This window comes from Equus przewalskii, chromosome 16 (genome assembly GCF_037783145.1).
Source record: "Equus przewalskii isolate Varuska chromosome 16, EquPr2, whole genome shotgun sequence".
Taxonomy (NCBI): Eukaryota; Metazoa; Chordata; class Mammalia; order Perissodactyla; family Equidae; genus Equus; species Equus przewalskii.
In genome coordinates, this window is record NC_091846.1 from 18,921,234 (window position 1) to 18,993,322 (window position 72,089).

The following is a 72,089-nucleotide window of genomic DNA, read 5'->3' on the forward strand; positions in this document are numbered from 1 at the left end:
TGGAAAAAAAACTGTGGTCTTGCCATCATAAAGGAAATGGTTAAATAATTCATTTGCTGTAGAGTTTTTTTGTAAATGCCATTTATCAGGTTAAGGGAGGTTCTCCAAGTTTTCTAGTATCTTTCTTTTAACTATAAATGACTGTGGAATTTTATCAAACCTTTTTTTCTGCATCCTTTGTGGTGATATATTTTTTTTACTCCATTGTTAAACCACCCTTGCATTCCTGGAATAAACTCAACTCGATGGTGGTATCTTTTCTTCCCTATTCATTGCTGGATTTGTTTGCTATTTAGTTTTGGGTTTTTTAAATGTGTCTTCATGATTGAGATTAACCTTTGTTATTCTAATCTCTTGAAACTGAGTTGGAGTTTGTTCTTTTCTATGCTTTGGAATAATTTGTATAAGATTAGAATTATTTGCTTTCTGAAGGTTTAGAACTCTCCTGAGAAATGTTCTGGGCTTGTTGCTTTCTTTCTGAGAAGATTTTTGAAACAGGGATCCAGTTTCTTTAACGATTATTATTGTTTTTCTTTTTCTCTTTCCATGATTTTAATAATATTGTTTTGAGGAATTTGCTCATTTCATAAGTTTTCAAATTTCTTGGCATGAAGTCGTTCCTAATAGCCTCTTGGAAAAAAACTTTAACATTTGCAGCATCTATAGTTATCCTCATTTTTATTACTAAGGTTTTTTCTTCCACTTATAAAGAAAATTCTTGACAGAGATTTATTCGTCATTTAAAGAACCAGTGTTTGACTTTGTGGATCCTCTCTACTGTATCATTTCTATTACTTTCAGCTTTTATCTTAGCTCTTTCATTCTATTTCCTAAGACTTATTCTCATTATTTTTCTAATATCGTCACGTAGTAAGCTTACTTCACTAAATTTCAGCCTTTCTTCTTTTTCAACATGTTATTTTTCTCTAATTACTACTTTAGCTGCATCCCACAAGTTTTGATTCATAGTGCCCACTTTCAATTTTTTTCCTTTGACCCAGGAGTATGAGCTGTGCTTTAATTTCTGAACATATGGGGTCTTTCTAATTAGCTTTCAGTTACTAGTCTCTAACTTCACTGCAGTGTGATCAGTGAACACGTTCTGTGTCCTGCTGAAATTTGTTCAGATTTGTGCTTTATGGTCAGGTTTGTGATCAATTTTTATAAACACAAGTGCTTGAAAAGTATTTAAAGCTATTAAGGTGCAATGATCTAAAAATGTCTAATAGGTCAAATTGTTAAGCTTCTGATTTGTCTGCTCATCAATTATTGTTAAAATATCTCAGCATAATGGCAGATTTGCTATTTCTGTGTACTTCTGTCAATTTTTGCCTTGTGTATTTTGAGTACATTATCAGGTGCAGACCAGTTTAGAATTGTTCTATATTCTTGATAGATTTATCTCTAATAATGCCTTTCAGGTTTTTTTTTTTCTGATATGAATATAGCTACACCAGATTTAACATTTGTCTGATATATTTTTTCCCTTTTGCTTTCAACCTCTTGGTATTGTTTTAGTTGTGCCTCTGATAAAGTGTATCACCTGACATTTAAAAAAAATCCATCCTAACATAGCCTATGATTGTCATATATTTTAATCAAGCCCATAAGACATTATTATTATTGTTTAGAATTAACTTACATATTTACCACTTTCTTTGCTATTTCTTCTTGTATTTCAGACCTTAAATTTGGGATCATTTCTCTTTTGCCTGAAGTATATCTTTAGGAGTTTCTTAATGACTTGCTGGTAGCCAATTGCTTTTGTTTATCTGACAAGTGTATTTAGCCCTGATTTTTGAAAGATTTTTTGTATTCTGTCCCCCTTTCCCATTAGTATGGCATGAGAAAAAATAGCCAAAATGAAGGCAAGAATAGGAAGGGAACACAAAAAAAGGTACCAGAAATAAATCCAGTAACCCAGTCATATCACTAACTACAATGAATATACATGAACTAAATACCCACATTAAAATAGAAAATTTTAAGTGTTCCAGTGTACCTGAAAAGAATGTATTCTGCTATTGTTGGGCACAGAGTCCATATATGACTGAAAGAGCACTGTTTTAACTGTGAATTGATGTCTTTCATAAATTGAAAAAATTCTGATTACCCACAGATAGCCTTTGACCTTTTCCTTCAATTCTCTCCTTCTGGAAATCTGACTGCACAAATGTTACTTTTCTACATTAATCTTTACCTCTCTTTCGTATCTTTTCTCTTTGTTTCTCTCTGCTGCACATGGATAATTTCTTTAGATCTATTTGCCAGTGTCTAATCTGTTAAACTCCTTCACTAAATTTTTTTTTTCAATTCTGTTTGATCATTTTTAGTTTCCTGCTCTACATTTTAAGTCACATATATTTTATATTCTGAATATGGTAAGCCCAGTATTTAAAGGCCTTGTGAGTCTGATTGTGTCGTCTGCTGTTTCTGCTGGTGTGTTTTCTAATTCGAAGTCTGGGTTTATGGTGGGTTCCTTGACGTGATTTTTGTTTGCTTGTGCCAGGGGCCTGAAACACTACTAGCTTGAGGACACTGTAAACTAAGTTCTTGTTTTGAGTTTCTTTAGAATCTTCAGTCTTCTAAGTTGTATGAATTTGAATCACACTGCTAAGCACCCTAATGGAAAATAAATAGTTCTAACTTTGGCATAAATACCTCAAGTACTAGTGGGAATTAGAATAAGCCCTTTATTTCAACAAGGTTACTTCTCTGTAGTGACCCAGACTTAGGCAAGGGTTGTTAATTTGGTGTGAAATTTATAAAAAATATAAATATGTGTATATCCAAATATAGAAAAAAAATGTAAATATATATAGTCTATGCATATAAAACTGTCTGTAAATCATCTCAACTGTTATAGCCCTCTGATGTCATCAGATATATGGCTAATAACTGTATTTCAAAGAAGTATGGTTACTGAATGAAAAGAAAAAGTGTGGAGGAGTTGTACTATTATTAATTCTAGATATTCTTTTGTTGTTGTTCTTGAGGAAGATTTGCCCTGGTTAACATCTGTGCCAGTCTTCCTGTACTTTGTATGCGGGTTGTTGCCACAGCGTTGCTGCCAATGAGTGGTGTACAGGCCTGTGCCCGGGAACTAAACCTGGGCCGCTGAAACAGAGCATGCTGAACTTAACCACCAGGCCATGGGGCCAGCTCTAGATATTCTTTTTAAGAATTGCTAGTTGAATCTAGGAATGCTGATAATTCTTTTCCATGTAAGAATATTTTTCAGTTACCAGTATATACTTTTAAATAATTTAACGTTTATACCATTCAAATCAGATGCAATAATTAACACAATACAGGAAAACTTCTAGTAAAATTATTTATTTATAATATCAATCTTCAACAGCTCGAAATAAAAGTTTCCAAGGTCTTTAATTGAAATGTATGTTACTGTCTTTTAGAATGTCCCGTTTTTCATTAAAATAATTTTTAAACCACTCTATGTGTTCGACCTTCTGTTTAACACTCAGATATGGGTTTTTGGAAAGGCCGCAGGTCACCAGCTCCATGAAGTGGCGAATTGGTCCTTGTTTTGGAAAATCCTCCAGGTATTTATCCAGAAATACATGTTCATAAAATTCTGAACCATCATCATCAAAACCTAGGAAATAAGACAATTTATTACACTATAATTGTGAATGTAAAAGCTACATCATAAAATTAACATTAATGAGGTAATATAGTATTACAGTAAAAGGCATGAACTTTGGGGTTAGAAATAGGTTTGCCCACCAATTTAACAACGGTGTGACTGGGCAAACTAACTTCTCTGAATGTTAGTTTCCTCAGGCATAAGAATGTGGATTAAAACAGCACCTTTTTCATGAGGTTTCTGTAAAGATTAAATAGACACCCAGCTTATCCAGCTCTTTTACAATGCTTAGCATACTGTAAACGTTTAAAGCGCAGCAGCAATTACTGCTAATGAATATTCTAATATCTAAAGCAACCACTACAAACTACAAATTACATTAAAAGAACATAAATAAAACAAGATGGAATCCTAAAATGCGTTCAAGCAGCCCATAGGAAGCCAAGAAAAGACAGAGGAATCAAAAACAGAGAGAATGAACAGAAAACAAATAATAAAATGGTTTTTTTGCCACAAAATGCCCGTACAAAACAAACTTCAACACATTTAAAATAAGTGAAACAATATATAGAATGTTTTCTAATCACAATGGAATCAAACCAGAAATCAGCACCAGAAAGACAACAGGAAAATCTTCAAACAGACTTAAGTCCTAACAAATCAATAATTACTTCACATGCAGATGGTCTAAATACACCAATCAAGACAGAGACTGGCAGAGTAGATGTAAAAACATGATTCAACTATATGCTGTCTACAAGAAACTCACTTCAAACATAACAGAGGTAGGCTGAAGTAAAGGGATGCAGAAAGATATATCTTGCTAACATTAATTTTAAATAAAAGAAAGCATGAGTGGCTATATGAATATCAGATAAAGTAGACTTCACAGCCAAGAAAACTACTAGGGAGAAAGAGGAACATTACATGATAAAAGGATCAATCCACCAAGAAGACATAGTTATCTGAATTATGTATGCACCAAACAACAGAATTTCTAAATACCTGAAAGAAAAACTGATAGAAATAAAGGGGAACTAGAAAAATCCACAATTACAGCTGGAGATTTCAATATACCACTGTCAGCACTTGAGAGAACTACCAGGTAACAAATTAGCAAAGATATAGAAGAACTGAACAACATCAACCAACAGGATCAAACTGACGTCGACAGAATACCAAACTACTGTAGCACACAAAATTCTCCTCAAGCATCCATGGAACATTCACCCAGCTAAACCATATCCTGAGCCACAAAACAAACTTCAACACATTTAAAATAAGTGAAATAACACATAGTATGTTTTCTGATCATAATGGAATCAAACCAGAAATCGATAACAGAAAGACAAAAATCTGGGACTGGCTCCGTGGCCGAGCATTCCAGTTTGGTGGCTCAGGGTTTGGCTGGTTCGGATTCTCATCAGGCCATGCTGAGGTGGCATCCCACATAGTAGAACTAGAATATACAACTATGTACTGGGGGGCTTTCGGGAGAAGAAGAAGAAAGAAAGAAAGACAAAAATCTTCAAACTGTTGGAAATTAATACACTTATAAACAACTCATGGGTCATAGAGGAAATCTCACAGGAAATTAAAAAAACACAGAATTGAATGAGAATGAGCACTACAAATCAAAATTTTGTGGGATACAGCTAGAACAGTGCTGAGAGGGAAATATATAGCACTAAATGTATACATAAGAGGAAAATCAATAATCTAAGCTGCCACCTCAAGACCCTAGTAAAAGAAGAGCAAAATAATCCTAAAGCAAGCAAAAGGAAGAAGTAATAAAGATAACATCAGAAATAAAAAAATTAAAAGAGAAAATCAATGAAACTGATATCTGGTTCTTAAAAAAAAAATCAGTAAAACTGACAAATCTCTAGCATGTCTGATAAGGGACAGAAAGCACACACGACCAATATCAGGAATGAAATTTACCATTATAAATCCTAAAATCATTAAAAGGACAATAAAAGAATACTACAAACTACTTTGCACTCGCGAATTCTACAACTTGAAAAAAATGAACAACTTAAAATCCATTAAACTACCAAAACTCAACGAAAATAAAATAGACAACCTGAACAGTCTTTTAACTATTAAAGAAAAGGAATGTATAATCTAAAAGCTCTCAAAAAAGAAATCCCCAAACTCAGATCACTTCACTGGAGATTTGATCAAACATTTAAAGAAGAATTAACACCAATTTCACACAATTTCTTCCAGAAACCACAAGAAGAAAGGATACTTTCTAACTCATTTTATGAGGCCTGTATTACTTTGTTACCAAAACCAAAGATACATCAGCAACAACAAAAAAGACAGAGAGAGAGAGAACTATCAACCAGTATCGCTCATGAACTTAGAGGCAAAAACTTTAAACAAAATTAGCAAACAAATCTAACAATGTATAAAAAGACTTACATACCAAGATCAAGCGGAATTTATTCCAGGTATGCAAAGCTGGTTAAATACTTGAAAATCAATGTAATCCACCATATCAGCAGGTTAAAGAAGAAAAATCATATGATCCAACACTCATTTTGATAAAAACTCTCAGCAAATTAGGAAAAGAGAGAAACTACTTCAATTTGATAAAGAGCATCTACACAAAATCTAAAGCTAATATCACACCTAGTGGTGAAAGACTGAAAGCTTCCCCCCTAAGGTCATGCACAAGGCAAGGAGGTCAGCTCTCACCAGTCTTACTCAACACAGCACTTAAAGTTCTAGCCACTGCAATGAGGGAGGGAGGAAGAAAGGCATATAGATAGGAAAGGAAGAAATAAAACTCTATTTGCAGACGACATGATTGTCCACATTAGAAAATCGCAAGGAATCCACAAAAAAAAAAGCTCCCAGAACTAATTAGTGAGTCAGTAAGGTTATAGGACACAAGATAAACACATAAAAATCAATCACATTTCTAATTAAATTTAAAGTGGAAGACTCAACATATTAAAGAAGTCGATTCTCTCCAAATTAATCTATATGCACTTCCTATCAAAATCGCAGCAAAGTTTTGCCACAGTCGAGCTTATTCTAAAATTTATATGGAAAGGTGGAAGTCCTGGAATAGTTAAAACAATCTTGAAAGAGAATAAAGTGGGAGGAATAATGCTAAGACTTACTATACTGCTAGAGTAATCAAGAGCATGGTATTGGCAGAGGGACACATAGATCGATAGAACAAAATCAAGAACCCAGAAATAGACCCTGTTATGGACTGAGCTATATCCACAGTTAATATGGACAACTGATAGGTTGAAGTCCTGACCCCCAAGGTGACCTTATTTAAAGAGAGGGCCTTTAAGGAGGTAAATAAGGTTAAACGAGGTCATAAGACTAGAGCCCTGATCCAAAAGGAGTGGCATCGTTACAAGAATGGGAAGACACACTAGGAGTGCACACAGAGAAAAGACTACGTGAAGACAAAATGAAAAGGCAGCCCTCTGCAAGCCAAGGACAGGCCTCAGGAGAAACCCACCCTGCTGACACCTTGATCTTGGACTTCTAGCCTCCAGAATTGTGAGAAAATTGATTTCTGTTTTTTTAAGCCACCTCATCTGTAGTATTTTGTTATGGTAGTCCTAGCAGACTTTTTAAAATTTGTTTATTTTTATTGAAGTATAGTTAACATATAATATTGTATTAGTTTCAGGTATACAACATAGTGATTTGACAAATACGCCCAACATTTCACAAAGCTGCAAAGACAATTCAATGGAGAAAGGATAGCCTTTTCAACAAATGGAGCCGGAGCAATTGGATATTTATCAATTTAAAAAAACTATAAATCTTAAAGAAAAAAACAGAGGGGAAAAGCTTCTGGTTCTGGGACTGGCAAAGAACTTGACACCAACAGCATGATCCATAAAAGGAAAAATTGGACCCCATCAAAATTAAGAACTTTTGGTGTACGAAAAACTCTGTTAAAAGGATGAAAAGACAAACTACGGACTGGGAGAAAAATGTTTGCAAACCATATATGCAACAAAGGACTAGTATCTGGAATATATAAAAAACTCTCAAAACGCAACAGTGAAAAAACCAGACAATCCAATTAGAAAATGGGCAAAAGACGCAAAAAAAGAGAAGAGACATTTCACTGAAGAAAATAGACATATGGCAAACACACATATGAAAAAGATGTTCAACCTCATTAGCCATTAGAAAAACGCAGATTAAAACCACGATGAGCTATCAATGCACACCTCTCAGAATGTGAACACATCTAAAAGAAAAGACAATGACAACATCAAATGCTGGTGAGAATGAAGAGATATTAGATCATTATGACATTGCTGGTGGGAACATAAAACAGCAGAGTCACTCTGGAAAATAGTTTGGAAGTTTCTTGAAGAACTAAACATGCGGGGCCGGCCCCGTGGCCCAGGGGTTAAGTTCATACACTCCGATTCAGCGGCCCAGGGTTTCACTAGTTTGGATCCTGGGTGCAGACATGGCACCACTCATCAAGCCATGCTGAGGTGGCATCCCACACGCCACAACTAGAAGGACCCACAACTAAAAATATACAACTATGTACTGGGGGGCTTTGGGGAGAAAAGGGAAAAATAAAAGAATAAAGAACTAAAAAACTAAACACGCAACTACCATATGACCCAATTGCTCTCCTAGATATCTGTCCCAGGGAGATGGGAATTTACATTCATACAGAAACCTACACATGAATATTTATGGCACCTTTATTCATAATAGCCAAAAACTGGTAACAACCCAGATGTCTTTTATCAGGTGAATGGTTAAACAAACTGGTACATTCAAACCATGGAACACTGCTCAGAAATAAAACAAAACAATAAAAAACCCTATGGATTTTTTAACAAAACAAAAACAATGAAAAACTCTAGGCAACAACTTGAATAAATCTCCAGAGAATTAATCATGCTAAATAAAAAAAGCCAATCCCCAAAGGTTACATATTGTATGATTCCATTTGTATATATTTCTTGAAATAACAAAATTATAGAGATGGAGAATGGATTTAGTGATTGCCAGGGATCAGGACGGAGAAGGGAGGGCAGCAGGAGGCAAGGAGATGTGGTTATAAAAGGGCTGTAAAGAAGGATCCTGGAGGTGATGGACCTGTTCTGAATCTTGACTGTGGTGGCGGTCACATGAATCTACATATGTGATAAAATTGCACAGAACTAAACACACACACACTCACACAAAGGAGTACATGTGGAAGTGGTGACACATCAACATGGCTGAAGACTCTAGCAATGCCAATTGCCTGGCTGTGATGTTGTACTATGGTTATGCAGGACACAACTACTAGGGGAAAATGGGTAAAGGATGTACAGGATATTTATTATTTCTTACAACTGCATGTGAATTCACAATTACCTCAAAATAAAAGCTTTAAAAAATGCTTTCTAATCACTTAGAATTATTTTATACTTACTGAGATACTTTCAAAATTTTGGATACTTAAAGATCTACACATCACTTTTATAAAAACTAAAATACATAAAAAATACATCAAGACATTAGACTGCCAAATGGCCACATATCACTCCTACGATTGTATACGTGCCCCTCTGCAATGTGACTTTACCATTCTTCCCACAGAGCCTGTTTCCCACCCTTGAATTTGGGTGGGCCAGGCGATCTGCTTCGGTCCACGGGATATTATCGAACGCGATGCAAACAAAGGCGTGAACAGTACTGCACATCAATCCTTGCTCTCCCCTGCTATTAGGAACTCTTCTACAGCCATGCAAACAAGCCCAGGCTAGTCTGTGAGATGAGGAGTGACACATAAACCAGTTATCTCCATCTCCCCTGACAAGGGCCTGCACCAGCAACCAGACATGTGAGAAGGTGCTCTAGAACAACCCACTCCCAGCCAACCCACCAAAACCAAACAGAAAACCCACAAACTCACGAGCAGTTACAACTCAGCTGTTGTTTTACTAAATTTTGGTGTGGCTTGTTATGCAGCAAAAACTGATACAATTGGTTAAGGTATTCCTAATCCTTCTTCACATTCAGAATCCAGCTCTCCTGAACTGGCTTTTCAACTCTGAGTTGTCAGTGGTCATGGTTTTGTACATGCTATTAAGAACGTTCAGGATGCAGCATTTCTTAAGAGTGCTCCCTATGGCCCCTTCTGACACCCCTTCTGCAAGTGCAGAGGCACATACACAACAGGCAATGAGAACGACTTCTTCACTGATGCCAGGCTATCATGATAAGATGCATCATGATTTCAGAGATATTAAAATGTTGAAAAACAAGAGTATGTCATATTCAGTGAAATACAGTAAAACAGATGTGTATGAAGTAAAAAAAATGGAAGTTGTTCTCTAACCCACACCCCTCAACAACTTCTACTCACATCTCCCAAGGCTAATCACTGCTAACATTTTGGTGTATATCCTTCTAGTCCTTTTTCTATATGCATATGTATTTTTTTCCTTTTTCTTTTTTTGTGAGGAAGATTTGCCCTGATCTAATATGTGTTGCCAATCTTCCTCTTTTTCTGCTTGAGGAAGATCGTCACTGAGCTAACATCTGTACCAATCTTCCTCTATTTTCTCTAGGATGCTGCCACAGCATGGCTTAACAAGTGGTGCTAAGTCCACGCCTAGGATCTGAACCTGCAAACCCCGTGCCGCTGAAGCAGAGCACGAACTTAACCACTACACCATTGGGCTGGCCCCTGGATTTTTTTTAACAACACAAATTATTGTTTTAAAAAATTGTTTTGAATCCCATTCAGAATTCCCTATGGCTCTCAACAGTTTATACCACCAAACAAGTCTGTTACTCCTTTACTTTTTTTTAAAGGCAACATGCACCTGGGAGTGGCAATGGGAGGAATGCAATATAGAGAAGTTAAAATGAAAAATCCAGCCTCACTTCGCTAAAGGTCTTTCCCATACGCTCAAACACTATTAACAGTTTCATGTGACAACTATTCTATTAAAACATCCAATATGGCTAATGTTGTAAAATGAAAAACAGGTCAGGACAGGTTTAAATTTCCAATATATTTGAAAGAGAGTATGTCAGAGCTGAAAAATAAGGTCTGCAGCATCGGGAACATAATAAATCAAGGTGATAACTGCTCTCAAAAACCCAAGGGTGACCACCGGATTGAGACTTTTTTCTTGTTTGTTAGTTCTTAGTATCCTTAGGTGTACTAAGATATAACACTTAAGACAGAAAATTTTGCAAGAGAAACTGTTGAAAAAAATAGTCATATTAACACAAGCTCAACAGTTAATTTATTAAATCATTAATAGACATTGGTCTGAAGACTGACTATCCCCGACATACAGGAAGTTCTAATGGGGTAGATGGACATAGTAATTATGACTATGCTATATCAAGGGAATAGAGCATCTAAAAAGGGCGTAGCTAATCTTATTTCTTATTACCCTTGCTCTAGATGAGAGATCAACAATCTTTTTAATTTAGAATGCTCTAGGAGGACATAATGAATAGACCTTCCTGAATGAGTCAATGAATGAACAAGAGCTAAGTGGCATTGGTAAGTATAAAACAAAGGGAAAGAGAGAGAGCTAAAGAGGGGATACTCTATACAAAGTAAGTTCCAGATAGATTAAAGAGGAAAACGCTAACAGATCTAACTATATAAAAACTAAAATCTCTGTTGGTTAAAGACATTCTAAACAGATCAAAGATTAAACAGCAAGGACTTCTAGTTAAAATGCAGCAGATCGAACCCATGCTTTTAAAATCTCCATTCCCTTCTAATATCTACCAAAGGGCAGTAAAAGGAATAAAAGCATAAATGCACAAAGACAAAGAGAACAACAGACAGAAGATATCAGAAAACTTTAGAAGGAGGAAAGTGGACATATGAGTAGTAACTGACTTAGCAGAGGCAAGGCTGCTAAAACCAAATACCTGGAGACAGGAAAGAAAAAAAGAAGCAAACAGGCTTCAAGGGCTTCAGGAATTACAGGCCCCACATACCACTGAAATTAGGAGTGGGGATGAGGGACAAAAAACGGGATTAATTAAAACTAGTTTAGGGAATAGTTAGATCGCCCACATCCCATCTTCCACCCGCACCTCCAGATGACTACACTACTCATTCCCAAAGAAGATGGGCAGTTTACTTGTGGGAGAAATTAAAATGGGAAAAAGGAATAAGTCATTGAAGTGATAAGAGGGGAATTAAGTGAAAGTCTGTATGCTGAATGATGAGACACCCCCCATCCCTTCCCCTGCAGTTCTCAGAGCACAGCCAAGGCCTACAGCCTCAAGCCAGTGGTGAGAAGATGAAAAGAACTATAAACATGGAGTTGCGATGTCTCCAAATTGGCTCCTTCCCAACTCCTCTGACAGGAAGCCCATCAGCTGACAAGTCTCACCATGCACACACATCCAATAAATAGCTTTTGATGGTCTTCAACTCTAAAGTATGAACAAACATCCAAAGAACAGCAGATGTTTTAGGAGAGCCTCTAATATGAATGAGAAACATATTAGCAGAAACTCATACCCACCTGTCAAAATCCACTTTCCATTTTTATCAAAGTAGAAGAATTAAAAACCTGTACCTGGCTGTTCAGCAACGTTACATTTTCCAGCCCCCTTTGGGTTAGGTGTGGCCATATGGCTACATTTTCACCAGTGTAATATGAACAGAAGTGACGTGTGACATTTTCAAGCCACGGCCTTTAAGATAGTGGGGTTGCTTACACTATACCCTCTTTGCCCCTTCTTGTGAGCCTGAGCACAATGTTCCTGTGATTCATCTTTAATCACGCACATGAGGAAAAGACCCCATGGGAGGGAAGATAAACAAAAGGGAAGAAACCTGGATCCCTGGCTAACTGTGTGCATCACGGCTGCTCACTGATCTGGGACTTGAACTAGTAATCAAATAAATTTCTATCCTTTTAAACAACTACATTTATGGGGTCTCAATGAAACAGCAGCTAGTGTTAACCTAATACAAACTCCAAAACAAAAAGGAACTCTGAGGAAGCCAAAAGAATGTGGGTAACAGAAGAAAATCAATCTAATACTAAGAATAACAACAATTTTTAAAAGATGGAGGGGTAGAAGTTAAAAATGTGATAATAGAAACAAAAACCCAAGAGAAAGTAGTAAGATAAAGTTGAGGAATGTTCCCAGAGCAGAGAACAAAAAGATAGAGAAGAGAGATTAGGAGGCCTAAATTACCAAATAAATAATAAAAGAAAATTTCTCCAGAAGGGAAGAAGTAAGTTCCCAGATTAAAGGCCCCCATGGTTCCTAGAACAACGATTTTAAACAAATAAAATCCCTTACCAAGGATCATTATTCTGAGACTTAGGAATATTACAGTCATACTAATGTAAACATGGATACAGACCAAACAAAAACTGTGATATATCTATTTTGAGAGGATGAGCAGAAGACACACACACTAGATCATATCTAAAATGGATAACAGAATTAAACAGATAATTTAGAAATGTAAAAAATAAAATAGAGCCAGGGCCCGGCTCCATGGCCAAGTGGTTACGTTTGTGCATTCCTCTTCAGCGCCCTGGGGTTTCGCTGGTTTGGATCCTGGGCAAGGACATGGCACCGCTCATCAGGCCATGCTGAGGTAGCATCCCACATGCCACAACCACAAGGACCCACAACTAAAATATACGACTGCATACTGGGAGGATTCGGGGAGAAAAAGCAGAAAAAAAAAAGATTGGCAACAGTTGTTAGCTCAGGTGCCAATCTTTAAAAAAAAAACAAAACAGAGAGCCAAAAGATTGAAAGAGGTTAGCTCTTAGAACAGACCTGACTATGTGGCAAAAGGAACTGCTTTATAACTATAAACTATAACCTTACTATGATTTAAAAAATCAAATTAATTTAAAAAAAAAGAAAAGAGACAGATTGGGAGAGAATATTTCCAACTATATAATAGCTGAAGTAGTAAAGTCCATAATATATCAAGTTCCTGCAAACTGATAAAACCACCCAACAGAAAAAGGCAAAGGGTATGAAGACATAAGTCACAGAACAAATACAAAACAGCCAATAAACATACGAAAAGATGCACAAGCTGGTTAGCAAGACAGGAAATGCAAATAAAAACACCAATCATACCACTTTTTGCCCTATTTGAAAGATAATTAAATCTTCAGCATTAGGCAAGGTGTAAAGAAACAGGATTTTCATATAGCTGGTTGGAGGGTCAACTGGCTATCTTTTTAGAAGAGAATGTGTCAATACTTACTGCACCTTAAAATATACCTATTGGTTGACCCTTCTCGGAGTTAAAAGTACTCAAACATGTACGGAAGGACAGCTATAAAAGATTCTCTACAGCTCCAGGGATCAACAGAAAAACGATAAAATAAACTACATGCATTCACGCAACGGCATACTATACAACTACTAAATAAATATAAAATAGTTCTATTTTAGAGAACTATAAAAACAAACAGAACAAAGTTGATCTCTATGTACTGATAAGGAAAGTTTTCAAGACATAGTGCTAAATAAAAAAAACTGCTGCAGGACAATATATGTGTGGTATGGGCCCATCTAGGTCAAAAAAACTGTGTAACTGCCATTTCAAGTGGACTGAGAGGACATATATCAAACTATAGACAACGGTTGTTTCAGGAAAACAGAAGAGAACTGAGGGATAAAGTAGACTCTCTATTCTTTCATATTATTTGACTTTTTGCAAGTAAACTTTCACATATTTATGTAACAAAATATTTTTTAATAAACAAAAGAAACGTAATATAGCAAAGAGAAAATAAGAGTGGAAAATTAAATATAAAAAGGAAATTCCACATGGTCGGGGCCGGCCCAGTGTTGTAGCAGTTAAGTTCATATGCTCCACTCTGGTGGCCCGGAGTTCACTGGCTCAAATCCCGGGCACAGATCTGCGCACTGCTTATCAAGCCATGCTGTGGCAGGTGTCCCACATATAAAATAGAGGAAGATGGGCACAGATGTTAGCTCAGGGCCACTCTTCCTCAGCAAAAAGAGGAAGATTGGCGGCAGATAGTAGCTCAGGGTTAATCTTCCCCCCAAAAAAGGGAAATTCCATATGGTATACAATCAGCTAAGGTGACACAGGTTAATTCTGTGTCTAATTCTGCTTTAAATATCATTGCATGCAATTTAATATTACTAAATACAGCTAAAAATATGGTCCAATAAACAAAGGGCAAAAGCTAGTTAACAGCAATGACCAATTACTTTTGACAAGAGTATATTATAGCATAGAAGCAAATCGAGTCACCTTCACTTTGAATTGTTTCTACTTCTATTTATTGTCAAAACTACTATTTCTTTTCCTGTCAGTACTTTGAGGCTCTTGCTCATAGGCCATCATCTCATCTAAAACAGCCAACAGATATCTAATCATCTTTATCCTAGCCCTAATTTTCTCCACACTATACCCTCCCACAAAACAACAGACCCTTCTTCAGAGTTTTATGGTAATTTTGAACTTTCCTAACTATTCTTGCTAGCTCATACTCCAGATACCCTAGCAGAGGATGGCAATTAGAAGTGAAAAAGTTTAAACCAACTGAAAAATAAAAGCAAAAGTGTGATTCACATCCCTGAATGAGTTTTTTTGCCCACTGAAGCCTCTAAATTGAGACTTACTCTTGGAGAACATTTCCAAAACACCCTTTATTTGGTGGCATCCATATGGCTAATGGATATTCAAGAGCAAGACTCTGTTAACTGGGTAGTGGTAAAATGTGATTAAATTTAATGAAAGCCAAAGCTAAAATAAAAACGATTTTATCATCAATCCAACATATAACAAATACTATAAAATCTAAATGAGAACAGATCGATCTAACAGCTCTTGTAAATCTCCATGCTGGCAAAGCACAAAGAAGGGGCAAACCAGTTCTCAAAACAAAACTGGAAAAAAGCTACTTTGAATTGGAAAAATACTTTATACGTTTTAAGTGGCAAAACAACAAACTGTAATTTTTTATATATTCATATAATTCATATATTCAACAGAGGGAAGTAAACTGTAAACATGGGACATGTCACTTTGTCATTTTCACTGTTATGTTCTAAAACTGACATGAGCGCTAAAAATCAAACAAAACATCTTTCCCCAAAAGCATCAAAGTAAATCTTCATGAAGCTAATTATTAGTAGAGAGAGCATGACACTTTATTAATCTTAAAATTTAAGTATAAGAAATATAGGGGCCAGCCTGGTGGCGCAGTGGTTAACTGCGCACGTTCCACTTCTCGGTGGCCCAGGGTTCGCTGGTTCAGATCACGGGTGCAGACATGGGACTGCTTGGCACAAAGCCGTGCTGTGGTAGGCGTCCCACATATAAAGTAGGGGAAGATGGGCATGGATGTTAGCTCAGGGCCGGTCTTCCTCAGCAAAAAGAGGAGGATTGGCAGTAGTTAGCTCACAGCTAATCTTCCTCAAAAAAAAAAAAAAAAGAAAAGAAATATAAAAGTAAGTCACTGAGTGTTGCAGCTCAGGTTCTGACCAGTCTTTAAGGATTCAGAACTTCCTAAGTGCATGCTGAGGGGAGTGATCAGAGTGAGAAAGTATCCACTGTTCCTTTCCTGTTTTCATTCAGATATCAACTGCCTTAAGGGGCTGGAAATGAGACAGGTCCCTTTCTGACCCTGAAGCATCAATAATATGTACAGTGTATATGGATACTTGTCACATTTATCTTCCCAACCTGAACAAAAAGACACATTTTTTTCCTTTTTTAGAAATTAAATTTTCTCAAAAACCAGGTAATATTTAAGATGAATTCCTTTGGAGTTTGGACACTCAAGATTTTGATGAACTTTAAGTGTTTTCCTCTTGATGACAATGTACCACCAATTTACGCTTTCCTATTTACCCTATATTTGCTGGTTCCTAGAAAATACATAATATCCTTACTAATATTTTAAAAGTGTTACAGTATAGAGCAGAAAATAGTTACAGTAGCAAATCCTCTCACAATGTTGTTGTAGAAACGGATTCTGATGGTGATATTTACTTGCATAGTCTCCCTTTTTCCTCAGAAGAATCCCATAAGATAAATCCTATTATTATTCTCATCATTTTACAGATGGGGAAGTGAGGCTTGAGAGATTAAGTTCATAACTCAGAAATCTGAACTCCTAACCACTATACACTTCATTGTCTTTCCTAAATAAAGTCAGTTATTCTATTTCAATACCGGCTTTTAGAACCATGTTTTTAACCATGAGGACTTGGAACACCCAAGTTTCATCAAAATGAAATCTTCCCTTAATATCACACATTGTATTTTGTTAGTTTTCTGCTCCTTTTAAATTCTATGATCAGACAGGAGGGGAAAGGAACTAACATTTATTCATATGTATTATAATGCCAAGAACTGTGCTGAGCAACTCAATAACTTCACCTTATTTAATTCTTATAGTCTTCCAATGAGGTATCTTTAATTTTACAGGTGAGGAACTAAGCCTCAGGAGGTTAAATAATTTCCTCAAAAGCAAATGGCTAATAACTTACAGAGCTGGGCTCTGTACTCAGGTTTGCACAACGCAAAGTCCTTGGGTTTCTTTTTAACCTTACCCTGATACCTTCCAGAGTGCAGAAACCATAGTACTTTAAGAAATACACATGTTATATAACAGACGAAACACAGCATACTACATTACTGCACGTACCATACAAATATACAAAACATTAAGAATTCATTAAAGGATTTGTAAGTCTCTAAAGTTTTCCTATACAAAGTAATATTATATGAAGATAAAAGACTAAATATTTCTGATATTAAAGCTTCCATTCCACTTCTATTAATCCAAACAAAAAGTTATCAAAAATTAAAATGTTACAGTGACAGCATACTACTACAAAGGTTAAAATATGGAATACATTTTCCTAAGACTTATTGAGGTGTTTGCAATTTCTAGCCAATCTTACCATAAAAGTAAACAAATTCTTCTACTTGAAAATACACCTAAAAAAATCAATGAAAATGTTTAGCTGATGACAACATGGGTGCCATAAAAAAATTAATAGCACAGTAATACTGTCGTCATTTCCTTGATTGAGAAAGAGGTAACATTTCCAGAAAAATCTCCAGGAAAGTAGACAATATTTTATTACCAGTTGAAGGCATCCAGGTTTGCAGCCAAAGAATTTCAAAGCCTCCTAAAATTTTTGCTTTGAGAGGCTTTGAGTATAAGAAATTTACACCTCATTAATGCAATTGTTTTATGAATGAAAGATACCGGTATAAGACTTTAAGAGTTGTAATGTTCTCCAAAATTGAAGTATCATCTCATACCTAGTATTCAATGTATTAGAAGATTTACCAGGTAATCTCCTGCTTAGCAGTGAGGAAACTGTCATCATTTGCAGTTCTCAGCACTTTTATATCACAGAAATTCATGATGCATTTTTGTCATATAATTTTACTTCTTCATTTTCCTCATGAATGTGTAGAATTAAGTGAAATCATAACATTCTTTTTAAGAACACTGTCAGATTTCTTTTAGGACACCATAAAGATGTTAACACAAAGTTTCAAGATTCACGTAAATATCTCAATTCTATAACTGAGTATCTGCCTGATTTACTCTCCATCACAGAATTTTACAAACGTCTGAAGTTAAGACTTACCTGCTTCATTGTTAATTGGGAACTCCCACAGTTTCCCCTCTTTCGTCCACTGGATCATCTCTTCAAAACCATTCTGAAAGGGCTGTTCATTTACTGCGGCTAACTGCTTAGCAAATTCCACATCCCACAGTGAAGGCGCTGTCTCTGTTTAATAAAAGCATTCCAATAAGTACAAGTCAATGTAAATATCTTTATTTCTAAAAATGTTATGATCAACTCTGAATTGGTAATACATTTTCAGACCTTGAAGCTCATAATTAAACAGTATATAATGAAAGGTCACTCTCTGAAAGCTAAAACTGAAAAAAAATGATGTATAAAGACTACAACTACAAAAATTGCAAGTCTTAACTTTTGTTTCACTACAATATCAGGTAATCAATTCCTAAAGTCTCACTGCCCCCTCTACTGGAAAGGAAAAAAGGAAATGTATATTTTGTTTAAGGATGTTTTAATGAATGTGAATATTTTTTACACAACACGTGACTTTGATTCCAGCCGGTTTATCTCTATTTTTAGTCTGTCAAGGTAAGTCACTAATGTACTACTAATAAAGACCAAAATAGTTAAATTATCATAATTTTAATAACAATGATAATAACACTACTACTAACGGATATTGAGCTCTTACTCTGTACTAAATGCTTTTTACGCATTAGTTCATTTAATCCTCACAGCCAACTCTATGAGTAAGGTAATACAGTGTTAGCTTATAACCATCTTCATATCATATGTTTCAATCATTTATTTGCTTTGGAAATTTAAGATATCTTTCAAGAATAAGTCATATTCCCTCTAGTCATCGATGGTGGGAATGCAAAGTGGTAAAACCACTTTGGAAAACAATTTGGCAGATTCTGAGAAAGTTGAGAATACACTTATCATACAACAATTTTACTCCTAGATATTTACCCAAAAGAAAACATATGTCTATACAAAGACTTGTACATGAAAGTTCATGCATGATCATGCCTCACCACACACTGACTGCTGGATATTGAGTATGCTGGCCTAGAACATTTGATACACAGAAAAGATCACAGCAGTTAGGCTCAGTTAGCCACATTTACAGAGTAATCATACAGTGAAATAACTTATCATGGTCACTTTTTTGATTTATTCAGTGGCCACTGATCAACTTATGTCTTTTCCATGATCATCATCCTGATCCTGATCATCATTAACAGCTGCCAATTAGTGAATGTCCACGGTGTTCCAGGCACTGTGCCTGACACTAATTATATTACTTCATTTAATATTTGAGATGTATGTATTTACCTCATTTTATACATGGGGAAAGGGAGACTCAGAGAGGTTCGTACAGCAGAATCTGAATTTGAATAACCAGATCTACCCAACACCAAAATTCTTTCTATTAAGCTATACTGCCTCTCAGCTCTATATTACTCCAGGATAAGCAATAGGGTCTATGACCCTATCCTTTGCAGCAGTGGTCAGAACTTAGTGGGGAGCAAAATGTCGGAATTATGGGACAGAAGAACTCATTCATTCAGTCAAATAATTATTAAATACCAACTATATGTCAGGTATTATTTTAGGTGGGAGGGAAATAGCAGCGAATAATCACTAAAATTAAGTTTGCACATTCTTGTTATTCTTGTATTTAATTGGGAACAAGACATTCTTTAGACTCATGCAACTATAGCTTATTAAAACAGTACCTTCGTTAGAGTAAATTTACATAAATTTGGACATTATTTTCCTTATTAGAGTATAATAATTTTATACTGTTTTATAAAATACATATAACTGCAGTACTTCCTTGCCAGCTAATTTCAGTTTTAGGAATAAGATTTCTGATTAAAAAAAGCAAGCTAGTTCCTTCAAGAACTAAGTGCCTCTTCTGGCTTTCATTAGGTGGACAATAGTAGCTGCCCTGACGACAAATTCCCTTTTTGAGGCAAGCTTAACAGCTGCCACTTCAACACAGGAGAGGTGATCCATTCTCCATGCTTGTATTTTGTATTCCCTTTTCATCAGACAGGACAGAATGCAGTTTTCCTAATACAAGAAGGGGGGTTGTTGTCTTAGCTTCACCTTCAGTTTAAATGAACAAACACTGATTAACTCCTTTCCTCTATGGATATATACTTACAGCTCAATTTGTTCAAAAAAAAGATTTAAGATTTACAATAACTAATTCCTCTTATTTGTAAGTCAACTGGCTAGGTGCTGCTGGGTATATAATCAATGAGACCTAGCTCCTGATATCAAGGAGTTTATCAAATAGTGGGAAAATCAGATATTTATATAAGCTGATAGGAAGATTAAATGAGCCACTGGAGGCTTGCCCAGGAACTCAAATATAAAACTTGCAATTATTTCTACCAAGGTCCAAAAACCTAACTTACAATCTTTATAAATGGAAGTCACTTGTAAGCTGGAGACCATCTGTACTGAGTTTCTTCGTTTATTTTAAATTATCAGTAAACCAAAGTTAATGTCAGGCAAGAGGATGCTTGTATTTCTCTTTTAGTTAGACCTAAAATGGCAAACTTGAAGGATTTGACTTCTTACCCAAAGAAGAAAGGGGGAAGAATAGAGAGCAAAGACTAACCATGTTTTAAGAAAAAACACTATAGGTCTGCTAAATACATTCCCTGAATGCTCTTCTTCCCATGTCTTAAATAGTCAGTAAATCACTTCAGTAAGTTACTTCCATAAACGCTATCTTCTCACCTAGACAGTGAGTTGCCTTAGGACAGAAACACAGTTTATCTTTACGTAATAGCACAGAGGAAGTAGGTGATCATTAATGTTCTAACCCAGGTTAGTAGCCAACCTGTAGGTCTGGATTCAGGCAGCTGGTAGTACTTACCTCCCATTGTCTCACAGAATGCAACATTTCCAGGGAGAAATCTGACCAAGACCAGCAATGTCAACAACTACACTCATAAGCAAGATCCAGGCCGACGGCAGGGTGGAACATGAAAACACCTAACTTGTATGCAGTCAAAACATTAAGGATGTTTTTGAAACATGGAATGTTTCTACACCTGAGAAATAGTGTTGCTCTTTTCTTAACAAACCTGCTTCAGGTGCCTCTTCAGTAACTGCCTTAAGATCAAAGATATTAAGTCTCTTTCCCTTGAATATATTTTTCCTAAGACTGAAAAAGAAAAAACAATTTATTTTAATGAATATTTTTATACATGATCAACAAAAAAATTGTTTATGAGAAGAAATTTTTATAAAAATATTCAACGTAGAAATTAAAAATAATTCTAAGACCCACAGCAGACATTTTAACTAAATTGCCACATCTTTAGGACTGATAACTAAAAATAGAACCAATGCTGTTGAATTTTTGAATCATAATACAACAAGCAGTTAAAGCAGTTTAATTTCCAAAATACCTAACTGAAAAGACTAACTCAATTTGCCATAATTTTTACTTGATCCATTTCATATTAAGGTTTTAGAAAACTCAATGTTGTAGAAAGCTATCAGAATATGCTAAATTAGAAGTTGTTAAAGTCCACATTTCTGTGTCCTTAAAGGGCAGAAAACACTGCATGTTTAACTACAAATTATAACTATAAAAGATTACACAGATAAATAAAAACATTCCCACTTATAAAGCAATCGTTTTGTAATTTTAAAATAACAATTAACTTTCTTCACATAACTATTTTTAATTAACTGTTGAAATTAATGTCAGAGTTTAATAGGTAACTCTTCCTTGTACAATTTTAATCAACTGCTTTATGCATCAATTCACATTCCTATTGAATAAATTTACTGGCAGATTAAAATCCAGTTTATAAACTAAAAGGTTAGTTTTCTAAATAATTTTGAATTCCGGATCAAATTACTTTTTTCTACTAAATTAACTGAAAAATGCAAATATCATATTAAAAAGATAAAGTGATCTCAAGTCATGTGAAGTTTCCCTCTAGCAAGTCCCCAAATACTTGTCAACAAAGGCATTTATGCCCAGAACCATCCTCAACCCCTGCACTCTCCCTCACCTTCACGTCAGGTCAACAGGATGATGGACTACAGTAACTCACAGTAAGAAGGGAATGATTCGCTAAAGTCCAGAATTTTAAAAGAGGAAGGGAAGGGAACAGACATTTGCTGTGTATCTTCTGTATATAGTTTACACGTTTCCCTCCTATTCCTCAAGAAAGGCATTTAAGCTAGGCTTCATTTCAGCATTTTATAGATGGGGAAACAGACTGATGGGTCTGTGCAAGTTGCCCCAGGCACAGCATTCGTCAGTGGCACAGTGCCAGGATTGGAAGGCAGGCCAGCATGACTCCAAAGCCAGTGCTCACACTCATCTTTGTGAGTGACTCACACCTCTCATCTCTAACCGAAGGAATCAGTCTAGAGTACGTTTTTGGTGACCAGTCCAGACCTGGATTGTCTCAGGCTGTCCCAAGTCAGAGCAGGGTGGACAACTTGGTATCTCATTATTGCTTCCCCTTATTCTAGAGTCCCTTAGTCAGCTTTTTAACACAGTCATTACATGCACATAAACCCCTTTCCTACTTTTTTAGCTTGTCACTTTTTAATTTTTAATGACAGTTAATATCATTAAAAGTCAAATTACGACATAGCATTCTGATATAGTTGCATGGAACCATCTCAGAGGACTGAAGTTAAATATATTTGAGAAATCTTAACTAAAACGCCAAGTACACATTCTGTTGTATTCAGTAATATGTCAGAGATATAAAAGCACTTTAAATTAGTAATTCAAATAATCTTCCAAAGTCATTGTATCCTCCTGAACTTCCTTTGTTAACTACTGACCATCTTTTCCAATCTTCCTGTACAAATTAATAATTTAACTCAAGTTGCTAAGATTATACTTAAAACAAAATCCATGGCATACACAATGCATTGAAAACACTAATTGTGAGCACATCCTGGGTTAGTTTTTCTCAGACCATGCTAAATATCTGGTTCCTCCTCCAGAACTATCACTTCATGGGCTTGAAGGAGAGAAAAAGAACAGAAATTTTATGTAAATACAGACAGCTTTCTATTATAAAACAACTATGTAAGGCATGACTTAGCATCTTCAAGAACTGCAAATTACCAAATTCAAATTGCCACAAATCACCTACTACTTTAGGGTATTATAATGAACTTCTTTTTTTGATGGTGGGTTATTTCTCTAACATATGAAGAAAGATGATTATATCAACAGATATAAAGGGTATATGAATATACATTGTTAGGTACATAATCAGAATGAAAAATAATGCCTCTTGCAAAACATTCATTTGTTCAGAATTCAGTCAGCTCCACTTATTCTAAACGAGGAGACCTTTATTCATTGTAGGTAAATGTGAAGCAGGGCCCATTTTGATTTATGGTATAGAAAATTCTAGGACTGCTAAACCCAGAACATCTTTCCCTCTCTAGGAAATGGTACATGGACAGTAAGAAGACAGATATAAATGCATCCATAATGCTCAGATATCGATTGGCAATAAAGTAAACCTACAGTTCAACAAACGAAACCAAACAGACTGCAAAGCTTCAATACCTTTTCCTAAGATCAGCGGTCTTCTCCTGGCCACCATAATCGTCAGATCCTTCATCAAACTGAATCTGATGCACTGGTCTCGTGCTAACTCGAGCTGTGGCAGACTTGGCAACTTTCATATCTGATATTATGTTACTGAAACTGAAATAAGAAAAAGGTCAAGTGTATTGCAAACATTAGCTACAGAGTAGTAACAAACTTACTCAAACATGAGATTCACATCACTTAATTCATACTTTACTTCTATGCACTAATACAACATAAAAACTTATGTTTACATACAAGATTATACGTCACACATTAACATTCACATTTCACAGACCACTAAGATTTATGCTTCCCTCTTTTAAAGATGTTCTTCAGAAATGTTCATTTTAAACATTAAATTAAAAGTGTCACGAAAAATTAACATCCAGATAAGGTGATATATAATCAACGTCTGTATAATTATCACCTGGATTAAAAAACTAAATTAAAGTTGAAATTTAGCCACATTTTTTGTTGCCTTGCATTTCTGAAAATATAAATACAATGAGTGATCTGACTGACAGTCCAGTCACCTGTATTTGTTAATTTCCCAAGGTAAATCTGGTACACATGCTCACTGAGGACGACTGATTTAGATCACCCTTAAAAACAAAGCAGAGCCACCACTGACTACATTGCAGCAGCAGGCGGGATAACTTGGCCTAAAGTAATGGAGATGAGATGAGTGGAAAGATGTCAGCTAAAACATAAGAATAAGAGGAAAAAGAGAAGGAAAGAGGCCTGAAGATTATCATACTGTGCGTAAGACCAGCAAATTATTTAACTGAAAAAAATTAATCTTCTCAGAGAAACTGTCTTATTCTGTTATTTACTTATTTTTAAGAACATTACTAAATTTATCATTTCTTTTTCAGGGACCAAAAAAAAAAATGCATAATTTCTCAAAAGAAAAGCTTAACCATTCAATTAGTCTTTTAAAAACTGCAATCTTGGGGCCAGCCTCATGGCGTAGTGGTTAAGTTTGTGCACTCTGCTTCGGCAGCCCAAGGTTCACAGGTTTGGATCCCAGGCGTGGACCTACACACCACTCATCAAGCCACACTAGGGCGGTATCCCACATGCAAAACAGAGGAATACTGGGACAGATGTTTGCTCAGGGACAATCTTCCTCAAGCAAAAAGAGAAAGACGGGCAACAGATGTTAGCTCAGGGCCAATCTTCCTCACCAAAAAAACCCCCTGCAATCTTACTTAAGACATGAGTTTAAAAAAAAGCCAAATTGCTAATATTCCATCTATGAAGCATATTTTATATATAAATGAATCTATTATATATATTACTCACCAGTCACATAAAAAATAGCCTACTTTGAGATATCAGCCTTCCTGGCATAACTATTTGATTCACTAACCTAATTTTAGGTCTTTCTCCTTCTTTCTGTGCCCTTGAGTCTTCCTCGTGCTGCCGGAGCTGCCTGAGCAGCTCTGACTTGGTTGTCTGCTTGTCAAAAGGGAGAGAATCTGCAACAGCAGATGCAGCAGCCACCAACTCAGGACTCAGGGACTCACTTCTGAAAAAGAAAATGAAAAACAAATGAGAAAGAAAAAAGAGGGATTACTTATTATGCCATTAGTATAGTGGAATGTAAAATGAATTTTTTCAGAGGAAACTTTTGCTGTTCAAAAAGGTACTCAATTTCTGACGAAATCAAGAATTCTTAAATATTAGGTATTGGTTTTATATAAATTTTGAAATGTTAAAGGTTAAAGTTCATGGACACTTGCTGAAGCACAACACTAAGTCAGAACAATACATTAAGGTGGAAAGGTGAGGGATCAGCCTTAAAAATTATAAATTGGTAGATTGTTTAAATTAGATGTCATTTTATTTCAAAAACAATATATATTGTAAGCAAATATAAGAGTGGCTAACCCTGTTCATACAAGCTGTAACCCGAAAACTGGAAACAACCCAAAAGTCTATTCCAGGAGAACAGATAAATCGTGATATATCTATACAATGGAATAGTGCTCAGTTCACACCACAAAATGAAGGAAACTGAAAGAAGCTGTTTAAATAAAAAAGAGTATATACTGTATGATTCCATTTATATAAATTCTAGAAGAGGCAAAACTAATCTAAAGTGTAAAAAAATCAGAATAGTGCTTTCCTCAGGACAGAAGGCTACTGACAGGTAAGACGAAAATGGGAAATGCTCTGCATCTTACTAAGTGTGTGGGTTACACGGGCATATTCACTAAGCAAAATCCTACAGCTAAGATTTGCACACTTTAATGCATGTAAATTTTACCTAAAAAAAAACCTCATAAATCATTAATACCATCAGGTAGAAGGTGAAAAGCAAGTAAAGGCATAGATGATACAAGAATAGCAAAATGTTGGGGTCTGGCCCAGTGGCATAGTGGTTGGGTTCATGCACTCCACTTCAGTGGCCTGGGGTTCACAGGTTCAGATTCTGGGAGCAGATGTACACATCGCTTGTTAGCCATGCTGTGGCGGCACCCCACATACAAAATAGAGGAAGACTGGCACAGATGTTAGATCAGGGCCAATCTTCCTGACACACACAAAAAGAATAGCAAAATGTTGATAATTATTGAAGCTGGGTGACAGGTATAGAGGGTTTGTTATATGATTTTGCTTACTTTGTTTATGTTTTAAATTTTCCATAAAGAAAAAACTAAAAAAAACACAAAAACTATCAAAAACCTACTCTTTAGTAAATTAGGGTAAGTTCATAGAAAAATACGCCAGACATAAAAAGAAATTATTTACATTTTTTTTTTTTCCTGAGGAAGATTCACCCTGAGCTAACATCTGCTGCCAATCTTCCTCTTTTTGTACGTGAGCCACCATCAGAGCATGGCCACTGACAAGATGAGTAGTGTAGGTCCATGCCCAGGAAATGAACACAGACCCCCAAAGTGGAGAGCACCAAACTTAATCATTAGGCCACTAGGACTGGCTTTTTTTTTTTTTGGCTGGGAAAGATTCACTCTAAGTTAAGATCTGTTGCCAATGCCCCCCCGCCCCCCACAAAGCCCAAGTATATAGTTGTATATTTTAGTTGTGACTCCTTCTAGTTCTTCTATGTGAGCTGCTGCCACAGCATGGCTACTGACAGATGAGTGGCGTGGTTCCACCACACTCAGGAACCGAACCCATGATGCCAAAGCGGAGTCCAACAGACTTTAACTGCTAGGCCATCAGGGCTGGCTCCACATTTTTTAATTCACTGAGAACTGCCATCTCAGTAAGCAGGATCCAAATTAATATTTTACTATACCTGTCTTTCTATATTATGATCTGTTGTGTAATAAGCAAATCAAAGTTCCCAAATCCCTGAAGTTGTTGGATAAAGATTTTAAGGACTTTACTTACTAAGATATGGGAGATCTACAATCTGATTAGAAGAAAAATAGGAGTATAAAAAGAGGAAATATAATAATTAGTTAAAATGAAATGTGCTACTTTCAAAACTATTATCTGTGAATAAGGATTAAACCTTATCCCAATTTCTTTTATAACTACTTGTGAAGTTTACTTTCAAATTTTAATGTGTATATTTGATCAGAGTATGCAAAGACTATAGATGGGTATTCATTTTCTAGAAGCACACATTTTATGATAATGGTGCTCTTTATAGTCATAGCTTCTGGCTTTATAATTTGAAATGTTCTAATTAACAAAAATTGTGGAGGAGCCTCTCTCATTGAGAAAATAATTTTTACATACAGGGATCTTTCTACATTGATTTAAACAAGCTGATGGGAACTTGTTGAAATATCTTTTAACAATCCATTCTACCCTATAATCAGGCTATTTCATGAATACATACTTTTTTACTTTATACCCTTCTGTACTTTCTGAATTTCTTTAAAGTGAATTATACAACATATACAATTTCAGAAAGGGAATCCTGATAAGGGGAAAGATACTATTGGGTGGACACACAAACGGCGTAACTTTTGGCAGGCAAATTGGCAATAAATATCAAGAGCCTAAAAAAGAAGCAAATCCTTTAACCTAGCAATTCCACTTCCAGGAGTATTTGTCTAAAGAAAGTAAAACAGCTTTGTGGAATCTGAGGGATACAGCACGCTCCAAACTCGAGGCCTAAGCAGTTCCATCTCGTGCTTGAAAGGTGTCTGCACGTCTTTATCCCTAACTGTATTTCAGGTCTTTGTTCAAATGTTACGTTACCAGGGTTCTTCCCTGATCACTTTTTAAAAAATAGCACCTCTCCAGCCCCACCACTCTTATTTTTCATGTTTCTTCATCTGACATACTGTGTGTGTAGTGTAAGTACACCCCCTCTCCCGCCACCACCACCTCCCCCCACCATAATGTAGGGTGTAGAGACTTTGTTTTGTTCAATGTTCTATTTCCATCACTTTGAACAGAGCCTGAGATATAACGGCAACGGAAAGTTGCTGAATGAATGGACAAATGATGTGTATCATCATTTTATACTTACAAAAAGCTAGAAATAATCTAAATTTCAAGTAGGAGAGCAATTAACTGAGTAATAGCTAAAGCTTTCTTACTGGATGATCAGAGCAGGTAGTTGCTTGGTTAAAAGAAAGTTAAAGTAGCAGCTAGAAATTTTGGTTACTGCTGCACCCACTAGGGCTTGTTAGATTCCAGATACACTCAGATTGACAAAACTACCAGACACGCCTGGCCCCAACTATTCACAAAGATGAAAGACAGAACCATAGCAGGATAGCAGGGCAGCCTCAGGTGTCGCTCCCTGCAAGAGTCCTTACGGCACTTATGTTGGTGAAACTTCACACAGCCATCCAAGAGCCATTACGGAGGTGCAGCAGCTTCCTGGCATAGTGCCACACAAGAACCGGTATCACACGCCACAGGCAGTTTCCAGGGTCCCTACAAGGGACATGCAGTACAACTGCACTCAAGGAAGCCCTAAGCATGGGATCCCCATAAGGCATCTTATAGTTCTCCCAATCCAGACGCAATCAATCAATCAGGGGTCAATTATACCATAACAGTGTTTTCTATAATACACCTGACACCTACAGTTATCAGCTTACCAGGTGCAGCAGATTGTATTTTCAGAAAATAGAGACAGAAATATTTCTGGTTGCATATGCTCTTCCAAAATCTTGCAACATCCCCATTGAAAGGGGAAATCGAGAGAGAAGGGGCAGAGCAAAATGGCAGGGTGAGCTGACCCGGGATTCTCTCCCCTCCAAAATACAACAAAGGATTGGAAAAACTGAATTTCAGAGAATAAATCTAACGTCAACACATTAGAGACCTACAATACCAAGAAGGCGGAGATCATAAACCTTGCTCACAGCCTCAGAGGCCCTGGAATGGATAGGAGAGAATGTCGCTCCCTCCCCTAGAGTCCGCCGATGGCTGCTGCGCCTCCGGGAAGGAGCAGGGGAGGGGCCACGTGACCGGGGGATCATCCAGGACTCCTGTTGCTGGTTCAGTGGAAACCCACCAACGGCCGAAAGCTTCCATGGGCGGGGACCCCATAAACCCAGTGCCTTGGGAGACCAGAGAACAGAACCGATCTGAATCCAGATCGGCACGTGAGAATAGCAGCCCCTCCCTCCCGGCAAAGCCACTGGGCGCCGCCATCTCGCCCGAAGGTGGAGAGCTCAGAACACGCGGCTCTCCACCCCCATCTAGTGGCAACAGGCTGTAACTGCAAACGAATTCCACCACCATGTGGAAAAACCGCTCCTCTACCATCCAGCAATTTATAAAAGCCCCAGACCAGAAGGAAAACAATAAAAACACAGAATTAAGTCCTTAGGACTTGGAATTAGGTAAACTAAGTAATAATGAGTTCAGAGCAGCTATAATCAAAAAACTCAATGAGGTAGAGAGAAAGATAGAGAAACAAGCCAATGAGTTCCGGCGTTACTTCACAAAAGAGATTGAAATCATAAAGAAGAATCAAACAGAATTACTAGAGATGAAAAACACAATGGACCAGATAAAACACAATACGGATTCCCTGAATGCCCGTGTAGACAACATAGAGGAGCAAATTAGCATAATCGAGGAGAGACAGGCTGAATGGCACCAGACAGAGGAAGAAAGAGAACTAAGAATTTTAAAAAATGAGGAAAATCTGCGAGAGATAGTGGATTCAATGAGGAGTAAGAACTTAAGGATCATAGGAATTCCCGAGAACATGGAAAAGGAAAATGGAGCAGAAAGTGTGCTTAACGAAATTATTGAAGAGAACTTCCCAAATCTAGGGATTGACGGAGAAATGTGTGTAGAGGAAGCTTTGAGATCTCCTAGATTTGTCAATGTAAAAAGACCTACTGAAAGGCACATAGTTGTACAATTGGCAAGAAGGAAAGATAAAGAGAGAATACTCAGGGAAGTAAGAAAAAAGCAGAGAATAACCTACAAAGGAGCCCCTATCAGACTTTCAGTGGATTTCTCTACAGAAACCTTACAAACTAGGAGAGAATGGAGTGACACGTTCAAAGCTTTAAAAGATAAAAATCTTCAGCCAAGAATACTCTATCCAGCAAGAATTTCCTTCAGATATGAGGGAGAAATTAAATCTTTTCCAGACAAACAAAAGTTAAGGGAATTTGTAACTAAAAGCCCTCCACTACAAGAAATCCTCAAGAAGGCTCTCATACATGAAAAAAGAAAAAAGGGAGAAAGGGGTCACAATCCACAGACTAGGGAGACCGATGGATAGAACCAGAACAGGATAGAAAATATGCAACTATAGCATTACGGTAAAGGTAAGGAAACTACCAAAGCAAGCATGATCTTACCACTCTAACTACAAATTCATAACACGAGTTGGAATAAGAAATGAAAATAATTATTTAGGAGGGGAAGAGCAAAGGGTCTAAATCAGTATTGGCCAAGTAAGTAAGAGACCACCAGAGAATAGACTATATTACACACGAGATTCTAAATACAAACTTCAGGGTAGACACTAAAATAAAATACAGAACAGAGTCACAAATCATAAATAAGGAAAAATCTAAGAAACCCAGCATAAGAAATTGCAGTATTAAAAGGGTAGGCTAAAGCACACAGGAAAACAAGATAATGAGCGACAGATTGACAGCATTAAGTCCACATGCATCAATAATCACTCTCAATGTAAACGGATTGAACTCTCCAACAAAAAGACACAGAGTGGCAAAATGGGTTAAAGAACAAGATCCAACAATTTGTTGCCTCCAGGAAACACACCTCAGCCCCAAGGACAAACACAGGCTCAGGGTGAAGGGGTGGAGGACAATACTTTAAGCTAATAGCAAGAAAAAAAAGGCAGGTATTGCAATTCCTATATCAGACAAAGTGGATTTCAAAATAAGACAGGTAAAGAGAGACACAGAGGGACAATATATAATGATCAAAGGGACACTTCATCAAGAAGAAATAACGCTTATAAATATCTATGCACCCAACACAGGAGCACCAAGATTCATAAAGCAACTATTAATAGACCTAAAGGAAGATGTTGAAAACAACACAATAAGAGTAGGGGACCTCAACACCCCACTAACATTAATTGACAGATCATCCAGACAGAAAATCAACAAGGAAATAGTGGAGCTAAATGAAAAACTAAAACAATTGGACTTAATAGACATATATAGATCACTTCACCCTAAAAGAGCTGAATACACATTCTCCTCAACTGCACATGGAACATTCTCAAGGATAGACCATATGTTGGGAAACAAGGCAAGCCTCTACAAATTTAAAAAAATTGAAATAATAACAAGCATCTTCTCCAATCGTAATGCTATAAGGCTAGAAATTAATTACAAGAAAAAAGCTGAGAAAGGCACAAAGATGTGGAGACTAAACAACACACTATTGAACAAGCAATGGATCATTGAAGAAATTAAAGAAGAAATAAAAAAATGCCTGGAAACAAATGAAAATGATAGCATGCCATACCAACTCATATGGGATACAGCAAAAGCTGTATTAAGAGGAAAATTCATGGCAATACAGGCACATCTTAACAAACAAGAAAAATCCCAAAGCAGCAATCTTAAACTACACCTAACTGAACTAGAGAAAAAAGAACAAATAAAGCCCAAAGTCAGCAGAAGGAGAGAAATAATAAAAATCAGAGCAGAAATAAATACTATTGAAACGAAAAAGGCAGTAGAAAGGATCAATGAAACAAAGAGCTGGTTTTTTCAGAAGATAAATAAAATTGACAAACCCCAAGCCAGACTTAAAAAGAAAAAAAGGGAGAAAGCTCAAATAAACAAAATCAGTAATGAAAGAGGAGAAATAACAACAGACTCTACAGAAATACAACGGATTATAAGAGAATATTACGAAAAACTATATGCCAACAGAATGGATAACCTAGAGGAAATGGATAAACTCTTGGACTCCTACAATCTCTCAAAGCTCACTCAAGAAGAGGCAGACAATTTCAAGACCAATCACAAGGAAAGAGATTGAAACAGCAATCAAAAACATCCCAAAGAATAAAACCCCAGGACCAGATGGCTTTCCTGGGGAATTCTATCAAACTTTCAGAGAGGATTTAATATGTATCCTTTTCAAGCTATTCCAAAAAATTAGGGAAGATGGAACACTTCCTAACACATTCTATGAGGCTAACATCACGCTGATACCAAAACCTGACAAGGACACCACGAAAAAAGAGAACTACAGGCCAATATCACTGATGAACGTAGATGCAAAAATTCTAAACAAAATTTTGGCAACCAGAATTCAGCAATTCATCAAAAGAATCATACATCAGGATCAGGTGGGATTCATACCAGGGACACAGGGATGGTTCAACATCCACAAATCAATCAACGTGATACACCACATCAACAAACTGAGGAATAAAAACCACATGATCATCTCAATAGATGCAGAGAAGGCATTTGACAAGATCCAACAGCCATTTATGATAAAAACTCTGAACAAAATGGGCATAGAAGGAAACTACCTCAACATAATAAAGGCCATATACGACAAACCCATAGCCAACATCATACTCAATGGGCAAAAACTGAACTCCATCCCCCTGAAAACAGGAATGAGACAAGGATGCCCTCTATCACCACTCTTATTCAACATAGTACTGGAGGTCCTGGCCAGAGCAATCAGGCAAGAAAAAGGAATAAAAGGAATCCAAATAGGGAGGGAAGAAGTGAAACTCTCGCTGTTTGCAGATGACATGATCTTATATATAGAAAACCCCAAAGAATCCATTGGAAAACTCTTAGAAGTAATCAACAACTACAGCAAAGTTGCAGGGTATAAAATCAATTGCATAAATCAGTAGCATTTCTATATTCTAATAATCAACTAACAGAAAAAGAACTCAAGAACACAATACCATTCACAATCGCAACAAAAAGAATAAAATACCTTGGGGTAAATTTAACTAAGGAAGTGAAGGACCTATATAATGAAAATTACAAGGCCTTTCTGAGAGAATTGGATGACGACATAAGGAGATGGAAAGACATTCCATGTACATGGATTGGAAGAATAAACATAGTTAAAATGTCCGTTCTACCTAAAGCAATCTACAGATTCAACGCCATCCCAATCAGAATCCCAATGACATTCTTTACAGAATTACAACAAAGAATCCTAAAATTCATATGGGGCAACAAAAGACCCTGAATTTCTAAAGCAATCCTGAGAAAAAAGAACAAAACGGGAGGCATCACAATCCCTGACTTCAAAACATACTACAAAGCTACAGTAATCAAAAAAGCATGGTACTGGTACAAAAACAGGTGCACAGATCAATGGAACAGAATTGAAAGCCCAGAAATAAAACCACACATCTACGGACAGCTTATCTTTGACAAAGGAGCTGAGGGCATACAATGGAGAAAAGAAAGTCTTTTCAACAAATGGTGCTGGAAAAACTGGAAAGCCACATGTAAAAGAATGAAAATTGACCATTCTTTTTCACCATTCACCAAAATAAACTCAAAATGGATTAAAGACCTAAAGGTGAGATCTGAAACCATAAGGCTTCTAGAAGAAAATGTAGGCAGTACACTCTTTGACATCAGTATTAAAAGGATCTTTTCGGACACCATGCCTTCTCAGAGAAGGGAAACAACAGAAAGAATAAACAAATGGGACTTCATCAGACTAAAGAGCTTCTTCAAGGCAAATGAAAACAGGATTGAAACAAAAAACAACCCACTAATTGGGAAAAAATATTTGCAAGTCATATTTCTGACAAAGGCTTAATATCCATAATATATAAACAACTCTCACAACTCAACAACAAAAAATCAAACAACCCAATCAAAAAATGGGCTGGAGACATGAACAGACCTTTCTCCAAAGAAGATATACGGATGGCCAATAGGCACATGAAAAGATGCTCATCATCGCTGATCATCAGGGAAATGCAAATGAAAACTGCACCAAGATCTCACCTTACACCCATTAGAATGACAAAAATATCTAAAACTAATAGTAACAAATGTTGGAGAGGTTGTGGAGAAAAAGGAACCCTCATGCACTGCTTGTGCGAATGCAAACTTGTGCAGCCACTATGGAAAACAGTATGGAGATTCCTCAAAAAATTAAAAATAGAACTACCATATGGTCCAGCCATCCCACGACTGGGTATTTATCCAAAGAGCTTGAAGTCAGCAATCCCAAAAGTCCTATGCACCCCAATGTTCATTGCAGCATTATTTACAATAGCCAAGACATGGAAGCAACCTAAGTGCCCATCAACAGACGAATGGATAAAGAAGATGTGGTACATACATATATACAATGGAATACTACTCAGCAGCAAAACAGAACAAAATCATTCCATTTGCAATAACATGGATGGACCTTGAGGGAATTATGTTAAGTGAAATAAGCCAGCTGGAGAAGGACAATTTGTGTATGACTCCACTCATATGAAGAATTTAAAAATGTGGACTAAGAACAGTTTAGTGGCTACCAGGGGAAAGGTGGGGTGGGGGGTGGGCACAAAGGGTGAAGTGGTGCACCTACAACACGAATGACAAACACTAATGTACAACTGAAATTTCACAAGATTGTAACCTATCATTAACTCAATTAAAAAAAAATTGAAAAAAAAAAGGGGAAATCCACTTCCGCTCCTCTTGTAACTAGGGGAGACTTTGTGACTGCTTCGATGAACAGAATGAGATAGAAGTGACGCACCGTGACTTGTGAGGCTATCAGATAAGGTACCATGCTTTTGCTTGGATCTCTCGAGACATCTGTTCCTGAAACTCAGCTATCATGTTGTGAAGAAGCCCAGGCCACATGGAGAGGCTGTGGGCAAGAGTTCTAGCCAAGAACCCCAAATAGTCTCAACCAACAGCCAGCATCAACCACTGAAACATATGAGAGCAAGCCTTCAGATGATTCCAGATACCAGCCTTGAACCTGCCTCTGCTGACTATCAGTGGAGCAGACACAGCTATCCCTGCCACTCTCCGTCCAAAGTACAGAAAGATGCTGTCCCTGTTAAGCCACTAAGCTTTGGGGTGGTTTGTTATGCAGCAACAGATAACTGGAACAGATTTTTGGTGCCTGGAAGCTGGATGTTGCTATAACTAAAATGTTATGGGAGAGGTTTGGGTGTTGGGCTTTGGTTGGAAGTGGAACCACCTTGAGGTAAGTGTTAGTGAAAGCCAGGGCCTCAAAGAGACTGTTCGAGTTTGACAGCCCTCGAAGAAGCTGACAGTCAGGGCTTTAGGAAAATCAACGGTACTGGAAGCTGAAGAAAAGGAGACACTTTTGTTTAGCAACTTTGTTGCTTATACTGATGCGCAAAATAGGAAATATACTCAATGAATTAGACGATCTATTAAGGAGACTTCCAGACCACGTGTTGAAGGTGTCTCCTGGATTCTTAGTTGCTGATGGTAAAATGTGGCAGGTGAGAGATAAGAACTGTTCCACATAAAGGAGTTAGGACTGGCTGGGATCACAGCCAAAATTGTTTCTCATTCTTTAGCCCTTCCAAACAGCAAACAATGCTAACATTTAGAAGCGGCTTCTGACCAGAGATTAAATCCAGGGCAGTATCAGGAAACCAGCTGTAAAGATGGGCATGACTGTAAAACTCTGTGAAGATCTTGGAAAGATTTAAGATGGTGGCTCAGAGAATCTTTCAAACAGACAACAGGACTTCTAAGAGGAACAAGGGTATGATCCCACAGCCTCTCACAGGAGCTTAATGTAGACCAGGACCTTGGTTGCCAAACTGTGCCCCAGGGCACAGTGGAGCACCACGGGGAACAACCGTATCTGTCACTGACGTGTGAATTACCAACTCAAGGTAGTTCACAGTTTTACCATTAGACTACTGCATTCCTTTCAATGACATCATATCTTTGTGAAGATGATTTTCTGGCAGTTGTGATAAAAAGCAAGTACTCTTCAAAAATCAATGTGGAAGGGGAAATGAGAGTGGTACATGGTGTCCAATGTGATTCTAAGGCCAGGTCATAAAAACAATACAAATTCCTCCTGGCTCACTTTCTCTTGGGACACTGGCTCCTGGAACCCAGTCCCCATGCAGCGAGGAAGCCCAGGCCACAAAGAGAGGCCACATTTAGGTGTTTCTGCTAACAGTCCTAGATAAGGTTTCAGCTAATAGCCAGCATCAACTGCCAAACCTAGGAGTGAGCAAACCTTTAGATGATTCCAGCCCCTGGACTTCTAAGTCTCCCAGCTGAGGCCCCAGGCATCACGGAGGACAGATCAGCCTTCTCCATCACACTCTGTCCAAACTGCTGACTCACAGACTCTATGAGCATAAAAAATGGCTGTTTTCTCCCTCCCCTTCTCTCCCTCCCTTCCAGCCCTTTTCTTCCCTCCTGTCTCCTTCCTTACCCTCCCCTTTCTCCTGTTACCTCTCCTCCTCTGCCCTCTCCACTCTCCCCTCTTGCCTTGTCCTCCCCCCTCCCTCCGTGATCTCCCTCTCCTCACTCCCCCTTTTCCTTACCACTGTTGAGTATTTTTCCTCCTGCACTCCCCGTTTCCTACATTCTCTTTTCTCCTTCCTTCTCTGCCTTTCTCACCTCCCTTCCCCTTCTCCTACCACTACTTTGTTGTTGGGTCCTCATCCATCCCCCTTCCCTAAAAGACTGAAAAAAAAATGGTCGTTTTATGCTGCTATATGTTGGGGCAAGTATCATGCAATCATGGTAACTTTATCCATGGGGTCCAATACATAATACAAATAAAGAAACTAAAAGCAAGCCATGCATGGAACAATGATGACAGTGTATCATGAATCAAAGATGATGATTAACCCAAATCTGTGCATCTGGAATCCCTTAAAAAACAGGGAGAGAGGACAAAAATCATTAAAAGATATATCTTTTAAAACTTGAAACAAATGTACCTCATTTACCAACCTCTTAATGTAGGACCAAAGCCTCTTTGAACATAGGACCACTGTGAGAAGTTCCAAGATATAACATTTATAATATACAACATACCCATAGTATATCCTCCAATATTTCAAATTTTGGTTTCTTTAAAGTAGAAACATGGAGTAAGAACTTAAAAATGCTTACAAAGCAATCTGAGTGCAGAATATTCCTAGATTTTTATGCTTGTCTCATTCATACCTAACTGGAAAACAATTTTTAAAATTACCATTATTGAATCTTTGTGAAGTATTCAACTCATTTTAACCATTTCTATCATGGTTAAATTGTATAATTATAATAAAAAGCACAATGAGTCATAAACAGGTCTGAGAGCTAAAAAAAATCTCACTCTTGATAAGTATTTATATATGTGTGTATCATCTCATTCTATATACTTTTTTTGTTTTATTTTGTTTATAAAAAGGAGCAGGAAGTACCTATTATGGGCATATCACTGTTTGAACTACCTTACTTTCTACCACCCAATTGTTTTCCAGCGGTAGTTTTGATACATTGTAGAAACTAAGAAGTCCCAGAAAAATGTTAAGTCATTCTGGGAAACAGAAATCTACACTGTTTGTTCTGCTAAGAGAAGTCAGAGACCAGCATCTTAAAGCCACATACCTTACTATTCCAATCTACGATATCATCAAGTTAAGACACATCATTTATGTATCACTAAAACAAAACACTGCCATTTAATATGCTAAAATATCACTGATTGCACTTAGAATCAGTGAAACATAATACTCTTTTGGCAAGCACAAATAAACACAATATTTTGAGGAAACCACAAAAGCTGAGTGGACTGAGAATTACTGGTCAAAGGAAGTCATATAAAATAGTTGTAATAACATGTTAAAATTCTATCCTCAGTGGAATTAGCCCTGAGCTAACATCTGCCCTGAGCTAACATCTGCTGCCAATCCTCCTCTTTTTTTTGAGGAAGACTGGCCCTGAACTAACATCCGTGCCCATCTTCCTCTACTTTATATGTGGGATGCCTACCACAGCATGGCTTGCTGAGCGGTGCCATGTCCGAACCCGGGATCCAAACCCCGGGCCCACGAAGTGGAATGTTCGCACTTAACCTCTGAGCTACCAGGTGGCCCCTGTCAGTGGAATTTTTTAAAGGGAAATTTTCAATAAACAAGTCCTTCAGAGATGCAAAGCTACTTTCAAATTTGGATGTAAATGATTTGTTAATTTACACCTTAAAGAGGCAATTAATTGGCAGTTAATAACACTGATGAATACGTAAGAGAATGCTTGAAATTCTCAGTTAGATGACTGCTCTTTTCCTCTCTCTAGAGGGTATACAGATGTCCCCTTATTTAAATATAGAACAATAACAGTAGTCTTCACTAATTCAGTACCGCCCATGTACTCTAATTTAAAAAAAAAAGTTTTTCTAAAAGAAAAAGCTGGCTGGAGTTTCAAAAATGATTTTCAAAGAACATTCAAATTGCAGTTCACTTTACCTCTTCTTTGGGGCATCTTCAGGAGCTCTTTGAAGCCTGCCAACTGTGGCCTCCAAACTTCTAAGTTGTCTTCTGTTGGGTGGCTTTGTTGTTTGTACATTTACTGTGCTTAATTCAACTTTCATGCCCTTAATAATGTTTAACAAGTCTTTTTTCGTATTCTCCTTTACACTGTCTTGGCTCTCCGTCTCCTTGGAAATCTCATGGGTTGGAACAGACTGTTCATCCTTCTTGTTATAGATCACGCTGTTAGTGCCAAAATATCTTTGGATATTATTTTGTGTCCTAGAAAGATGCATTAAAGAAAAAAACCTGAAAAATACAACGCAAAATAATAAAGCAAGATCTCAGAACACTGTTTCTATGTGTTTTTAAAATTTTTCAATTCAAACAGTTTCCTTTTGCTTTTTATTATTGTTAGCAACCGTAACGACAGCAATTTAACATTTATTGAACACGGACTAAGTGCCTATTCTTGCGTAACATGTTTTATGTACATTTTCTGATACCCACATCAACTCCATAAGGTAGGTATTTCTGCAGATAAGGAAACTGGAAATCAAAGATATGATGTAATTTACCCAAGGTCACATAGCTCAGAGCTCACTAAGGCCTAAGACACACTGATGAACCAAAAATAAGTTACAGATGTGCTGAGATACTGATCACCTAGCCCTTAGGGTGGCTGAGTGAGGTCCGGGGCTACTGGTGCCCCTGTTGCTTCCCTCCTTTTACCTCGGGGTTTTATACAAATATCATTTTCTATTTGTTCCACAACATTAAAAAAAAAAAGGCAAAACACTGACATGGTTAATAAGTTTCAATTTATTATTCTCAAACTCAAAATTACCTGCCAAGTCCTTGCTCTTAACATGATATAACAATATCTCTTTAAAAAGTCATAATTAGGGGCTGGCCCCGTGGCCGAGTGGTTAAGTTCGTGTGCTCTGATGCAGCAGCCCAGGGTTTCGCCAGTTGGAATCCTGGGCGTGGACGTGGCACCACTCATCAAGCCATGCTGAGGCAGCATCCCACATGCCACAACTAGAAGGACCCACAGCTAAGAATATACAACTATGTACCAGGGGGTTTGGGGGAGAAAAGGGAAAAAAAATAAAATCTTAAAAAAAAAGTCATAATTAAACAGCATAAAAATACATTTCTATCAATAAAAAAAGGTTACTTTCTTTAAAAAAAATTTCTAGGTGTTATTCTAATCTGATCAATTTTCTTATTGAGCTATGTGTCATGTAACCAATCACCATTTGTAAGCTAAGCTAAAATGAAACAGAAAAAAGAAGATTCAGTGGCTAGAACTGTCATTCTGCTTTCTTTGCTACATTTGTGAAAAAGAACACAAATGATTATATCTATTTCAAACTCATGCAAAAGATTTCTCAATTCTAAGTAATCCAAATATTTTGTGGTGTTAAAAACTTTTTGATATTTGATATTGAAGAACTTTAAAAACTAATGAATGTGTTAGTTTCAGTAAGAGGGTATAATGTTTAAAAAGTCATTCACTAAGTATAGTGAATATGTACTCTGTGCTGGGCACTACACTAGGCATTGACAATACACTACAAAATATGAATTTCTTGTCCCCTCTCTTTACGAAGCTAACAGGCTAGAGCACTGTTCTTAAACTTTAATGTGCATAGGAATTACCTAGAGGGCTTATTAAAACACAGATTCTTTGGTCCCACTAAGAAATTCTGATTCAGTAGCTTTCTGGAGGGACTCAGAGTCTGCATTTCTAACAAGTTCCCAGGTAACACTGATGCTGCCCATCAGAGGACGAGCTGAGTAGCTTATATTATGTAGTCATTTAACCCTTACAATCTTAGAGCACAGGTTTTATTATTCCTGTTTTATAGAAGAAGAAACTGCTGCTCAAAGAGGTTAAATTTGTGGTTCTTAACCTTTAGAGGTCATGAGTCACCTACGGAGCTTATTTAAAAGAGGTTTCTAAGATTCTTAGTTGGTAAGTTCGTAATGGGGCTCAAAGATCTACACTTAACCAAGACCTCAGGTAATTCTGATGCAATTCATCTTAAGAACCTGCATCAGATCCTGGGGTAAATACTATCTCAAGTTCTCAAAGCTAGCAAATGTAACGCCAGGCTGGGGACATTTAATGAAAGAGAAAATGGCTATTTCCAAAAATCCTGAAACAAACTATTTGTTCTGCTTATGAAAATGTCAGAGATTAACACATCTCGCACTTAAAAATTAGAATGAAAAACCAATTGTATAACTAGTACCCTGACAGTAAACAGGACCCTCATAATATTCAACATATGGTACAACTCAATTTAGGAAAATGCCCCAATTATTTCACATGTGAAAGTCATATTAATGTTAAAGGCATTACAACAGAAAGGTGCCAATCAGGAGAACAAATCTCACATAGAACCCGGACTTCAATGTTTCCTTCCAAGACTGCTATGGTACCACAGAAACCCATCTATATTTATACAGGAAAATCACGCATGTATAGGAAGTAACTCCCTAACACTAAAATAGTAAAACTCAGGCCCTCACTTCCCACCTGAGCTTGTTTCCACGGAGGGCATCTCATTAGCACTTCAAATGCAACACATCCAAAACCACATTCAAGAGCTCCCCTACCAGACTGACTTGCTCGTCTTCATCCTTCTGTATTGAACAGGCCTCTTACTATAAATAATTATGTTTTTATTCTAAAACCTATGACACATTTTTAAAAGCCTTCTGAAAGCTGCTCCTCATTCTTCTGTTGACATTAACGGTAGCCTAATCCTCCAAGGCAGGCAGCTGAAATCTTTGCTCCACCTCACCCTTATCTCATCATACGTCACATCCTATCAACTCCACCTGTGCGATTTTTCGCCTCCATCCAGCTCCTCCTTCCCATCCCCACTGCTACTGACCTGCTTCAGAGCTGTACTTAACAAAACAGGCCCCAAATCGTTTTGTGTGGAATATATGCAGTAGAATTAACTTTTCATAATGATGAGAGGTCTCAGAGGATAAATACCAACACCAAGTATGCCACAACTCCTTTTCTTGCCTGGCTAACTCCAACCCCTGGTCCGCCCTCAGATTTTGTCAGACTTCTTTTCCAGAAAGGCCACTCTGAGCCTCTTCTACAATGGTTAGGTGTCCCTAGTTGCTCACCCAGCAATTACCTGTTGAATTAACAGAGCATCCTGGACTATCTCCACTATCTGTGCTACCTCCATTATACTTAGGCGCCTATTTGGTGGAACTAGGAGCTCCGTGACGGCAGGACGGGCTTACTTGGGACTTAACCCCAGTGTTGGCACACTGTAAACGCTTTAAAAAATGAACCAAAGAATAAATGGAGGCAGGGATGAGGCCATCACAGTCTTGGGAGGCGGAAGCAAAAATGAAACAGACCCACGTCGCCTCAAGGGCCTGGATAAAATGAGGGGAGAGGGCGCAAGGGGGGCGAGGCGCGGCGGGCAGCGGCAGGAGCACAGGACGTCAAGCCAGGCGGGTCCCGCAGCCGTGCCCCACGCACACTGTAACCTTGGGCAAGTAATTTCATCTCTCTGGGATTCCCCTTTCCTCAGCTTGAGAGCAAAGACTTCTGAGCTCCCGCGGTTACACCGGCGACCCCAGGAAGCCGGGGGACGATTACTCAATGCACCGGAGGCGGACGGGGTCGCCTGAGCCCCGCGGGGCCGGCCACGCTGAAATGCGATACCTGACGGCTCCGGGCGAAGCACCAAGCAGCACAACCGCAGCCGCCAAGGCCTCCGGGCCCCCGGAGCACAAAGGGAGGCGGGAGAGAGGGCGAAGAGGCAGGACCGCCGACATCCTCCGCAACATCGCGGAGAAACAACTCAACCGCAGACACACCGGGAATACCTCGTCCTCTGCCAAACACGGCCCCCGCTCTCTCTTCCGTTCCCAGCCTGACGCGTTCCGCTCCCTTCGCGTTCCGGTGGACAACAGGGGCCGGTAACTGTGTTCCGGGCTCGCCCGCGGCCCAGGGCTGAGCCCCCTGCTTCCAGGCGACTCCTCCTCCCGGCGAGTGTAGTCCCATAGGTGCAGTCGATGACTGAGTTCAGGGAGGGTGCGGTGGTTGAGGCGGGACCCGGACGGGAGAGCCGAGAGAGCGGAGGGAGTGATGCACGGTGCAAATACTGCTGATGGGGCCAGTAAGATGAGGCGGAGAACTGACCCTACTGCGCGGTGTTTTGGGGAGAGGGTCCACAGGGTCCATCATATTCTCCGAACGATCCACGGCCACCAAAGAGGTTAAAAAAAATTAACCGTAGGACATGCTGCCCGATACATTGGCATCTCTTTCCAGTCTCTGTTCTCGATGTAGTCCAATGTGAGACATATATGTTTCATTTTTCAAAAATGGTTTGCCTTACAGATAAAAAGATGCAAGAAAAAGACTTGGCTTCTTCGTGCTCCTCATGAAGGCAGTGAACAGTGGTCCAGAAGAGATGGGCGGTTCTTAGATTTGGAAGTGCAAGGCATAAACCTGGGGCGACGCCGGGTGGTAGGTCACGTGGGAACCTGTAGTTTAGAATTCCTTACTGGTGATTCAGTGTGACATCAACATTTTCCCTGTCCTTTCAAAAAAGAATCAAGGTCGGTGGTGAATTTTCTGTGATGCTGAAAACACAACTTACCTTGAGCACATCTTGCTAAGATCCACTAGCCCTGACAGAACCTTTGTGACAATGCCACACACAGTACCCTCTGGGATGCCTTCCTTTGTCTTTTTTTTTTTTTTTTAACTCAAGTATAACTTAAATACAGAAAAGTGCATGAATCATAAACGTATTGATGAAAACGTGCTTAATGAATTATTGCAGAGTTAATTTGCCCATGTGAACCACCACCAGGATCAAGATATAGAATATTAGCAGCCGGGCATACTTATTTTGATATCGTTTGATAACCAGTGGAAAATCCATCCTTGAATATAATAAACAGTCCATTAAAATCACATTTAAGTTACTTTGTTTTTTTCCAATTTCTTGGAAATATCCCTCAAATGAGTTTTTTAAAAAAAAAAAAATATATATTGACAAAGGAGAATGAAACTTTCATCTGAGATTCACAGTTTCTCTGGGGGAAGATCTTGTCCCAATTGTCCTGATCCTAATCAGCTCTAAGGCAGTGCAGACCCTGTAAATCAGCTACCTGCTACATGAGGGCCCATATACTGTGATCTAGTGGGAGTCACAGTGAGGATTGAATTCAGCCTTGCTCTACTATCTGGCCCCTTCACCTATCACTTTTTAAAAGAGGTCTTCTTTGACTAGCCAGGTTAAAGTGGCCTCCTTCCTCATCCAGTCACTCTCTGGCAGAGATTGCTGTTGTCCACCAGTATCAGTTCTCCTCTTCCTCTGGAATTTTAGCTGAACACATGGCCACAGCAGTAGAGACTACATTTCCCAGTCTCCTTTGCAGGCAGGTGGGTCTGCATCTCAACAATAGACTGAACACAAGGGATGTGCCGTTAAAAAAATGGCATGCATTCCCCACAAACTTTTTCTCCTTCTTCCTACTTGGAAAACAGACAAGGTGATAGGAGTGGAAGCAGCTAGAGAATGGAGAGATGAAAGATTGCAGAGATGAGGATGACAGAGCCATCCCACCTCTGTCCTCACCACCTCCTCCAGACAGTTACAAACAAAGGGGGAAAAAACCACCTTGATTTTGTTTGAATGTATTTTTGAGTTTCTTTGTCACAAGTAGGCTAGACTGTTTCTTAACTAAGGTACCCTCTATGTCAAAACTTTGTTTCACTTTCTACAGAGTGTCACTATCCAAAATTATCTCATGTACATATATGTGCTTAAATGCTTGTTATCTTGTTCTGACAGAATGCGTGCTCCATTTGGGAAGGGACTATGTCTTATTCACTGCTGCAATCCTAGTTCCTAGGATCATGCCTATCATATAATAGATGCTCAAAAACATTCGGTGAATAAATTAATTATTTCCAAGTACAAAAGAAAAAACAGATGCGGGGAGTTTAAATAATTTGCCTAACTTCATACAGCTAGTAAATGCCAGAGCTAGAGTCAAATGCAGAACCATCTAACTCTGATATTCTGGTTCATTCTGGATACCTGAGGGTTTCTGACTTTAGTTGTGCACAAAAGTGTAGTGGGGGGCTTGCTAATACATTACTAACGTGTTAATAATACATTACTGAGTAGCTTAGACACTGACTCAGTAGATCTGAATATGAGAGTCTAACAAGCACCCAAGGTGATTCTCATGCAAATGGTCCTCAGGCAAAACTTTGAGAAACACTGAGACAACCCTGTGACTTATTTATTCACAACTTTGCATACCCTTAGAATACACGTAAGAAAAAGTGATAATCTGAAATAACGGATTCTTACTTTGGATGAATCTCCAAGGCATTATGTTAAGTGAAAGGGGCCAGACTCAAGAGACCATGTACTGTGTGGTTCCACTTATATGACAGTGTGAAAAAGACAAAGCTATACGGACAGAAATCAGGTCAGTGGTTAGCAGGAGGTGAGGATGGAAGGAAGTGACTGAGCATCAAGGGGCACAAGGGAACTTTTGGGGTTATTGAGATACTCTGCATCTTGACTCTGGTGGAGGTTATGGCCTTTCATGCTTATCAAACTCATAACCTGTACACCTAAAAAGTGTGAATTTTACTGTATATAAATGATATCTCAGGAAACAACAAGTGTTGGAGAGGATGTGGAGAGAAGGGAACCCTAGTACACTGCTGGTGGGAGTGCAAACTGGTGCAGCCACTATGGAAAACAGTATGGAGTATCCTCAGAAAATTAAGAATAGAAATACCATATGATCCCGCTATTCCACTGCTCGGTATTTATCCAAAGAACTTGAAAACACAAATGCATAAAGATACACGCACCCTGTGTTCATTGCAGCATTATTGACAATAGCCAAGACTTGGAAGCAACCTCGGTGCCCATCAAGGGACAAACGGATAAAGAAGATGTGGTATATATACACGATGGACTACTACTCAACCATAAGAAATGATGAAATTTGGGCATTTGTGACAACATGGATGGACCTTGAGGATATTGTGCTAAGTGAAATAAGTCAGAGGGAGAAAGTTAAATACCATACGATCTCACTCATAAGTAGAAGATAAAAACAACATCAAACAAACACATAGCAACAGAGATTGGATTGGTGGTTACCATAGGGGAAGGGGGAAGGGGGTGGGAAAATGAGGGGATGGACTCTAATTAGTTTTCGGGTGGTGAGCATGATATAATCTACACAGAATTGAAATATATTATGATGTACATCTGAAAGCTGTATAATGTTATAATCCACTGTTACTGCAATAAAAAATAAAATAAATAATAAATAAATTGAAAAAAAACTCAACAAACCTGACTTTAACAAAAAAGATAATTAACAGAGCAGTTCTAATCAGCCTCAAATTAAAGCACAAGAGAATTTCAATACATTCTAAGAAAAACAAAAATCTGTCCTTTGAAAAACCATAACTTATGCAATTGTTCAAAGCAATCATTTACGAGAGCAAAAAATATGTAGCCTGAAAGTAGGACATGTTTTCCCTCTTCCTTCTGTTCTGCCCTTGATTCACCAGTCATTTTCTTCCCAGTGCCCCCTTGAATGCACTTTCTAGAACAATGTGCCTTTGGCAAGAGGCAGCAAATCAACCGAAATAGGTCCTGATATTGGTGACTTTGTCCTAAATATCTCAAGAAATTCTACACTAATTGACTTGACAAACCTTCCATGAAAAAGAAAAAATAAAATCATTCTATATTCCAGTTATCGATTGCTGCATAACAGACCACCCCAAAACTTGGTGGCGTAAGACAACTTATTATCTCGCATGGGTCTTCAGTTGACTGGGCTGAGCTGGGTGGTTCGTGCTTGGGGTCTCTCCTGTAGTTGCAGTCAGCAGCTAGTCAGGACTGGATGTCCAAGATGGTTTTTCATTCACACATCTGATGCCACATCTGGAATGGCTGGAAGAAACGGACTGGCTGGGCAATTCTCTCTCTTTCTCCTTATGGCCTTTAAAAAGTAGCAGAACATGGCACCCCAAAGCATGTCATTTCGGTATAAAATAATCATTTTGAGCTGTAGGTATTTGAGAAGAAGCAAATGCAAGAAAAACTCTCTTCCCTCCTATTTGTCTAAAACTAGCACATAAATTTGTAAAGGTGCTCCCCCTCCCTTCTCTACCAGGAAGGACAAAAGTTAATCACTGGAGACAACTCTAGACCCTGGTCAGCCCAGAGATGGCACTAGAGGAATCTACATAACCAACTTTACCAGCTAGCACTTATTTTACATTAGTTCCCCCATATATTTGTCTTCTCACAATTTGCTGCCCTAGAAACTCAAAATCTTTTGCCTTCATCTTGTCACTTCTCTAAAAATGTGTTGCTCTTTTGTTAGATGTTATGTAAACCTGAGTTCTAACCACTTCTTTGAGTTACTCATCTCTGAGTGCTCCCATGTGTAGGCATGATGCATGTGTTACTAGCCTTCTATTTTTTTAATCATGTTAACCTGTCTTTGGACATTCTAATTTACAGCCAATCAACCTAAGATGAGTAGGGGAAAACAGATGTTTTTCCTCCCCTTCTTCTCTCTACCTGGCTAGCTGGCGCTTCCTCAAGGCATGGCATCTTAGGGTATTTGGTTTTCTTACATAAAACTTCATATTCCAATTTACATAAAATTTTGCAAAGAACTGTCACATACGCTATTTGATTTGATCATCATGATAACAATTGAGATAGGCAGAGCAAGGATTTTTATCCCCAATTTACTAACAGGAAACATGAACCTTAGGTGAGTCGCCCAAAATCACATGGCCAGGAAGTGCCAGCAAACAAGCCTCCTGACTCCTTTTCCTGGTTCTCTCGCCCGTTCGATGGCATGTTTGTGTTCTGCTGGCATCATTCCAGCCTGAATGTTGAAGTTCATCTGACAACATCAGGGTGCTGATGTCAGCAAAACCAAGCTTCTGGGATTAGTGTGGTAAGATAAACTAAGAAAGAGCTAAGGAAACTTTAAGGATCTATCTACTAGAGAGATTTTAATTAGAATGTGTTTCAATTAAGATTGTACTATTTAAAAGAAAGGGCTTCTACTATTATTTTATTGGAAATTCCCTTGGCTCCAGGACAAACCATCAATAGCAGTAGGAAATAAAGTTGACATGAATCATTTACACCACCAAGTAACTTTTTAAATCCATTAGTTGTCTCACCTCCCCTTCCATCTTTTCCTATTCAGGATCATATATGAGTAACAAATGGAGTGGTTTGAATTTTACTTCCCCTTTTTGTCCTTGGTTAAAATTGTCTTAATAGATGCTGAAATGGCTTAAAGTCAGAGATGGGAGAGGAAAAGTTGTCAAGGAGATTGTTTAAGGGAAGTGACTGATGCCTTGATAATAGTCTTGTCCACAAGAAGAAAACCTTGTACTGGTAAATAAACTTATAAGTCACTGTATCGTAGCATCAAATACCGCAGTGATGATTGTACAGATTCTTCAATGAAATGATGCTGTGGCAAGAAAAAAAAATGTGTTTCAAAGATCACTTAATCTTTCTGTCAAACTTGATTTTGATTTTCGTGAAATATATCTCTTTTAGAAAAAGTAGCAGTAAAATTACCATTGTGAACTAATTTTAGAGCGATATCAAGGTAATCTAAAATGATACATACATCAAAGGATTGTGAAGAAAATATTCTACCTTTTCAGGTCTCAAATATTTATATTGGTAACATTGTTTAGCGTTGAGGTTCAAAATGCTAAGCAAATGTCAAAGTCAACAAAAAAAGAAGGGTATCCTGCTATATGTTAGAGAGTTAATCTCATGGGTCTCCTTACCTCCTTAATACTTGGAGACATGAGGAGACAGGGCCTGGTACTATAAGCAGACACAGTGATTTCAAGGGTGCCATGTAGCATAGACCACCCACTAAATTCCAATAATTAGAGAAAAAGAAACTCTAACATGTTTTTAAAACTATTTGTAATTTTTTTCCAGGAAAGTAAAAGCAAGAAAATGAAAAATAAATCAGTCACACTGAAACTTATAGATGCAGTAGAGGCGAGGTTCTGGGATGGGCAGAGCCTGGGACCAGGCTCCGCCCCTTTCTCTGGGAACTTGGGCAAGTTTTCTTACCCTCTCTGGGCCTCAGGTGCCTTTTCTGGAAAAGTGAATAATGATAGCACCTACTTTACAGGGTGGCTGTGAGGATTAAGTGGGTTAAAATACATTTACCTGCTTATAATGGCTCTTAACTGACAGTGAGCGCTATATAAGTGTTCGTTTCTCTTATAGTAAAAATTGAAAGGTAGAATGGTAATATCCTTTGAAAGTTTAAAAATCAAAGAAGCTGTGCAGGAGGCAATTTTGTTTTTTTAATAAACCTTTTGTTTTTAAATAATTTTAGGCATACAAAAAAGTTGCAAAAACAGTACAAATATTTCCCTTATATACTAACCCAGGCTATCCAAATGTTAGCGTTTTAACACATTTGTTTTTGTCATTCTCATTCTCTCCCCTGTTATTTTTTTTCACAAAACACTTGAGAATAAATTGCGGACATAATGCCCTTTACCTCTAAATATTTTGAGTTTATTTCCTAAAAACAAGGACATTCTCTTACATAAGCACAGTACTATTATAAAATTAGGAGAAAAACATCGATACCATACTATAATTCAATCTATAGGTCTCATTCAAATTTCACCAACTGTCACAATGATGTCCTTTATAACAAAAGAGAAACTTTTTTTCTTTGCAGGACCTAATCAGTGATCACATGTTGCGTTTAATTCCATGCCTCTTTATCCTGCCTTTTTTTTTCTTTTTTAGGAAGATTAGCCCTGAGCTAACTACTGCCAATCCTGCTCTTTTTGCTGAGGAAGCCTGGCCCTGAGCTAACATCTGTGTCCGTCTTCCTCTACTTTATACGTGGGACGCCTACCACAGCATGGTGTGCCAAGCAGTGCCATGTCCACACCCGGATCTGAACTAGCAAACCCCAGGCCACCGAGAAGCAGAACGTGTGAACTTAATCGCTGCGCCACCGGGCCAGCCCCTTTCTCCTGCTTTGATTCAGTTCAGTTCCTTAGTCCACCTTTGTCCTTCATGACCTTGATGGTTTTGAAGACTTCAGGCCAGTTAATTTGTAGCACACCCTCATTCTTTCCTTTTCCTGATGTTTCCGAGTGATTAGATTGAAGTTAGTCGTTTTTGGAAGGAGAACCACAGAAGTGAGGTTGTGTCTTTCTCTGTGCTTCATATCAAGAGGCACAGATGTTTATTTATCCCATTACTGGTGGTATTAAAAATGAACAGCCAGGTGAAGAGGTACATAGGGCGAGGTGTAGAAGGGTCCCAAGCACAGGAGCCTCTGTCCCCATGGAGTTGAGGTGTGTCACCCTCTGGGCACACAGATGTGTTTGAATTCTGAAGCTCCTGCAGAAAACAATTTTAGTTGGGGATGTTAAATTACTAGAGGGCTAGTAAATATCATCCTTTATAAAGATGTTTTCTGATTTCGAATGTAGCACTCCTAGAGAACACCAAGCCATTTTTTTCAGCAATTACTACTTCTGGACCTAACAGTAAACTTTTGTCAATCAACCCTTATCAGATAGTCCCAGGAGAATATATTGTTGTTGTTTTTAAGAATTTTAATATATTTTTACATGATAGTGAAGAAAATTAAATGAAAGAACTTTAAGAAATAAGGAGGATATTATTTCCAACCAATTCATGGTGCTACAGATCTCTAGAATCTATGATTCAAAGGCACATGTCTAAGTAAAAATAATATTGACATTGCATTCAAATGTGTTATAAAGCAATATGTACACTTAGCATTGGATGTTGAGAAGAGTTTTCAAATATTCTGAATCATAGCACATCCTTGGACAAGGCCATCCTGAGAGTTTAGAGAGAGGTCATATCCTGAGACATAGAGAGGTATTCTTGGTCGTCTGCAACAGAAGGGGCAGCTTGAGAATTAGACCCGCCCTTTGGTGTCACAGGGGTGCAGAAGGGAAAGGATTGGTCCAGCTGCCAGAATGCAGTATTTGAAGCCTATGCTGGCAGCTGTCTGGAGTCTGATATGATAGTTATATTTATTGCCATATAACACACACACACAGCCCACTCACAATATATATATATATATACTGCTCTGATTCAAAAGCACTCTATGAATAAACGATCATTTGAAATTTGTTAGCTAATGAGTTAGAAGTGGGATTCAATGACTAGTGGTTCACTGAGCTGAAAAACTGTTATGCGTAGTATTAATAATTACGCGGAAATATTGACAAGAGGCTAAATTATACAAGTTACAAAATAGCAAAGATATTAAAATAGCGGGTTAGCTTAATGGTACAAGCAATTTCACTTCATCTTAGTGTACTTCCTCCCCATAATATCTAATCTACCCCAGACTCATTTCTTCCATTATTTAATTACTATGCTAATTCTAAGAAACACCTTAGATAAAAGTAAATAATACATCTTGAAAAGATCTAGATGAATAATACACATAGAAAGATGCAGGAAAAGTTAGAAATATTCTGCCAATCTGCCATTTGCTGCCAATCGTTTCATGCAGGTAGACCATGATAGGGCAAATAGAGAAGTCACTTCTTCCTGGTGGCAGGTGGGACACAAATGACACAGCACAGGTGTATTTTACAGGTGCTGTGGCAGCTTGCCATGCATTCATCAGAATGTTTGCTGCTTGTTGTATTGCACTTTCCATCATTCTTGCTTCGTCTACATAAACTTCATATGCAATGCAATTTAATTTATATTATGGGTTATTTTCAGTCACTAGCATCACCTGTATATGTGGCTTCATTTTCCGATAAATATATTGCTTTGTTGTCTATTATATACCAGTATTCATTGATAATAATATATTTATTTTTAGCTATATGATTTTATGTATTCAGGGTTGGTAAGACATTATTGAATATCCAGAATTTATGATTTCATATTTCCATTTCATAGAATCAGTATACTTTATTTTATGTGGAAAATGATCCTTTTCCCTAAATTCAACTCTAAATTAACTTTCAATGCTTCTATGTAAAAGAGTAGATAAAACTTTTTCCACAAAATTGGGAGGTACCATCTACACCTGCAATATGGTAATTAATGATATTAACACTAACCGCCATCACTGAGTACTAAACAATTTGTATTTGTTATCTCATTTAATTTTCTGAATCACATTAGGGTTATCCAGTGCAGGGTAATAGTGTGTCACAGCAGATGGATGACACCATGTAACAAGTTGACCAGGAACAGTCAATATTTGGAAATCCAACTAGCCAGGCCAGCAGTGACATTGGCACACTCATGTTTGTTCTTTGTGAAATAAGCCTACAGAATAAACCCACTTCTCCAGCAGTTTTAGCTCACCATTTCAATTTACTTTGCCTCCACTAGCAAAAGTATTAAATCATTATGAAAATCTTCCCAAAGGCAATGGCCGAGCTAAAAGCACAGATGGAGAGAATGAGACCAGGTGGGCTCACTTGGGGCCTAGCTTGTGGCGAACTTTCCTAATTTGGGTGGGGAATGGGTGTGTGCGGCAGAATGTCACATACTATTTCCCTTCTTTTTTTATGGGTGGAATAAGAGCTGAGTTGTTTCCACACCTTCCACAATGGAAAATTTTTACCTTTCTCTCTGTATATACATATATTTCCAGTTAATCTAGTTTATAAACCAGATCAAACTATGTATCAAACATACCCTAAAATAGATGAATTATATACATGTGTTTATATAACATAAATATAGATACGTAGTATTAGTATAAACATGTAACACTTATTTTGTGAAAATACAGTTTTAGTCCCCTTGGAATGTAAAGGTGAGTAAGACTTCATCCTTGCTTCCAGGGCCTGGTGTTCTGATTGGGGTCACAGACAGGTTAACAGGTGATGTAACAAGATGTGCAAAGCAGCACACTCAGAGGAGGCTCCCGGATCACAGTGGCCTTTTCACAAGGTCTTCAGTGCCCAAAGCCAAAGGGCCGGCGGGGGTGGGGGGGGGGATGGAGGGTGGGGATTGAGAGACCTGCAGCGGCACTTACCGGAGATGGGACGGAAGAGGAAGTGGTTATGTGCCCTTCAAATTAGACTGTCTAGGTGCTCGCCTTTTCCCTCTCTGTATAAAATGATTTGTTCTCGGTATATTTGTATGTAAAATTGCTTTGGATATTAAGTTTATCAGAGACCAGGATCATCTCATTCTAACATGCATTACCAGCATAAGACAGAGAACTATGTTGAAACTGTGCTGAGCAAATGATTGCCGGAGATGACAGAGATGTTTCCAGGCAGAACTGTCCTCAAGCCAAATTCTGAAGCATCTGAAAGTCCCCTGGTCCCCGCCCCCCCCACCTTCTCACCTTTGCAGCCCCATTCTCCAGCCCTCCACTCCCCCCGCCCCGCCCAGCCTCCCTGCTTTGGGCCTCACCCAGGCTGGCTACCCAGGCCTGATGCTCCTCCCCACATTAGCCTTCTCATCCCCTCTCCTGCCTGTCAAACTCCCCCTCTCTCATCTGTCCTCCAGGAGGACGGCTATACAATTAAACTAACTTCCACTAACATATGGATGCCCAAATTGCTGGCTTATTATACTAGCCATCACGAGAAAATTTAATTTTTAAAAGTAGAGCGTTTAAATTCCAATGAACAAAGACTGTAGCTTCGGCTGAGATTGTTTCTTTTTGCTTTCCTGGCCCTCCTGAATTGTGCCCTCGGGAAACTGCTTCGCTGCCGCCTACGAGTTCACTTGTTCTGACCCTTGGACACATTTGTAATGTTCAAGTGCTCTCTGGAAGCAAAATAATTTCATGTTACATAAAATATTTATACCGTGTGTGTGTGTGTGTGTGTGTGTGTTTGTGGTGTGAGTGTGGTATATGTGTGGTGTGTGGTGTATGTGTGTGTGGTGTACATGCGAGTGTGTGTGATGTGTGATATGTGTGGTATGTGTGTGAGTGTGGTGTGGTGTATGTGTCGTGTATAGTGTGTGTGGTGTATGTGTGTGTGGTATGTGTGGTGTGGGGTGTGTGTGAGTGTGTGGGATGTGGTGTGTGTGGTGTGTGTATGTGTTCACATGTGCCCACACCAAAAGACTACAAGTGATTCAAACCTGTGCTGTGGGGTGCCATCCTTCCTCTCCCCCATTCTAGACCCCCAGTCCAAGCCACCATTGTCTTGGGCTTTGACTATTTCACTAGTCGCCTGACTGGCCCCCTTCCCCTCATTTTTTTTTTTTTTTAAAGATTTTATTTTTTCCTTTTTCTCCCCAAAGCCCCCTGGTACATAGTTGTATATTCTTCATTGTGGGTCCTTCTAGTTGTGGCATGTGTCCTTGTCCTCTTGCTCCCCAGCACCCTGAGCATGCCTCTATAATTCTCAGTGAACTCTCTTCCCGGAGTGCAGTATAAGCTGCTTGGGAGATGAGGCTTTGCTTTTCATCTCCAGATTTCCAGTGCTTAGCAAAAAGCTTGGAACAGAGATGGTGACTAATTGCTTTGAATGATGGGTCTTCATTTGGGGATTGGCTGAATGCCATGTTTTAGTATTTTAAGCACAGTGGGGAAAGAAACCTACAATAAAGAGAGGGTTAGAATGTGGCATTCTAAGTCGTCATTGGTGAGATGGCATGGAACATAAAAATGGCCAGCCGAGAAGCACAGGCATTGGGAGGGTGGGGGTAGGGGTGGTCCTCAGAGCATCAGTTGGTAGAACCATCTTTCCCTCCTTCTCACCCCAGAAGACTCATTCTACTCATCCAGTCGGAAGAAGAGATGCTGGGATTTTCCCCTCAGGCCGTGTACCTCCAGAGCCTGCACTAATCTCCAGGCTATGTTGCCTCAAATATACTGGGCCTCCCAAGAAGGGAGGCATTTCTATTTGTGTATCCTTTCAGTGGTTATATCTGTCTATGTTTTCCCAGAATAATCAATTTTCTAAAAGTACTTTTCTCACGTTCATAAATGGCTAAGTGCCTAGTGATGGGTGCACAGAAAGATTAAGCAATTTACCCAAGTTTACACAACTACTATTAATAAAGCCACTTGCCTCTAGACCCTGTCTCTTAACTATCGTGTCTTAAAAACAACTCAGCATTCACTTCTTCATTCTACAAATATTTATTGAGCACCTCAACATACCAGGTATTGTTCTAGATCAGGGATGTTCAATAAAACTCCTGGTGATAATGAAATGTTCCATATCTGTCCTGCCCAATATGGTAGCCACTAGCCACATGTGGCTATTGAGCACTTGAATGTGACTGGTGTAACTGAAGCATTGAATTTTTTATTTTATTTTATTGTAATTAAGTTAAAGTTAAGTAGCCACATGTAGTGAGGGGCTACCCAAATGGACAGTGTAATTCTAGATGCTAGGGAAATGTCAGTTAAAAAAAAAGTTCCTTGCTCCTGTGGAGTTTACATTTGGGGATGAAGGTAGAGGTGAGAGGGGAAGAGAAAGACAGTAAATAAGAGACACAATAACTAAGTAAATTATATAGCATGTGACATGCTACAGAAAACGCAAAAGCACAGCAGAGGAACGAGGGGCTGGGTTGCATTTTAAATTAGGGTGGTCAGACCAATCTTAGGACTTTGGGATCCTTTGGTTATGATAATTCAGTCTGATCCAATTGCAACTCCAATTCTCTCCTCCTCCCCTTCCTCTTCTGAGTTCAGCTCCTTGAGGGCAAGGCAGGAAGGGGACAGGAAAGGCAAGCTTGCCTTTCAAACTGGCCTCTGAAGCTGGTGGTCTCTGCTGGGGTGAGGGCTCCTCAGAGATGGTGCTGTGGGGTTTTCTAGGCGATGGTGCACAGGCCCCCTCCACGGCGCAGTACTCCCTGGGCCAAGGGCAGCCGTTAGCCCATCCTGACACCCTCTTCAGGTGGGGTATCACCTCTTTAGGCTCCCTGGTCAGCCCTGGTGCTCCTCCCCTTCCTGTAACCCATATTCGCCTCCATGTGGAGCCGTGGGACCTGCTGAGAGACCACTGTCCCTTCAACCCAGCTGGCCAAGCCTCCCCACCTTCAGAAATCCCTCTGTGAGAAATAGGCACCGGTCTTTATGTCCATGAGACCCCTGTACTCCAGCTGTCCCAAGACACACACTAAGCTCTGCCGAGACCTCCTCATCATGGTCCATTCTGCTTGGACAGCAACAACACCACAGAGGGTGCAGGCTCTGCAGCTCAACAGATGCAGGGTGGGGAGAGGCTAAACGCATCCTCTTCAATCTCTTGGTGACCCAAATGATTTGTGAAGGAGAGGAGAGCTAGACACAAACCCTGTGCTCTCCATGCCCCCCATCCTAGGTTTGCCTATGGCTAATGACAAGCATCTCCCCCCAACACCTAATGAGTTCCTCTCCCAGGACAGGCTGTGGTGGTGGAGGCTGGGCAAGGAGGGTTGGGCGGATGGATGAGGAAGCAGCAGGTTCTGCCACCTCTTGGTTAACGCTACAAGGAGATGTTACTAACCCACTCATGATGTCTCTCTCTAGAATTCACGTAACCTAGCACCTCTTCCCCTAAGCACTGAGACTTAGCACCAGTTTGGGACAAGAGAAATCCTGCTCAGCGCCCTTTCGCCCTTTTTGGTGTTAAATCACAAGCGCGAATCAATATATACAAGCTCCCTGGGGTACAATTTAAGCCCTCCTTCTTTAGCTGTCTTATTTGGTTCATAGAAGGAGATTCTCCACAAGAGGATAGAGAGAAACTTAAAATCGTCCACTGCCCACAGTGATGGAAATACGTCAGAGAAGAAGAGACCCTGAAGAACTGTAGGGTTGAGACAGTTTGCCACGATGGCTGCCAAGGCAACTGTTCTGCCCTCTCTTGTGTCACCTGGCCTGCTCTGCTTAATAGTGACCAAACCAAGAACTGATCCTCCAGATTTTATGGTGAAGATATGTATTAGGTCCCCGACCTGATGGCAGCACTTCTGTGGCAGTCAAGCTGAGTTTAATGCTTGTTGACCCTGAGAACTTGAAAGGATATATCTGATTGCTGTCAGATGTGAAGATGAGAAACGACAAGAGGAACCTGAAAGAGAAAATTTATTCATATGATACTTCTGATTTTTTTTTTGAGGAAGATTAGCCCTTACCTAACATCTGCCGCCAATCCTCCTCTTTTTGCTGAGGAAGACGGGCCCTGAGCTAACATCCATGCCCATCTTCCTCTACTTTCTATGTGGGACGCCTACCACAGCATGGCTTGCCAAACGGTGCCATGTCTGCACCCGGGATTGGAACCGGCGAACCCCGGGCTGCAGAAGTGGAACGTGTGCACTTAACCGCTGAGCCACCAGGCAGGCCCCTGATGTTTGTATTTCTAAGATAATAGTACCAACTATATGTAGATTTTACAGTTTCTAATTATCACAACTGAAAAAAAGGCAAAGAGAAATGACCTTTACAGTTATTTGATTTTTATTTTTATAAAATGTTTGTAACGCTTACTTTGGATTATTAATTTGGTAAGTGTGAAAATACGCAAATTTGGTAATGTCTTTCACTTGTTTTATTATGAGACAGAATATTGTTCATTATATTTCTCAAACCGTATTTTATTACCATTTTCAAAAATGGTTTTGATCTTATATGTAAATAAAAGCGTCATTAAAGAATGTGGATGTGGCTCTAAGAGCTAGTGATTGAATACGTCCCATATTTAAAGCAAATTAGCCTTTAGAAAAGTATGGATTCCAGATGCGCCCAGTTGTGGGGAAAGACATGCACACACACAAGCACACAGGTACGTGCACATGCACACAAGAGAGAACCAGATACACCCGCAACCTTCATCCTCGTAAATTCGACAACAATGATGCAATCCAAGAGGTTTATTGCAATGATTCATTTCAACAGACAGTGACTAAAACCCCCCATGGGCAAGGCCCCAGGCCAGGTAAGGAGGAAGTCACAACTCCTGCGCCTCAGCAGGGGACACCAAGTAGATTCAAGGACTGGGACCCTGAGAGCTCAGCAGGTGGCTCCTTCCGCCTCTCCAGCTTCATCTCCTGGCACTCCCTGCTTCACACTCCAGCAGAGCCAAACTGCTACCATCCCCCAAATGTGCTGCCGTTGCTTTATCCCTCTGTGCCTTAGACCTGCCGTTTCCTCCGACTGGAATGCTTGGCTGGTTTGGAGCGGGCGTGTGTCATGTTTTCTGGCTGTTTAGCATTGTTTGAAAACCCTGTCTCCATTCAGGGACTTCTCTAACAAGTGAGTCCTGCCTCTCCAAGAGAGGCCAGAAATCCACGTCCCCATTGTCCTTTGAAGCTCAGGGTACAGCTCCATCCATCAGCTGCGTCTACATGAGATGTCGATTTGGAAACGAGCAATACAAGGCAGTGGACATGGCACGGAAGTGACTTATTAGCCAAAGCTGGTAACGAAGGTGCCCAGCTTTGGAAGAGCAATGCTATGAGGCTGAGGCCCTGGCACAAAAGGGACAGTGGTACGAACTGTAACATCTGACCTGTTCTGCAGCACGTTTGGGGACTCGTTTCAAGAAGTTCTTCAGGGTGCCCTGTCTCCCCATTTGACGATCCTGAGAGCATCCCAGTATCCTTTTAACCCAATGCCTTTGTGCTCCCTCAGCCCATTCGCTTCTGTTGATTGCAGCTAACAGCCCTGAGTGACACATCAAGAGATGTTCATCCTCTTAAAAAAGGGCCACTTCCTTTCAAAACCCACCCTCATACGGGGGTCTCCTGGGGGCCTTTCATGAAACCCTCTTCTCTATCCTTTATTCATACCCTTCTCTGGGATGCCACACTGCTCACACCCCTCTGGCCACATGCCCTCCTTGAATTATAATTATTTGTTTCCTCCTTCTCTACGTGGACCGACGTTTCTCTGAGGCTAGTCACCATCTGTTTCATTTCTGTGTCTCCAGCACTTGGTTTGGTGGAGAGCCAAGCACATGATCCATGCTAAGTTAAAGTCTGATATTGATAGGAAGCAGTGATCCGATTCGTTTGGGAGAACCAGGGGTCAGGAGAAGCCACTGGAGGTGGCCGTGTCTAAGAGGTCTGAGGGAAGAGCGGGGATTTCAACAGGCGGAATTGGTTGGGGTTGTCCGGTCCATATTGACACATAATCTGCTTTCTAAAAATCATCACATCCCTGGGCATTTTTCCATGTCTTTAATGTGCTGTAGGGGTCATTCTTGACTGCCTAAGAGAACCCTGCTTTATTTATTGTTTTCAGGTCTGTGATGGTGATGCCTCAGGGAAGGTGGGCCTTTCCCATAGTCCCAAGGGGATAAATCATCTTTGGTCTAAGCTGGGCGTCCACAAACCATAGCCTGCTAGCCAACCCTGGCCACAAGCCATACAAAGTGTTTCCTTAAAGTTTTAAGTGGTTGAAAAAAATCAAAAGAAGAATAATATTTTGTGATAGGTAAAAATTATATGAAATTCAAATTTCAGTGCTCACAGATAAAGTTTTATCAGAAGACAACCACACATTCGTTTACAGTGTCTATGGCTGCTTTTGCTTTCCAGCGGCAGAGTTGAATAAATGCAAGAGATTGCATGCCCTGCGAACCTAAAATATTTACTAGCTGGTCCTCTTCATAATAATTTTGCTGACCCCTGTTCTAAACCAACCATGGTAACTCCATTCTCTTCCCAGTGTTTATGTTTGGGGGAGCATGAAACCCAGTTCTGGACCAATGAGCTATAAGGGGAAGTTTGACAGAAGGCTTCTGGAAAAAAACTATTTTCTCTGACAAAAAAGGACATATGGGAGAATGCTTCCTTCCCGCCTTTGGATGTTGCATGTGAGGATGTGATAGGCAGAGTTGTGGCAGCTATTTTGTGATCATGAGGGAAAAGTCAAGAGAATCACAGAGAAGCTGACCCAGATACTTTTGAGCTGTTAAATCAAACAAACTTGGAACTTCCCACTTCTAGCTTTATTTTTATATTCAAAATAAATATACTGATAGTTGGACATTCTGTTACTTGCAGCCAAATAGATACTAAAGCATATGATTTGAGAAAATAATTAAATTATGGCATAGTACTTCCTTTTATTGATGACCCATTAAATTTTAACCACTTATGGGCATTTCCCCTAATTCTTTGCTATTATAAAGTATCTCTTATTTTTTAAAATATATTTTATAAGTTCAAACCTAAGGCTCATGAAATATGAGCCTCAGCTGACTTTCTCATTTTTGCTTGTACTGTTAAAAAGCTACCAAGGAAAAGACAAATAAAAGAAATTGCCCCCCTTTAAAACACTGTCCTCACAACTCTCTCACGGGATACAAAGTCCCCCTTATTCCACACAGATAGACAGGAATCCAAATCCATGTTTATTTCAAATACAAACAAATTCTACTTGATTCCAAAAAATACTTGAGGGAGTTTTCACTAAAAGTCACATCAGCAGCTAAGAATTTCAGTGGGAGTTGAAATTGTGTAATCAAAGCATTTTTTCTTCCTTCTCATTAACTAAAAGTATCCTTGAATCAGAGATGATTTACGTTTTTGAATTATTTTCAATTCCAATTAAGACTTTGTTAAAACACATCCACATAGCATCACAGCCAAAATGCAAGTGGTGAAATTATTTGTCCTTTTGTTATCATTAGCCAGTGCATTGTGAAATTCTGTTGAAACAGCAAAAGGCTCCTTTTCCATGTAGCCACTCTGTCCATCCCCTCACCTCTGACCTGTGTCACACCAGCCCCTTCATCACAGAGCCAGCTGCACTGACGTCGCTGGTTGTGCAATCCAGGTGCAGCAAACAGCTACTTAGAGCAAAGGGGTCAGTGCATTGACCTGTTTGCTGTTCTGAACCCAGGTCTGAAATCCTATTGGGTTACCCTACCCATACAGAAAACTGTGATGCATGACTCTCAAATTCTGTCCTCAAGAGGCCATTGGACTCCTGGGGGATTACCCTCACAACAAAGATTGCCTGGACACTTTCATGATTTAAGGCCAAACAGGTGATTTTCCAATCGGTTCTCTGAGTTCCAGTGAGATGTTAAGTTTTTTTAACGTCTGTGTATTTTGTTTTTCCATTCCTAACACAAAGATAGCAGAAAGAGCCAGTGCTGTGAGGGATTTGAAGCTGCTGAGACGATTTTGTAAAATATTATGGAAGGAGATCTATTCTGGCAGAAGAACTTCTGGTTCCCGCAACCCTCTTCTTTGAAGAGGAAGCCTTCTGGGACGTATTACTGCAGAGCATAGTGGTTAAGAACGTGAACATTAGAATTGGACATTAGAATTTCGTTGAGTCCTAGCCCGGCAAGACAGCAAGAAAGAAGAAAACCAGATGAGAGTTTGTGCAAAAAAGGTACCTTTGTAGATTAGGATTAAAAATTTGTGCAAATGTTTCCTGATTGCTTCTTCATTTATAGGATAAATTGAGGCTGAGAGATGGTAAGGAGAGGCGAGGGAGAGAAGAAATGTAGAAGGCTTGAGGAGAGTGACCAGAGTTCGGAGCAGCCCTTGTAAGGGAAGAAGAGGAAAGAGATAAAGGGAGAGGAGATAAACCATTTGGGGGGGAGGGAGGTGCTGTCAGCCCATGTGGTGGCTTGCTCCAGCAGGCTCCGGGAGCAGAAGGGTTCAAAGGAGGCCGTGTGGGCAGTCAGGTGATGGTTGGGTTTAAAAAGGCTAAATGACTCACTGAAGGCCACACAGAGATTCTTACGTGAGTGTCCTGGCTTCAGTCCAGCGCTCTTTCTAATCTATAACAGGAGATCTAGATCCGTCCTTAATTAGCTTTCCTTTGGGCCTAATTTTTGTAGTTTGCAAAAGCCACTGGGCCAGGTGATATTGAAAGTCCCCCAGGGGCCTGACGGTAGGGCAGCAGTTAAGTGCGCCTGTTCCACTTTGGCATCCTGGGGTTCACTGACCCGGATCCCAGGTGCAGACATGGCACCGCTTGGCACGCCATGCTGTGGTAGGCGTCCCACATATAAAGTAGAGGAAGATGGGCACGGATTATAGCTCAGGGCCAGTCTTCCTCAGCAAAATGAGGAAGATAGCCAGCAGATGTTAGGTAAGGGCTAATCTTCCTCAACAAAAAAAAGAAAAAAGAAAAAAAGTCCCCCAGTCCTCTAGGATGTTGTAACTGTAGATTCTGCTCCTGGATCTATCTCCCAATAATTACCTTTCATGTCACTCTGGTCAAGTCATTCAACCTCCCTGCCTTGTTTCTGTAATTAAATTGTGTTTGGGAAACCTGATTTCTAAAGTGCTGATGCTGTGAAAAGATACTCTTGTGCTGTTTTGATGAGCGTGCCTGTTTATCAGGAGCTCCGAGACCTTCATAGCATTTCTTCCACCAGGAAGGTCTACTCAGTCGTGCATTCACCTTAAGAGCAAGTCACCTCCGATACTTAAGTTACTGGCCCACGCCAAAAATCACTTAAATTACACTGGCAATAATCCAACAGCACATCCACACAGGGCAGAAAGCTGTAAAATAAAATGACACCACGCTTTAAGGAAGAAAACACGGTGTAGAAGATGAAAATAAATACAGCTTGGGAAGTCTGAACCAAAGCAATGGGAAGGCCGTGACTGTCACACTGAACTGCTGTCAGTAATAGGCCGAGACCCTTCCAACCGAGGAGGCATCTGCTGTGTGGCCGAGCGCTAGAGAGAATTCCTTTACTCCCGGGTATACAATAGCTTCTTTGAATAGTGCCTTTTCACAAAGCGCCAGAGAGCCATAGAAACAGTCTATAATTCATTAGCAACTAAAAGATCAGAGAGGCCAATTCACTGTTACAGCTTTCATAGACGACTGCACGTTCCCAAACGTAAGGATGGATTTCTTTGCGGGAGGCGGAATGAGAATATTTCTCATCACCACCTTTCCAGTGCTTTCGTTCTCAATTATAACTTAAAATCAAAGCCTTGAGCCCCGAGGCCCGGCGAGGTTAACAGCCCCGGGACTTCGGGCCGTTCTCCCATCCCCGCGCCCTGCGCCGCCCAAGGTCTCCGAGGCCCCGGGAAAGGGAAGCGACTGGGAGGCCGGCCCGGCGCCGCGGCCGCTCCCGCTTCTGCAGCTCCACGCGCTCCGCGCCCCCGAGGCCTGAGCGCGCCGCCGGCTTCCGCCTCGCGGAGGGCACCTCCCGGGCCCGGGCCCGCCCGCCGCGGGGGCGCTGGGGGCGGAGCGGAGGGCCGGGCCGCGGCCGACGTGGGCGGTAAGAGGCGGCCCCGGCGCGGAGGGGAGGCGAGAGCAGGCGGCGGAGCCCGAGCGGGACGTGGCGGTGAGCGCAGCCCCGGCCGGCGCTCGCGGGCTGCGGGGAGCCCGCCGGGAGTGGGGCGCGGGCAGCGGGCTGGCGGCGCCACTTTCCCGGGCGCCGGGCTGGGCTCCTGGGTCGGCGGCCGCCGTGCACGTGCGCCGGGACCCGCGGCGCCCTTCGCCCCGCGCTGCCCGGGAGACTGGCGGGCCGGGCGGCCTCCTGCCCCGGGGATCACCTGCTGCCCTCCTGTGCTGCGCGCGGTGGCAGCCGGCCGCCCGAGCGCCGGGGAGGTCGGAGGCGCCGATGAATGGAGACGCGGGCAGGTTGCCGGGGCCGAGTCGGCGGACGATCGAGCGGGGAAGAGAAAGTTGGAACTGGTCTCGGCGAGCTGTGCCTGGGGCGGACCGGGATCCCGCGCCCAGGAGGAGGGGCGGCTGGGGGGCGAGCCTGGGGCGCCTCCGAGCGCCCTCCCGCCCCGGCCGTGGTGACTCGGCGGCAGGCGGCCTCCCGCCGCGCCGGCTCCGGCCTGAAGCTGGAACCTTCCCGTGGCATTTCGCGTACGTGGTGGAAAGTGTGGCCTCATCGGATCCTCCCATAAGAGAAATTAATTTCCCCAGGGAACGAGAAGGCTGTATGATCGGCCCTGTGGTTTGTCTTTCCCGGAGGCCGACTCGGGTGCAGTTTGAAAGAGGGGTAAAGGGACGCTGGAAGGGTTCAGTTTTTCCCCTCTAAGCGGTACCGAAGGCTCACGAATCGGTTTTAACTCATGCTGATCAGTCTCGCCTCCCGCGAGCCATATGTCGTCTTCAAGCCAAGACTGCGTGTAATTTGAGTCAATTGACCACACCTGAGTTAATCTGTTCCTCTCACTGTTTACTATCCTGATAATTCTACAAGTAGTTATTTGTAGGATTTGGTGTGTTCAAGTCTGACTTACCTAAAGGGGTTGAATTCACCTTGATATAGTACAATCTGTTGTGCCTTTCTTTCCTTCTAAGTTAAGAAAGAAAGGTCCACAATGAAAGGAATGAACACACTGAAAAGGCCACGTTGTGCCCTGCACGTGTGACTTTTCTCCCCGCTTGCCTTCATTTTCCTTTAAAGTGCACGGTTGGATTTTTTTTTCTCCTTTCTGGCCAGGTTGGAAAACTCTGGAATTAAGTATTGGTTGGTAAGCGCAGACCCAAAAGGCAAGAGTTGAGCTGAGTCCTCCCTCTGCCCTGACTAGTCTTATAACCTTGGGCAGGCCCTTGTTTCCCTCTGGCCTCAGTATTCCATCTGGAAAAGGAGGAGATTGGGTTAAGCCCTGATGTCGTTCTCTGCATCCCCCAGGCCGCCTCATCAACCTTAGTAATTAGTCCTGGCGTTCTAGGCCCATCAATAATGTTAAATTGGTGTCTTGTATGTCTTAGTTGCTTTTATTAAGTTCTGTGCTTTTCTTGTTGCTGGTTTTAAAATTTTTTGTGGAGAAAGGAAGATTCTTGGTGTCTGGTCAGAGAGAACGTGCTTCAAGTGGTTAAAAAACTTGGTAGCTAAGATTATTTTCTGCTGACGTTTAGGCTGATGTTGGCATTCGTCAATGATCCGGCCTGGCCCGCGCACCTCCTCTGAGAGGTGGCCTGACTGGGATCACAGCTCTCTTCAGTGTGATGAATAAAAATCCCTTGTTATTCACGAATAAGTCACTTACATCATTTGAAAACCATACAGAGTTGGTTATTTGAATATTCTATGTTAGTGTAGTGAGCCAACTTTCCTTTTTCTAGTCAATGTTTATGAAGTCCGTGCTCAGCCATAGTTAATTGATTTTTGTCTAAAGGGAGAGGAGTAGACTCTAGCTTTCCCAGACTGCCGGCTTCAGCCCAAACCTGCTGAATCAAGATTTCCAGGAGAGAGGCCTGGTCATTTGAATATTTAACAAGTGCCCCAGGTGATTCTTATCAAGCAAATTTGGGACACAGTGGACCAGGTATTGCTTCTCGGAGGGTTGGTGCCCAGGCATTAGCCTCATCTGGGAGCAGGTCAGGACGGGCAGCACTCCTGGTCCCACCTGAGGCCTGTTGGATCAGAATGTGCATTTTAACAAGGCCCCCCGGTGATTCCTGTGCGCATTCACAGTGGAGCTCTGGAGGGGACTCCGAGGTGACAGTAACTAATGTTTGATGCTGTGCTTTGTGGCTATTCTAAGGACCCGTGCTGCACGTTCACAATTCGTCATCACATCTGTCTGACGTGGCTATTTGTGATTGCCTTTTGTATTATAGTGACAATACTTTATTCACCTTGTGTAGATGGGGACCCCCAGCTCTAGAGGCCCAAGGAGCCACCCTGCTGGTGGCAGAGCAGGCATTCAGATGACCCAGGCGTGTGTCACTCGCCAGAGCTCCAACCCTGCTCCTTCCCAGATGGTTTTGTGACCTCCTCTTAGGGACCCCCACAGGCCACTGTCTGAATTTCGAACTGAGCGTGGTGCACAGGTAGTTCAACGTCAGCCTCTGAAAAACTAGGCTGATGTGGCTTGGGATGTCTGTGGTTGGCTCACTTATTTGGCATTTGTTTCTAAGGGTTCCGGAAAGGTTGGTTGAAGGCACTCCCCTCCCCCGCCCCAAGTGGCTGTGGCATTGATATCAGGAAGGTTTTTGACCTGAGAGCTTTTCGTGGGGAGGTGGTGGACGGGGAGAGGGGAGGCTGATGGCTCAGCTGTGCGGACACCCTGAGCCCTCTTCCTTCACAGCAGCAAGAGCCGATTTCCCAGCTCCCAGAAGTTCAGGCCCAGTAACTGGGCAGCAGGCCTAGAGAAGGGGAGGCTGCGGGGCCCGACTGATGGTGAACCCTTCCCTCCTCCCAGGGATGTGAGGTGCCCGACATAAGCTCCAGAGAGTTGCCTCCCACGGAGCCCAGCAGAGGAGCAGACGAACATGAAGTCCAATCCTGCCATCCAAGCTGCCATTGACCTCACTGCCGGGGCCGCAGGTAATCCCGGAGAAAACCTGTCCTCTCTTCCTCAAGTCTCCTCTCTAAGGGAGGTCGAGTGAAAGGGTGGTGGAACTATTACCTTGGGCACTCCAGACGCAATACGCCTCACCCCCGGGACGCAGCCCTTTACTGGCGTGTAATACCGTGTTCAAGCACGGCAGAAGGTGGGGGAGTTCTCGCTGTGTTAAAACTTTTTGAGTCAGGTTGTGGGTTGGGGGCATCCCCAGTCTACAGCTGGAAAACATCGCAGCTCAGAGCTGAAATCACTCGTCCATTGTCACATGGCCGGGAGAGGCAAGTGACACGGGATTCCACATGCCTGGCCGTCTTCAGAGCCCTCATAGTGCAAAAGTAACACTGTGCCAACTCTCCAGGGAAATCTCAGTGATTGTCCTTACGACTGCTGGGGAGAGAAAGGAGGGCTCTCTTCAGAAATGTCCTTGGTAAATGAGACGGACAGGAAAGGAAAGGAGAGGCCCCAGCATTTGCCTGGGGATAGTGGGCTGGGCTTCGGGGCCAAGTCCCAGGGCAGACCGTGGCCGGTGGGCACAGGTGAGCACTCTTGGGCAGGGCTTGCAACACACAGGTCACTCTTTAGAAAAGGTCACCTCACTCAGCCTGAGGCAGATGACAGAGTCGGAAGTCCTGGGTGGTGACTTGGTTCTCCAGATGCCTGTGTTGTTGTAGGGCCTCTGGAGCACTCGTGCTTCTCAGATGGAAACCCCGTCTACCCTGGCCTCCTGATTCTTACCATGGGTCACAGCTGCCCTGGGTGGAGAGGCCAGAGGCTGGATGGCCCTGTCCTCTTATCTGGTGGGACCTCCTGGGTCAACAGCTCAAGTGTGGTTGTCTCCTCTTATCTTGTCATTGCTTAGTTGTAAAAAAGAAGTTGGGTTCAGAGAGGAACAAAGTATTTTCCCATAATCCAAAGGTCGGGTAAGGTAGGCTAATAAGGCCATGAGGAAGGCCAGAGACACAGCATTGCAGACACTGATAAGAAGTGCAGGGGAGGGCATGGCCCCCGGGTTAGAGGCCCAAAGGAGTGTCCTGCCCCAGGAACAGGGAAACTTAGGGCCATCCAGGATCTGCCCCAGTGGCCTCTTGCCTAATGTGTGACTTTGGGTCAGCCCCTCGTCCTGCCGTGGAATTGAGCTGCAACGCCCCCCTGCCCTCCCCCCCTTGTCACATTTGGAGGACACTGACCACGGGAACAGTGGAACCCTTTGCCAGCCTCTGGCATCCTCTTCCTGTCGTGTGAACACCCTGGGCTCAGTTTTTGTTTCTGCAGCAGGAGGGCATTTAACCACCTGAGAGATTCTCAGCTTTTGGAATTAAATGTCCTTCAGTCAGTCTATCAAAGATGTGGGATCTGTTGTGATAGAATTAAAATGCTTACCTTTTCCTAGAAAGGTGTTTATGTGTGGGCAGGTATGGGGTGCCACATTTATAACTTGTGGTAAGTTTTTAAAGATAGAAATTGCAAGAGTATTGTTGGGAGTCTGGTGTGTAAGGCATTTGCTGGAAGATGTGCTGCTTTGCAATAGTATTAACATGTATCGAGCCCTTATGCGTATAAGTAGTTACTCTTCCTGGTTACTCTGGGTAGCTCTTTCTTCCTGCGCTGGTACACAGGGTCGCCCCTCTCTGATGTAGCCCTGCCCTGGGTTATTCTAACTTCCAAGGACAGCAGGCTCCCTTGCAGGGGGTCTAAGCCTGTGGTGGCTGTGAGCAGAAGAGGTTCCTGTTAGTGACCTGAGAACTCCCTCTGCTGGGAGGCACGAATGCAAAGGGGAGCAGCAGTCCCACCTTGGAGGCGTCCCAGTCTTCAAAGGATGGAACTAGAAGGGCCTTTAGAGACCATTGACAATAGTGCTCATTGTATATGTAGAAAAGAGGCCCAGAGAGGGATGGTGGTTCAAGGTTGCACAGCTATATAGTGTAACGGCAGGGCTGGGACGTTGGTTGCTTCGTTCCTTGTCTAGTTCTGTTGTTTGTGTTAATTCTGCATAATGGGCCAACAGCATTCCCAGAGAGGGGCATCAGTTTAGAGACCTTGCTGCCCCAGCTCTGTGGTTGGGGAGATTGTTGGGCTTTGGGATTTTTCATTTTCTTTTCCATTGCCAGGAGCAAAGGACCCCTAGTGTTTTGTGGACACAGACCACCCAGGAAAGTGATTCGCGCCTGAGAGCAGAGCCAGTCGTGGTCTGAGGTGACATGGGTGTAGACTACATGTGCTGTTCTCCGTGGCTCTCCTTTTCCTTGTAAACAAACGTCCCCCACCAGACAGGTTTTCAGCCCAGCTCCTCTGCTCTAAGGTGCTGGGAAGCCGTCGCTGTCTGTCTGCGCTGCCGGGGGAGAGGTTCCCGGAAAGGATGGAGAGCCCCAGGCAGCCGGGAGGGGAGTGTGTGAAGAAGATGGTTAGGTAACTGGATCATTATTGAAATGAGGCAGCATGGATCTCAAAGTTAAGTTGCCATGAAGGGAAACCTTGGCGGCGCTTGAAGATTTAGAGGTTTAACAATTGCAAACTTCCGCGCTTCCTGCCGACTGCTCTGTGCAGTGTGTCTGTTTAGTGTAGTTGGGCACTGTCACATTTTATATAATTGAAGTTTGTCCTCTCAAATGTCAAAACTAAAACCAAACCCAAAGTCTTTTTTGATGGGAATATTTTGGAAATTTCCCGCCTCTGTGTGCTGTTAAGTGGAATACCTGTGGACCGTCTCCAGGGCGGTGTGCCATTCTCGCCTCTGCCTGGGTGGACAGGGCGGACCAGGTCCTTCTGGTTGACGGTCTGCTTCTCGGTGTTCGCCTCTGTCCTCCCTGTGTGCTGTCCTTGCCCCTACAGTTCCCTCAACACCTCGTCACTTGCTGCCTACTCTGTCGAGGACTGAAAATCCACGGCACCCGCCTTGGTAAAGTGTAGGGAGCAACACATCTGAGTGCCTCTCTTAGAGACTAAGATGCAATTGTGACACCTGTGAAAGAAGGCAGAGGCTGTTTCCATTCCTCTCTTGAGGAGAAAGAGATGATCACAGGTCTGAGCTCCAAGTCGGGAAAAATATTTACTTCCTCTACATTATGTGTTTCTTCATTGACTTGTCAGAGATCGGAAGACCGGCTAGGTGGTCGGGCTCAGCGGTTGGGGCTGGTGTCCAGAATACTCATCACCCACTAGAGGGGCCACGGCAGGTGCTGCCACAGTGTCATTTGTGAGTGGGAAATTACATGGGAAATTAGCTTACCTCCATGGATGCAAGAGAGAATTGTAGCTGGCATTTGAAAATTCATTAGCCTCCTACCTTCTCCCTGTTGGAAATGTAACTGTTACAGATATACCAACCAATGCATCTTGTAGTAAACTCTGATGTCTGAACTGTTCAGGATGATTGGGTTAGAATACGGAAGACTTCCAGTTAAAGTATTACTCTGTATTAAAAATGTGTTTTATGTCTATAAATTAAACATTAAAATAGACTACTCTGGGGGCTGGCCTGGTGGTGTAGCAGTGAAGTTCGTGCGCTCGGTTTTGGTGGCCTGGGGTTTGCTGGTTGGGATCCCGGGCACAGACCTACACACCAGTTATTGACCCATGCTGTGGCAGGTGTCCCACATATAAAATAGAGGAAGATGGGCACAGATGTTAGCTCAGGGCCAGTCTTCCTCAGCAAAAAGAGGAGGATTGGTGGTGGATGTTAGCTCAAAGGTAATCTTTCTCCAAAAAAAAAAAAAAAAAATATATATATATATCTCTTTCTCTGAATTATATGCTTTATTCAGCTTATCTGCATCTGGATTATCTAAATCATGTACCCATTTAAATTCTGACATTCACCTCTTCTTTTGGGATGAATTGTTTTGATATAATTAGGATCTTTTTTGATTCTAGCCTAGCAGTCCCTGAGAGAGAATAACTCTGATTATAGTAACATCTTATTACATTATATTCTACTAATTCAGAATTTGTGATAAGGTGGCAAGACAAAGTGGAAATGTGTCCTTCCTCTTGTGGAAGAAACGAATAGCAGTGACATGATCCTGGAGCTTGGACTTGTGCTCAGATCAGACTTGTAGTCCTTAAAGAAGGGATCAGACGACTTTCAGACTCTTTGGAAATGTCTGTTTCTCTGCCCATAATTAATTGGGAGTTAACAGTCCCTCCCCCATCTCTGCTTTCCACAGTTTAGTTGGAGTAACTATGTACAATGTCAAACTTATGAAATTGTCTTTCTTAAATATTTTATGTAAGCCTTCTCTTCAGTTTTGATGAGGCTTTAATAACCTCACCCAGTGGTGGTTTCCTGACACGAGCAGGGGACATCTTGAGCCCAAGGGAGGTGGAAGCGCTCACCCGTGGCAGTTCCCAGAATGCTGACCCCAGTCCAGGGGCTGGGGGTAGATTAGAGTGGTTATGGCTCATTCGCTTCCTTGTGTTCAGAATTTTTATTGAAGGCATCTAATGCAATCTAGAGTTTGCTGTGTTTAGTACTCCTACAGTATAAAAGCTTATAAATAATAGGATTTATGCCAAGCAAAGGTAAGTTTCAGTCTGTTCCCTATCTGAATACAAATCATTAATGGAAAGAGTGCAAATTAGAGGTTTTTCCCTAGGGTCAAATATTTAGCTCCTCAGGGATTAATTAGCCAGACTCTGTTTTCCTTATCTGCTGCCTGCTGCTCTGTAATTTTTCTGATAGTCATCAGTGCCACTGGGCGTTAGGCAAAGAGAGTGATTAACTCTTCCGAGATTTCTCCTCCCCTTCCTTTTATATGGCTGCGCGCGTACGCGCGCGCTCGCGCTCTCGCGCCTCGCGCTCTCGCGCTCACACACACTAACTGCTGTTTATTAACCGCTTGTGGAGCAGGCGTTAGGTTAGGCCTGCTCATCCATTTTTCCTGAGTCCTCGCATGAACCCTATGAGCTGGGTGTAGCTGAGGAACTGAGGCTCAGAAGTTACATGGCTTGTCCAGGATCTCACGGCAGAGCCAGGCTTCAAGCCAAGGTCCCTCTGACCCCTTGGCTGATGCTCCTAAACACACCCCCTGCCTTGCCTCCTGTGGCTTTCACTATCGGCTACACATCTCCCTCTACCACGTGTGAGCTCCTTCAGGGCTGGACCTGGGTGCTGGGCCCCTTCCGGACCTCCTAGAAGTTGTTTATTGGACTCAGCTAGAAGGTATAGGGGGAAAGAGGTCAAATGAACTGCAGCAGAGGCGCGCCCTGTGGTGGGCTGCCTGTCCCTCATTCCCCCGGGTGATTGAGGCTGCGCTCACACACAGCCGTAGATGAGTGCTGGAGAAGGATTCTGTCCTGGTTGCAGGGGGCACAGCGTGCGTTCTGACGGGGCAGCCCTTCGACACACTGAAGGTGAAGATGCAGACGTTCCCCAAGCTGTACAGAGGGCTCACTGACTGCTGCCTGAAGACCTACTCCCAGGTGGGCTTCCGGGGCTTCTACAGGGGGACCAGCCCAGCGCTGATCGCCAACATCGCCGAGAACTCCGTCCTCTTCATGTGCTACGGCTTCTGCCAGCAGGTGGTGCGGAAAGCGGTTGGATTAGACAAGCAGGCAAAGCTGAGGTGAGTCGAGGACACGGACACTCTTTTTTGTTTTAAGAAAAACCAATACCATTGTACAGTCAGGATTTTTATGATACCTTATGGGGAAGGAGGTTTCGTTTTTTAAGATAACTACTTTCTGATTACGAATTTATACACTGTCGTCGTATAAAACTTGGAAGACACGTATGCATCATGCAAAAGGAGAATTGCCCATGATCCACCGTGGAAAACGAACCACTCGTACGTGTTGGTATTCAGGAAGATGCTTTTCAAATGCCAACGGTGGTGTTGCTGCTCGTGTGGGCAGAAGTGCTGGACTGAAACCATAGACACAGCTTGTGACCCATGTTATGGGCTCCAGTTCATCAGCAAAATGCAGAGTATTGGAAGACGTTGCCCGAGCCAAATAGGTTTGAGGAGAACCTTGGAATTTTAGCAAGGGTCAGAAGCATCTGAGAAGATGCCGGTGAACCTGCGGTTTCTTTGGCTGAGTCTGCCCCAATGTCAGACTTCGGCTTATGCTTGGTCATCCCTTGGGTGTTTATTATACGGACAAAAAAGAATTAGGAAACCACTGGCATGTACCTTG

The 72,089-nt window shown here is 40.7% G+C and overlaps 2 protein-coding genes and 1 long non-coding RNA gene across 11 annotated transcripts in view; 2 read left to right on the forward strand and 1 right to left on the reverse strand.

Annotated features, from left to right (window-relative positions):
• Positions 1 to 3,320: 3,320 nt before the first annotated feature.
• On the reverse strand, positions 3,321 to 42,713 carry MRPS31 (mitochondrial ribosomal protein S31). Of its 2 annotated transcripts, none has more exons than XM_070578777.1 (7): positions 42,359 to 42,713; positions 38,647 to 38,931; positions 25,159 to 25,317; positions 23,760 to 23,900; positions 21,286 to 21,365; positions 18,236 to 18,379; positions 3,321 to 3,616 (listed from the first exon to the last, which is right to left on the reverse strand). In XM_070578777.1, exons 1-7 carry the CDS (start codon positions 42,481 to 42,483, stop codon positions 3,387 to 3,389), a joined length of 1,164 nt encoding a protein of 387 aa, XP_070434878.1. In that variant the 5' UTR covers positions 42,484 to 42,713; the 3' UTR covers positions 3,321 to 3,386. The 2 variants fall into 2 exon arrangements, with proteins under 2 accessions (XP_070434878.1, XP_070434877.1); XM_070578776.1 differs by having other exon boundaries at positions 38,647 to 38,958.
• A 64-nt stretch (positions 42,714 to 42,777) lies between these two features.
• Positions 42,778 to 43,621, forward strand: LOC139076439 (uncharacterized). The gene is made up of 2 exons (XR_011528046.1): positions 42,778 to 42,914; positions 43,040 to 43,621. It is a non-coding gene; the product is annotated as an uncharacterized lncRNA (long non-coding RNA).
• A 19,247-nt stretch (positions 43,622 to 62,868) lies between these two features.
• The window catches only part of SLC25A15 (solute carrier family 25 member 15), a 29,578-nt gene continuing 20,357 nt past the window's right edge, over positions 62,869 to 72,089 (forward strand). For 4 of the 8 annotated variants that reach the window (XR_011527792.1, XM_070578097.1, XM_070578102.1 and 1 more), the window contains exons 1-3: positions 62,869 to 62,989; positions 65,814 to 65,938; positions 71,260 to 71,518. Coding sequence is in view for 7 of the 8 variants with exons in the window: in XM_070578097.1 (XP_070434198.1) it covers positions 65,884 to 65,938; positions 71,260 to 71,518 (314 nt within the window). In the remaining variant the exon portion in view is untranslated. Of the gene's footprint in view, positions 62,990 to 63,169; positions 63,523 to 65,813; positions 65,939 to 71,259; positions 71,519 to 72,089 lie in introns of those variants that run through there. The other 4 variants (XM_070578103.1, XM_070578101.1, XM_070578100.1 and 1 more) reach the window with 3 other exon arrangements.

What these genes read in the sequence shown, in the direction of transcription:
- MRPS31 (XM_070578776.1), bottom strand. Translation starts at nt 42,483, where the DNA reads ATGTTGCGGAGGATGTCGGCGGTCCTGCCTCTTCGCCCTCTCTCCCGC. An exon ending in GGAGAAAGACCTAAAATTAG is followed by an intron (nt 23,901 to 25,158) that starts GTTAGTGAATCA and finishes TTCTTATTTCAG; the next exon opens with TTTCAGTAACATAATATCAG. An exon ending in TGAAGAGGCACCTGAAGCAG is followed by an intron (nt 18,380 to 21,285) that starts GTTTGTTAAGAA and finishes TTTATTAAACAG; the next exon opens with AGACAGCGCCTTCACTGTGG.